Source organism: Stegastes partitus, unplaced genomic scaffold, assembly GCF_000690725.1.
Source record: "Stegastes partitus isolate 25-593 unplaced genomic scaffold, Stegastes_partitus-1.0.2 Scaffold603, whole genome shotgun sequence".
NCBI classification, from domain to species: Eukaryota; Metazoa; Chordata; class Actinopteri; family Pomacentridae; genus Stegastes; species Stegastes partitus.
In genome coordinates this window covers 10,448-82,536 of record NW_007578334.1, presented here as the reverse complement: position 1 = coordinate 82,536, position 72,089 = coordinate 10,448, and the positions used below count along the sequence as shown (strand labels likewise).

The 72,089-nt window shown below is 40.9% G+C and overlaps 1 protein-coding gene across 1 annotated transcript; it reads left to right on the top strand.

Annotated features, from left to right (window-relative positions):
- Positions 1-26,604: 26,604 nt before the first annotated feature.
- On the top strand, positions 26,605-61,594 carry calcr (calcitonin receptor). Its single transcript, XM_008289269.1, has 21 exons — positions 26,605-26,649; positions 29,619-29,769; positions 30,041-30,148; positions 33,191-33,276; positions 33,375-33,516; positions 33,652-33,762; positions 38,045-38,157; positions 38,728-38,797; positions 40,045-40,155; positions 40,651-40,763; positions 41,052-41,217; positions 41,320-41,430; positions 41,514-41,626; positions 43,093-43,184; positions 45,711-45,837; positions 51,766-51,919; positions 52,733-52,793; positions 52,970-53,036; positions 53,722-53,940; positions 54,667-54,708; positions 61,373-61,594. Exons 1-21 carry the CDS (start codon positions 26,605-26,607, stop codon positions 61,592-61,594), a joined length of 2,424 nt encoding a protein of 807 aa, XP_008287491.1.
- Positions 61,595-72,089: the final 10,495 nt, after the last annotated feature.

The following is a 72,089-nucleotide window of genomic DNA, read 5'->3' as shown; positions in this document are numbered from 1 at the left end:
GCAGAGCGTACTAGGAACACTTTGCCCAGAAGGGAATCGTAGTTAATGCCTTTCAGCTGAAGTCCAGCGGCAACATAGTTCTTTAATTGCTTTCCCATAGCCCTCAGCTGCAGTGTGCTTCCTCTCCTGTTGCACATCGATGCAAGTGGGAGTTAGCAATGTAGGACAAAAGTCAATGGGATCGAAAATGTAGGCAGTTATGATCTTTGGTAAATGTCCATTAATTCATTAATGCTCAGCTGTTGATGTGTTTATTATGTGAGACACATACCGGCTTTAATAACCTCCCCAACGTTGATTTTTTTCATCTTATTCACCATGAAAATAACACTTCCTTCCAGTATTTGAGCGCAATCGTGTGTGAAAAAAAAAAGAAAAAACATCCAAAATAAATATTTGTAGCTGCGCGCCCACATGTTTGTGGATACACTGATGCCAGCTGCCTCCATTTCTCGCCTTTCTTTTTCCGCCAGATTGTCTCCGTGACTGACAGATGATTTCAATTCTTTAAAAAAAAACAAAAAACATATTTAAAGTGGGAAGAAGTGCAAAAGGTTAAGAGAGGGAGGCCCCCAGAGGAAGGGTGTTCACTCAGCGATAACCGTGAGTCCGCCGCGGTGGAAAAATGTGCACATGATTATTTTTTATTTAGTTGTTTTTTATTTCTTAGGGAATTGAATAAGCAAGGTTATCTTTCACATGTGAATTATGATCAGCAGATGGAGAAGAGGAGGGGGGAAGACGCGGCGCTGTACAGTAAGTCACCTAGATGACAGCGCAGGCCTTGGCTCGGCACGTCTCCGGCCATCTTTCTTCACTCTGAGCTGGCTCGTAACATCTTCAGGGTGATATTTTCCTGTTTTTGTTGATACGGTTCCATCGCTTGAAGTTGTTTTCTAAAGCGAGGCATGAAAGCGTCTTTATAGACAAAGGAGTTAAGAGATCAGACTTCTGAAGTCTCTCTTGCACAATTTCATTTTGAAGTAAAGTTCAAGAAATACTACCTCAGGTTCAAGGTTATCAAATAATTATGAAGTTCAGCTTATTAAAACTGCACCTGTGCTACACTACAAATGTGTTTATCGTGTTTTTAACAATATCTTAATCTGTAACAAACTCCTTATGGTCCAGGGTTGTGATGTGTCTAGTAGAAATCACTTCATGAGAAGCTAGTTATGTCATTTTTAAATGTATTTACATTTCTATTTACATGTATTCACTTTTGTTTTTTTGTTTTTTTTTGGATAAAACACCAAAAAAAAAATTAAAAGTCCCCAAAAAGGCCAGTTTCAGTCACTGCAAACTGGAGTTTTTTTTGATGTACCTTTAGATTAGTTCCTAAAATAATAACATGAATTGATAAATTAACTTTAATCATTAGCACATTGGAACTAATTAACTAATTATAAGTCACATAACTAATAACTGATTATAATTAAACAATGTGCAATTTGATGGACTATTGTGGATGATGAGGATTTAGGTTATTAGGTAACCAGTGAAGCACTATAAATATTGTACTCTGCTTTACAGTATGACAGTTTCACATCTTTAAATATTAAAAAAAAAAACTAATTTTAATAACAACATAATGTAAAATGTTCTTTAACATATTATTGATTAAAAAATAAGCATGAATCTCAGTAGGTGCTGATAGTTTTTGACATATATATATATTAACGTTGTACATTTTCTCTCCTTATTTACACAGTGTGTCTATACAGTGTTTTGCATCCGACTTGAATTCACAAAACACTTGGGCTAGTTTTTAATGAATAAAAAATAAAGTTGTATGAAAACAGTTAGATGCAAATAATAATAAATTGCTTGTAAAGATGACAAAGAAGTTTATTCATCCCAAAGGAAAACAGAACATAAGAGAATAAATTTTCTGCCTAATAGGAAAGCAATAAGATATAAATATATGTTTCTAAAAATAAAAAATAAGAAATAAGACTAGAATAAAGTAAAAGGTAATACTGACCATAATGCTGAAGTAGTAAAGTAATATTACACATGAAATATTGCAAATGTAGCTAAAATGTTTCACATTAAAATGAAATGTTGCGCATAAAATTGAAATATTAGAATATCATGAAGCTGATGTTGCGCAAACTACTGAGAAAGTATTCTTGCAAATGATTGCAAAAGAATGATTTCAGTGTTTCAGCTGTCCTTTCCAGGAGTTATACCGCTAATCAATCACTATTTTGCCATAATGCTGAGTGATGAAGGAGAACTCTGAGGGTTTAATACTCATCTATCTTATAAAAACTCAGGGACTTGTAATGCAGCTTTCTAACTTGTGTATTCACATATCAATGAGTTAATTACCAGATTACTGAAGAAGAGGTTTGCTTTTAGTTAAAGTAAAGATTCTGTAGACGTGCGGTGGAAGCACTTGGTGCGAACACATCTTCCCGCTGAAACTTAATTTTGATAGTGCTAATGGGTTATTACGAGGCCTGACTATAATAGTAACACTGCGGACCACCGGGCACATCAATGTACATTCATCCACTGATTAGTTAATAGTGGGGCAATTTGCAGTGTACTTTGCCGGCCACACTCTTTCCTGGGCTCTAAATGGTTGCCGTGAGCATGGCACAGATAATGGTAATGGTATCAGACAGAGAGGAAATGGGAGACGGAGAGACTCTCTTCACCCCTACGAATGTACGCGAGGTTTTGTGTGTCCGCGGATGTGTGTGTGCGTTAATACAGGAGCGTGTGGAGTGGCGTGAAGCAGCAGCACATGTTTCCTCTCCATCCAACCCACATGTGCAAATAAGAACTTGCGATAAACCGCTTCATCGATGAATGAACACTCAGAAAACGGAGGGCTTTCAAATAGACCCCCTGCTGTCAAGAAGAAAAGGCTGAATATTAAAAACCGAGCCTCAAATAATTATCTAAACACAAGAGTTATTTTTAGCGCATCAAGTAAGGCCGAGCAGACGTTTCAATGTGCCCAGTGTGTGCCAACCGCTGTTGCATGACAATGAGTGGTGGTGATGTATCTGGGCTGCTGTTGGTAGGATCAGTCTTTACATCCTTCACTTTGAGGAAATAATACCCTGATCTCAAGGCTTTTTTTTTTTTATGTCTTTGATACTGCGCACAGATGACAAAGTCGTCCTCAAAGCGACATGATTGATATAGTTACCACACACACGCTTACAGCTTCTGAGGAATCTGGAGAATCAAAGCTTTGCGTGGAGTGTAGGTGTGAAAACATCATATGTGATGTAGCGTGTAGGAGATTTTTAACCCTATTCAGGACTTTTGGACCCCAGGTCATGTGGTTTAGGTGACCGGTAATGTGTTTTTATTTTTGGAGATTGTATTTAAATATAAAAGAAGGACATTTGTCGTGCATTTGGAACCAAAAATACGTCAGAAAATGTATTTAACATAGTATAAAAATCTATAATGAATACCAACTAATATTTTGCACATATTCTTTCTTGGTGTCCCGAAAGACCTTCCACCTATGGCAACATGAATAGGGTTAATCATTTTAGTTCAACAAGTTTGCCACAAATATGTATTTGATGTGTTTGTTTCAAAAATGGATCCATTTTACTCACTTGGTCCTTCAGAGGGTCGCGCTGGAGCTTGACCTGATCTCTGCTGACACTGGGTGAGAGGCAGCACAGAAGGACAAACAAAAAGCTCAAATGTTACAAACAAAACAAAACAACAAGTGTGAATTTGCAGTAAACCTGCAGCAAAACCTGTCCTACGTTTTCCACAAAGTTAGCCGGACGTCCTCTGCAAGTTTCCCACAAATCTAAATGCAAATGAAAACGTGACCTTGCTGCAAATTTGCGGCAACTTTGCCAAAGGTTAAAAACAACTGTGTACCAAAAAAACCCTGAAAAATCTATGAATAACCATGAATAATGATAATAATGATTAATACCATTATTGCCAGGAGTGCTATCCATGGCAAACAGTTTGCCACTAATGGAAAACCTTTTGCCGGAAGGTAAAAAGAAGTCTAACGAACAAACTGTGAACCAGTTTGCTAGTCGTGGCAAATTTCTCATCATTACTTCTGTAGTTTGGTCAATATTTGCCAACTTGTGACAGTTTTTCTTACCGTAAAGTTCGCCACAAATGTGCAGCAAACACACAAGTGCAAAGAAGAAGTTTAGTTGCTACGTGTTGGACGATTGTCACTTTTTAAAGCTTCTTTTTTTTTTTTTAAACAAATGAGATTTAACTTAAAAGGGACATTTTTTGCCAAACTACCTGTTTCTCAAGAGCTGCTTCCAGTTCAAAGGCATGATGTCACGTCTGGGCACCTTCTGCAGCTCGGTGCATTCTCACATGTAATATTTCATTCATGGGTCCTTGAGAGAGACAGAGAGAGAGAGAGAGAGAGAGAAAAAAACAAGTTCCAGTGTTTACTTTCCATATTCTAAGACAAATACAACTCCTGCTGTAAGAAATGGAAACTTTTATGACATTAAGAACGTCTAACAACTGCTATTTTGTGAGTCTACACCTAAAATAGCTGACAGCTCCCTTGAGAAAAATAAAAAAAAATAAAAAAAATACAAGTGCAAGTCATGTCATCTCAGCATCCATGTTCATAAAAGTCACTCAATCCCTCTTCTGACGGCGTTTTTCGACCGACTAGCTGTAATATCTGCAAACACACAGGACTTATGGAAAAGGGTGTTTATGAAAAGGCAGGTAAACGCACAAAACAGGATGAATAAATACGAATCTTAGATTGTTTATCTCCGTTTTAAATGTCACGGGAGACTCTGATGACAGCCGTCTCATTTTTTTCTGTCACTTCGGCTCTTCATAAACGATCATTTCCGTCATGGAAAATACTTGCAGAGGAAAATTAGTGGACCTGGCTGCTCGCACTCGAAATGGAGGAGTTTTGTTATCATCATTTTTTTTTCTTTTTTTTTTTTTTGGAACCGTAGTCAAAAATCCCTGCTCTGTTCAAGCGAGCTTAATGTGATCTTACTGCCGGGGCCGTGACCAATCAGGATTTACTCCGCTATCTTACATTACATTAACCAGCAGCCACTTGTGAATTAGCCTTTCAAATGCAGTGAGAAAGTATTGCAACGGATGGAAATTGAGGTATAATGATGTCCTCTTAATCAGCGATGTAGAAGATATTCAGTTTGCTATGTGCGCGCAGTGTATTGAAGATGTAAATGTTCCACTGATGTGTTAATGCGCCACTCTCTGCATGCCACAGGTACAAATTCTTCAGCGGCGAGGAAATGCGTGGCCTATTTTCAGGAGAGGTGCCTCCTTTCCATTTTCAGTGATGTAATTAGATCCGGTATTCAGGGACAATAAAAATCCTCTCGCTCACGACCGCTAATGATTTGGGAACCTTATCAACGTGGGCTTGGTTTGATTCCAGGCAATTCTGTTCGGGCGGCAGCAGCAGCAGGACTCAGGCCTGTCATTATCTGCTGCCTCCAATCAAGATGGATTTTTCACCATCTCACAAAACTTTCGGCATTGTTTCTTTTTTGGAGTCCTTCTGAAGTATTTTTCCTCCTTCGGCATATGTTAGTGAAAAGGCTGCAATTACGGGAAGCGTCGGTATTGAGTTGAACAGCTGGCTAAAGGCAGCGAAGCCGGTGGAAGCGGTCGGCGCGCTCCTGTGTGTGTTCGGGGGCCGCCTGAGCCGAAAGATTAGTTAGAAAGATCTGCTCTGGTCTTCAACAGATTATTATTCTTTAGCCAAAAATAACTCAGGGTTGAGAGGGGAAGATATGTGTGTGTGTGCATGTCCAACTATCTTTGGGAGAAGAGTAACCAGTTTCCACTTCTTCACTCTGCTTCAGATGGCAGTTTGAGGGTTAAGATTTGGGTTTTAAGTTAAGTCGGGTGAGTCACTTACAGCCTGTTTACGCTCCCTAAGGAAACCACACTAAATGTTATTGCGCTACTTTCTAAGAGCCTGTTTGGAGGATGCCCTCCGGACGTGCACAATAAATTAGTGTCTTTTAGTGCGTACACTGTTGATGCCCTTGTGATGTTTAACAAAACTCTAAGGGGACACAGACGTCTACACAAGAGGCTTGTGTACACCTTCTGATGATTCATTTGCATGACTTTGACCCTCGAGATGCGGAAAATATAACACTAATCTTAGCTGTGATGGCTAAGATAAAGGGTTAGGAGATGAATTATGTAAAAGTAGCCATAAAAACATTTGTCTGTGTGCATGTGTGTGTGTGTCCAGGGTTTCTGATGTCAGCAAACAGGACATTAGCGCCGTGTAATCCGGTTTTATTCTGCCACAAGTTGGCATCTCGAAAAGTTCTGCCTAATTTGTTAATCTGGTCTGAATAATCACATCAAACAGAAATATACATGCCAGTATACAATGACTAAATAATGAAATAACATTCTGATTGGGATCATAAAACATGAATGAAAACAATTTTTCTGTCTTTTCTAGTTGACGTGTTTTGAGCGTGGTTATTTTCTCCCTCTTTGTGTTCGGGAACAGGACTTGACATTTCATAATGGCATTTTCAGCATGTTTTTTTTTTTTCTCTCCTTCCTTTTTTTTTCTCCCCTCCGCAACAATACGACCGCAACGAGGCTGGTCGTGGACATCGGGTACTCGTTTATTCAGCAAAGAATAAAACGGCAATCAGAGTTCTGGGTCAAAGCTGTGTGGAAAGCCGTGTTTCACCTGTTGGCCTGTGGGGGCGAGATCACGACAGCTGCACAAAGACATGTTGTTTTTTGTGGCAAGTAATTTGCCGTGCGATTGAATGAGGTTCCCCTTTTGTGCTTAAACTTTGTTAATCCATGATTTGTTCCCTCTACTATCTGATATTTTATACAGTACTTAGGTCTGTATTTACAGAGCAAGTTTAAATAAAATGCTTTACAGGGAAATGCATTCCTCTGGAGGTCTGCATGTAGGAGGGGGACTAAGGAGATGTAGTCTGGAGTCAGTCAGTGCATCAAAGACTACTAAAACAACTAACAGAATCAGTTCCTAGTAACCACTTGATGGTTGCCAGTTCAGGCTAGATAAGGTCTTTACTCTTGGTACAGAGAAGAGTGTCACTGCTGCATTTTAAATGAGCTGCAGGCGAGAAAAGACTGTCAGTTCCACATAAAGAGAGACACGAATAGGGAAAAAAAAGCATTAAAACTGAATAGAAAAAATGTATATATATAGTCAAAAATAGCAGCGGGGTTTCTTTCATGTGTGCTGGTGTTGCAGCTGCTTAGTGAGGTTTACAGGACCAGTAATAAGGACCTCTGTTTCGCTCTCATTGAGCCGGAGGAATGTGTCGCTCATCCGGCGTTTGACATCCTCCAGAGAGTGTCAGCGAGATAATGGACATCACCAAGACGTGTCATCAGCACTGCGGCGATAAGGGATGTTTTGACTTTGTAACAGCGGCAGTAAACACAGGAAGTTAGGAAGCAGACTCTTTAAAAGTAAGAACACAGTTTGTAAATGTTTGCATGACGCAAGTTTGGAGAACGTCGTTGCAACGTTGAGTTAATGAGGAGCTTTAGGTATTATTGGTACTGTCCAGTTATATACATCATTCTTTTATTCACATACTCAATCCCATAGATAGATAGATAGATAGATAGATAGATAGATAGATAGATAGATAGATAGATAGATAGATAGATACTTTATTAATCCCAAAGGAGAAATTCAGGTAAAAGAAGAAAATGACATTTCTATACAACTTAGTTGCAATCTCATTTATGTTTTGCCATAAGGCAGCACAAGACTGTCATCCAGGAGACCTGGGTTCATTATTCTTAGACCTAAGTTTTGCTTTTACTTGCTGCTTCCACTCAATCTTTGGTTAAGTTTAGGCACCGAACCCACATGATAAGTTTGGGAAAACATCACACTTCTTCTTTCTCGGTGACAAAAGTACACGTTGGAGGCTTGTTTAACCTCTACACAACAAAATTACTTGGTTAGGTTGAGAAAATATCATGGTTTGGACTAAAACACGACCTTTTCACAACACATTTGAAGCATCTCCTCTATTTTCTGGGTTACCGTGGTGACTCTCTATCTCATATATGATTGGTCGGCTGAAAAGGGGCGACGGTAAAGCAGTAAAATAAATCATAAAAGATGTGTTGATTTGAAATGCATTCGTTATATGTTGCAAGAAAAGTTTAGTTAATGTTGTGGACAAAGAGCTGGCAGCTTATTTTATACTGTGTCATCGAATCTGAGTGAAGCCCTGTGATTGGCTAAACTCATCAGTCATGGGTTGGATTCTGTTGAGTCTGAAAATGAAGCTAAGAGGATGTGCAGGAGTTTAGTTTTCAGGTTAATATTAAAATGTTGCTCAATGACACCAAAAATGACTGTCTAGCCCAGCTGTAAGGTACACAGTATTAGTTCAATTCCTTTTAATAACAGTTTCTTTACACTTACTAGTATACATCCTGAGATATGAGATCTAAGAGGGCACACACACATACTAACACCAAATATGTGTTCATGTGAGCGTTGAATACGGTTGTAACACTTTGGAATGCAATCTTACACACGAATGCAGCCAGCAACAAATTTAGCAGAGTATAATTATAGATGCACTTATGTTGTGCCTTCACACATCAGGCTGTGAGGCATTGATGTCCTGTTTGGGAGCCTGAGAAACCCTGGAGGTTCTCACACACACACACACACACACACATATTCAGAAAGCAAGAGCGACTGTAATCCCTCTCATTCACACTCACACACAGCCTGAAGAAGAAGAAGTAGTGATTGATAACACTTCATCCTCCTCTCCTCATTTTTCAGCTGCTTTTGTGTCATCTGAAATCATTAGCATTTAATTTGCTTTTTTAACAGGACTTAGCAAAACAGGCCATTGTATCTTAGTGCCCTGCAGACACGAGGGTGGCAATTAGCTTCTTTCTTCGAGTGTTTTGTTTTGCACATATCTCTTTTTTTTCTCGTCCTTGGCATTGTGGATGTTCGCCTCTGCTGGCGCAGGATGTCAATAATGGTGATACAGCGCAGAGCAGGTTTTATGTGGAGGTGAACTCGGTATTGGTTTGGTTTCTTGGAAATGTGTTCTCATATCTGCTGCAGATTTTCCCATGATGAAAACACGATTGTAAAAAGGTTGCTGACAGAACTGTGGCATTTTGTATCCATTAAATTGGAAATTTGTTCGGTGTGTCTGCGTGCACGCGGGTCTGTGTTTGCGATCTTTATTTCGAAGTCTTATTGGATCATGCCGGGCTGAGCTGCCCTCTCAGCCTCGGCTGAAATGACTGAGCAGAGTCTCTGATGTGCTCTTGCTGTGCCGGCTGTAACAGGGATATTTCTGTCAACCTCTTTTTTTATTTTTTTTATTTCCTCCCACCTCGCCTGATTTATCGTTGAGAATGTTTGTTCCATCCCAGGGCTATTAGTTGCTCCAATAGGTGCCCTTTATTTTCCGTCTGAATAAGCCCTTTTCTTTCTGGTGCTTCTTAAACTGTCTTATTTGAGTTCAAGATTGAGTAGTAGGATTAAGTTGGACGTCTGCCCTCGGGGCCTCTGATCTCGTCGTCCGGGATCCATTTTCTATCTGATTGCGATCCTTGATCCAGAGGGGCTTATCTTTTATCTTTGATTTGCAGCGCCTCTTCTCTGCTAATGCTTTTACCAGCTGATCTCTGCAGCCATATCGTGCTCATTGTCCAGCGTTCTTCCATATAGCCCTCTTTTTAGCCACAGCTCCATCTTTTTTCGGTAGCGTTGTCATCGTGGCACATTGGAGTAAAAATACCGGCTTTGATCTTGTTTAAGTGAGAGCTCGGTTCGCAAAGCCAAGCATGCGCTTCTAATGCCTGCAACAGGACGGGAAAAATGTGGGAAAAAATTCCAAGAATCTCCAGATGTATGACATCAAGAGGACTTTGGTTAGATAGAAATTTCAGCTCTCTTTGACAGTTTGGGAAATACATTAAATGAGGATGCTCCTCTCATGTCTGCTAAATATGAAGCTACAGCAAGAAGCCAGTCTGAGCGCTTGTAAGGCTCAGAAATTAATTGCAAATTAAGTGTTAATTGTTAAAACAACAAGCTGCAGTGAGGATTAAGTGCAGGACTTTTTCTTGGTAACCAGCTGCTGGTGGCGGCTCCAGCAGACATGACAGCGGTTTTCGTTTCAATGCAGGCAGGAAAGTATATTTCCCAAAATGCCAAACAATTTCTTCAGTATTTCAGAGAATCTCATTGAGAGTATTTCTGAGATGAAATGAGTTTTCCCTGCTCTGCATTTCAGACTGCAAACTTGGACGAGGTCATACCGCATTCGCCATCTGTCCTCGACGGCCTGCTTTTGGGAAATGAGACAAACAAATGTCATTGGTTGGTTGACAGATGAGATATAGGCTCGGTGGAAAGTCAAGAGGAAATGAGAAGGCTGGGGAACGGAAAGGTTGCCAGATGAAAGGACTTTGATCCCCTTAAAAATACCCTCCATTCAGTGGCAGATGTCTGTAAGCACCTGAAGCCGTCCGTGCTGCCGCTGAGAGGCTGAAAGTATAAAGTGACACTTAATCGTTTGAGGAAGTAAACAAAAAACTTAGTGGGAAGATGTCAGTGTCAGGGAGGGATCTGCTCATTTGACAGAACAAAGGCTGCATTCATAAACAAACGCCTTTCTTCGCTGGTATCAGGAGGAGAAATATATTATTCAGCGGATTATATAACCGGGTGGAATATTGAATAAACACAATTGAGCGGTCTGTGGAAATCCTGTGACAATCTGAAATGCAGGTACAGTCTATTGTAAACACGTAGCATGAATAATGCAGCTGTAAAGGTACAGAAAAGTGGCTAAAATGTGCTTTTTGTTTTTAAAAAAAAAGGAGCGCTTGATAGTATTGGCTCTGCATTGTGACTGTTTTAGATTCCCATATGGTGACTAGAGATGAAATGAAGCCTCACAATAAAAGGAAGAGCTGTTGTTATGGTGTCTCATCGTCTGATGGTGATACAACAAGAAGATTTCAACAAGTGCAGCCCTTTCTAATCTCTGCGGTGCTTCTGCAAATCAAAGACTTTGCAGTGCATGAAACTAGGTCTTTAACCGAACCCCATCCCAGCAGCAGCCCTCGGGATGCGATGGCATTAGTGTGAATTAATCACCTGTATGCAAATCAGCCGACAGTTTGAAAGCAATAATCACACCAGTGTTCTTCTTTGTTATCCGGGCTGGTTGCATGACTGACACTGTTAAACATCTGATTATCATATTCTGTAACAATGTTGTTCTCTTGATTGGCAGATTTGCCGCTTTGGTATGAAAGCAGCTGATTGTGTTGTATTTTTTTTTTTTGCTGTTTTTGCCAAGATCAGAGATGCAATTTGGAGGCTTCTTAGGAGAATAAAGCATTTGTAACCATAGGATAATTAAAAATCTCTGATAAGTGATGGAAAAAGTAAATTTGTCGTAATTGCGATTTCAGACAAGCTTAATTAAACTTACATTTGGTGTGGGTTACTTGTTGCGACTATTTTGAAGTATATAGTGATGGTGATGGCGGTGCGCATAGATGCAGCGGCCACTTCAGGAGACAACGAAAGGGAACGTTTGGAATGTCTTGTCTATCCCAGACGTTCATTCCGCTAAACTTGCGACCGGGAGACTTTGTTGGGCGTCAGGACAGTGAGCGGTGCTGGAATTGCGGCAACCAGTTGTGATGTGGACATACTACACCAACATGGAGTCCGATCGGAGACGACGCCGGCAGTTACCCGAGAGAGAAGGAAGCGGTACGAACGTAAACAAAGGAGGAGGAAGAGAGCCGGGATCAATGCTAAGCTAAAGGCTAACCCCTCCAGACTAGCAGGACCGTCCTCCTACTCTCCAATGTCCGCTCCCTCGACAACAAGCTGGACGAGCTACGTTTGCTGGGACAAGTCTGCAGAGAGTGGACGGACTGCTGTGTGTTTGCTTTAACAGAAACATGGCTCCATGACAGCATCCCAGACGGTCACACAGCTGGAGGGGACGACATTATTCCGAGCAGACAGACAGACAGCTAGCTCTGGGCAGCATCTGTGGCTTCACCATCGTCACACCATCATGTGTGATGCAGTGCCCCCTTCAGGAGACAGCGACAGCGAACGTTTAGTGCCTTATCCCAGATGTGTGTTCCGCAAAACTTGCTGGTTGAATAATCCTGAAGAAACGCTCTCTCATCTTGCTTGTACTACTGTGTATGTACAGCAACATGACAATAAACTTGATTTGATTTGATTTAGTGGAGTGTTGCACTATATTGTAAGATGTTAAAGGTGCACTGTAGTATTATTGCACAAAGTGGGGAGATTTCACAAGCAAGAAAGGTCAAAGATGGATCAACAGGGTTGATATATCTGAGTTAAAAAACCCAGTAAGGACCAAACTCTAAAAACACTGGATCTTACCTTCCCCACATTGCAGTTCAACCCTGTCTCTCAAAACAGATGTTCCTACACAAGTGCATTCTCAGTTACATGTTGAAAGAAACGTATTTTCTCCCTGTAAAGTCGTAGTATGGCGTACATGGAGCCATTTCCACTTTTACAGAACCATGAAAAAACGTTAAAACCACTTGGTTAGTTTTGGAAACGATCACGGTTTGTGTCTGACAACACGTTCTCCTTAATATTTCTCGCCCCATTAAATACACGATTGTTTGACGGAAAAAGAGCAACAGTTGGAGAGCAGCATCATAGATGCCAACGATGCTTTGAGAAGTACTTTGAAAAGCGTTTGTGACATGTTACAAACAAACGTGAGCCAGGACAGAATACATTTCCCTACATCATAGAGAACTCCGTTTAATGGCACAGAGACATAAATTAGTGGAGACAGGACTCTGCGGTTTACTTGCATCTTTCATTAGACCCTCCCCGCCTTCAAAATATCAACTCCTATTAAATTTGTCGTTTGTGACGCAGGCTGTCTCATACATATGCTGATGTAACCCTGATGACAGCATCAGGTGGTGTTTGTTCTAACTTTGGAGAGCGAACTTTTTTACTAGCTCAATAGTGCTCTTTGTAACAAGATCATTTAGGTTGATGTGTGAAATCTGTCCAGTTTGTTTAGTTTAACTCTCAATGCCTCATTTCTCATATAGACATTTATGCATGTTTAATCGTGTGTTTACATGAGGAAAAGGTGGCGTGATATTCTTAAATGTCATTGCTGACTATCAAAGCTTCACATTACTCGACCAAGAATCTCTCCTGACCCCAGGAGTGATCGTTAGACCAGTTAGACCTGTTAGAGGCCTCCTGCTTGTTCTCAAAGCCTGATCTGTGACCTGAACTCAATTTACCTGCTGAGATTATCCATTCATTATCTATACACCACTTAATCCTCACTAGGGTCGCAGGGGGGCCCAGCTGACTTAGGGTGAAGGCAGGGGACACCCTGGACAGGTCACCAGTCTATCACAGGGCTACACTTAGAGACAGACAAGCAAGCACACTCACATTCACACCTACGGACAATTTAGAATCACCAATTAACCTCAACATGTTTTTGGACTGTGTGGGAGGAAGCCGGAGAACCTGGAGAGAACCCACGCTGCACAGGGAGAACATGCAAACTCCACGCAGGGTGCCCCCACCGGGACGCGAACCGGCAACCTTCTTGCTGCGAGGCAACAGTGCTACCAACTGCGCCACTCTGCAGCCCCTGCTGAGATCAGACTTTCTAAATCTATCACTGTTTCTTTTTTAAAAATCTACTCTTAAAACACTGTTTAAAATAGGTGTTTGCTTCAGTTTAAACTTCTATCCCTATGGCTTCATTGGTTTATTGTTTAATTAACCCTCCAAATTGCCCAAGCTTTTTTTTTTCCACTCTTGTTACATTTTAACTCACTTTGAGTTCATTTTTAAATTTTTCACTGCAATAAAAAGTCATGCACCCTTATGGAAACAGCACAGCCATGTCAAATGATGTAGTGTGACGCATATAATGCCGTAAAGAAATAAATAACTAAAGTCAAATTCCTGTGGTTACTTATTTTACAAAAACTGAATTTAAAAAAAAAAGGAATCAGCATAAATATTTTTCCAATCTAATTTCCACACAAAAAGTGGCGACTGCAGGTCCTATAGATTTTTAGATTTGTACTTAGTTTCTATTCTTGTTTTATATCTGCTCTGTGTAAACAGACTTCTGGAATTTTGAAACGTGACCACTGCTGACTCACTTCTTGCTTTACACTTATGCCGAGCACAGCAGAATTTTTGCTTTTTTTCCTCAACATTGTTTATTTTTTTCAAGTTGAAAATCTTTTTCTCTCTTTTTTTTTGTTTTTTTTGTTTAGACCTTCTGGCTCTAGTAAATAGTGTCCCTTTGGTGATTTATTAAAAGATAACAAGCCTTTCCAACCTGCCAGTGAGCTTCGGGGTACAGAAGGTTAATTTAATCCTTTTGTAAAGGGTCTGCACTTAAATTGCGCCTTTTAACCTTTGGTAGAGTCTACAAAGCGCTTTACAACATGTTCCTCGTCACCCATTCACACATCAGTGGCAGGAAGGCTGCGTTGGAAGGTGCTGACCTGCCATCGGATCAACTTGGGGTTCAGTGTCTCGCACAAAGAGGAGCCGGGGATTGAAGCACCGATCCTGTGATTAGCGGACAACATGCGCTACTACCTGAGCCCTGTGGAGCACTTTATAGCTTTAGTTTTAAAAGTTGCTGATCTAATATCTAAATAAAAGCCGAACATTGTGATTATTTAAGGCAGAGAGCGGAAGAAGGTGAACGAGCCAAGATGATCAGACGGTGCGGTTGGTTGATTCAGCTGTAAAATTGTCAGAGACAGATGGGGAATAGTCTGGATTTTAAGCCCTGGTGGTCCCTCCGCAGATTAACACAAAGACCACCATGAATGCAACCTTGAGAGACAGACAGAGACGGAGGAAAATAAAGAGACAGCGAGTGAGTAAGAGTTTGCAAAAAGCAAAGCATGCCAGGATACATACAGAGCATGTGACTGAGTGCATGGGAGTATAGCTCCTTCTTCTGACTCGACTCTATTTGAAGTGGCATTTATAAAGGATCACCTAATTATTTCTATGTGGAAGAATTATCATCCATTTGTTCCCTTCAGCTCTGCAAGAGCTTTATACCCTCTTTCGGCTTCTCGCTTTCATTTCGCTGCCCTCGCCGTATTTTGGTTCTAAAAGTGCAGTTTTCTGGCACGGCAGCAACTGATAAAGTTCGTGGCTAAGTGGTGAACATAACAGAGCTAAAAGGAGATTTATTCATCGAGATATGCAGCCAAAAATACAGCTGCAAATGAATATTAATGCTGCTGGATCTATAAATAGACAACTGTTGCTGACAAGTTTTTCCCATCCATCTGAAGAAAGGCTTCTTAACTGACCTTCTTCAACCAGGCTGATTCTACGCAGCCAAGCATTTGTTGTGCCGTCCACGAGAAAGCGATTCTCTCCGACTCGCTCCCAGGTTCTGCTTTCACCCTCTGATCTACATCTCCTCTTTGATCCGAGGCTTTGGAGCCCAGGTTTTGGGTGTAAATAATTTGTTTTTCCTTCGGAGCTCACGCGGCAGAGATTCATGCTTTCATGGCGGGCAAAATATAGCACACAACTTCTCCCAGACATGTTCCAGACAGATTGCTTTAACTACTGTAAAGCTCAATTTAGACTAATTTGAGGATGTAACAGAAATGGAAAGAACATGTTCAGTTTTTTAAAAAAGTTATCCCTAAGATGTATGGGCACACCTTAGGCTGTTCACTACAGTTGAGTTATTAGCTGACGGAGCTGAAGAGCGGCTCAGGAGCCTCCAACCTGTTCCATGTAGTCATACTTAGAGGGAAATGGTAAGATGGCTCCCATCAGTCTGCCTGGCAAACACTAAATAAGTCCAATTTACATATGATGTCTGAGTCGATGCCAGTTAGAAGAAAAATAGAAAAGGGAGGCAACGTACTTTGGAGCAGCAACATGGGCAGCGGATTACGCTAATGCCTCTGGAAGTCCAGACTGTGATGAAAAGGAGCTTCTTTGCTCCGTTATCCATGTTTCCCTTATTAATGTGCCTTCACAATCCCTCATCTCTGCTCATGTCTGCCCGTTTATTGCTGGAGAGGAAGTGTGTGTGGGATGTCGTGGCATTAGAGATCAGGTATAAATCATCTGCTCTGCACTGAGCCAGCGAGAGGCCTCTCGTTACGGGAGGCTTGTTTTGGACGGCAGCACACAATGCTCTCCTCGCCGCCGCTAAACATAATCTCAGCACTCTGAACAACAGGCTGGGCTTCACAAAGGCACTCGAGTGCAGACAACAGAGTGAGGAGGGACTTCAAATGAAAACCTGTTTCATGCACTCAATGGATGGTAATCATTACGCACATTTGTTTTATTATTTTTTTTCCCAATAATTAAAAACGCGTGATATATAACCGAGGAGATTGTGTTTGCAATTAAATACGCTGACCTGCTGAAGATGAACGGCATTACGTTGGAGGAGATGACTGTCCAATCAATCTACGCCGCGAGGGCTCGGTGTGTATTCGGTTGCATCTTAATTTGTTCCCTCATCGTGGAGATGAGTTTCCCCGTCACCATCTGTTTGGTCTTCCATCGGTCAACCCGTCCCCACAAGTCCGGGTATTGTTTGGGATGCAGACGGTGAATCAGGCCTCAACACTGCACCACCGACACCGACGGATGTAGAAAAACATCACAGATCGAGTTCCAATTTGCAAGAACAAATGATTAGTAGAACCTGACAAGCGAAACAAATTCCTACATTCTTTTTTCATCTGTACTTCTATTGGCGTAGACAGCTGCTACTGATTCAGGATCTGGATCCTCCAAAGTCCACATTTTGTTCCTATTTCACAGCCACCTCTTAAAAAAAGTGCGGCCTTGTTGTGCTCAAGGAGGACACTGCGAGTCTCCTCGAAAACTTTTTTCCCGTAAAGAAGAGGTCGTATGCTTTCAAGTGCCAACTGAGCGAGATGCTTCAAATATGTTGCTTTAATTGACTCAACTGAAGCAGATGTTATTTAACACTTGAAGTCACACCCTCATTCACTATTCCTTAAACACACCCACGCAACACTTACACGTACTGAGATTTACGACACTTCATGAGTCATTGTCGTCTTGCATCGTTGCAGGTGGTCGCACATAAGCAGTGGTGTAAAGTTATTTTTTACCAAAGTGTTGCACCGAAATACAATTTTGAAGTACTTGTTTTATGTTATGTTATACTTTTACTACATCTCAGAGGGAAGTATTGTACTTTCTACTCCACTACATTTGTCCAAAAGCTTTAGTTACTTGTAATATGTAGATTTTAAACAACGGACATTATAAGAGGCCACTTTATAAAGATTACAACGAGATTTTCCAAACTTAATGTCCTAAAAGCTGTGTGAAGTATGAGTTGTTACCAACGTTGATAAAAATAGTGATTTTTCCCTCTAGCTGCATTTTAATAAATGTTCAAATAATCCAATATTGCACCAGAATTTAAAGACTGGAGGGAATTTCGCTGTTTTTTCTACTTGTTTCCATAAATAATCTCATGACCCCTCAGATTTATTTACTTCAGTAGCTACAACAGTAACACTGCGTAATCTGATGTAATAAAATATCAGCTAAAGCACATTTACATGAATACTTTAAGTTTTCCTACTAATACTTATGTCCATCCATCCATCATCTATACACCACTTAACCCTCACTAGGGGGCTGGAGTCTATCCCAGCTGACTTAGGGCGAAGGCAGAGGACACACTGGACAGGTCACCAGTCTATCACAAGACAATCGGACAATTTAGAATCACCAGTTAACCTCAACATGTTTTTGGACTGTGTGGGAGGAAGAACCCGGAGAGAACCCACTCTGCACGGGGAGAACATGCAAACTTGCAAACTTTACACAGAAAGATCCCGGGTGTCTTCACCTGGACGCAAACGGGCGACCTTCTAGCAACGATGCTAACCACCACGCCACCTTGCTGCCCTCTAATACTTATGTGCTTTTACACACAAAAAAAGGGGTTTTCATGCAAGGCTTTTACTTGTCATGCAGTATTTTTACATTCTTGTATTGGCGCTTTTACTTAAGTAAAGGATCTGAACACTTCTTCCATCGCTGACCGCCACTCATTTTTCACATCAGCAAACTGTAAAACATTCCACTGTGTGATTCCCAGCAGCAAAAACTAGTCCATACAGTAAAATCTGGTTTAAAGTATTCCTAAACTTGCTTTCTTTGGACATCAGCATGTCATGTTCCCAGCCTACTTCATCAGGCACTGGCATTTATTTACTCACCAGAATCAGAATCTCTCCAGAAAATTCCCTTATTTAGGCAAAAACGAATACAAATCCATTATAAAGGAAGTGCTTTCTGTCTTTGAAGTAACTTAAGTATTTAGTTCTGCATCTTGTCTGATTCCTCTGTCACTTATACAGCGCAACGTTGGCCTCAGAGCGTGCTGAGGTGTATTCTGTGGAATGCTGGGAGATGAGCTGAAAAAAATGATGTGTCACCGTAACGGGAGAGTGTTTAATGTTTAAAAGGATTTTCTAACTGATGAGTCTTTTGGATCTGCCCTGAGAGTCAGAAGAAAAAAAAAAGCCTTGAAAATGTAGGAAAAAGAGAGAGAAGAAAAGGCAGCAGGAAGGAAGGAAGGAAGGCAGAGCACGGAGAAGGAGGGATGGAAGACAGGAGGGGGTGGATGAGAGGGAGACAGAGGTGAGGTGAGAGGGGGGGAACAGATTAGAGGCGTAGGAGATACGTGGAAGCAAAAAGAGGCCATAGAGGAAATGAGAACGCAGAGAAAAGTGGGATTCGGAGGAGGAGGAGGAGGTGAAATGCACGGGGAGGAAACGACGCAAGCTTGTTCTTTTTACCTTAATTGGAGGCGCTGGCATTTGGTATATTTTTAGAGAGATGATAAAACCAAAAAAAAAAAAAGAGAACAAGTCAAGCGGCAGAGCTTTCACCATTTACCTGCCTCCCCTCAACTCTCAGAAATATGGCAGCTTCAGACGTGACTCAGAGCAAAATGTTAGAACTGGCAGAGTAAGGCTTTTACTTTACTTCACTTCTTCAATGGTACTTTATCACTTTGAGTCTTTTTTTTCTTTTAAATATACATATATATGCTTGTCTTATTTCTGTCTCCAAGCACACACACACACACACACAAATCTGCAGATTTCCATTTATTTCACTGTTGTTTGAAAATCAGCTTCCAGAGCCTTGCAGCACTTGTGTGATAAATGTGATTATTGATGACAGGGACTTTTTAATTTATTTTCGGAATGGTGATGCAGTCTAGCGCAGGAGACGGTTGAAAAATTCTCCTTGTTGGTGCATCAGGCGGCTCTGACGTCTAAGCGTTAAAATTTTAATTCAGTGCTTTGAATTACAACGATAAGCTTTTCAGTCAGAAACTCAAACTGTGTGTGTGTGTCTTTGACACTTCTTGCAGCTGCACTTTGACACTGTAATTATTGCATACTGAGAAAAAATATTTCATAATTCGAATCTCAGTAGGAATGTGTGACAGTTGCATAGAATTTGCTAAATTGTTTTTAGGCCAACGTGGGAAATGCTACAAATAAAGCCACAGGGCTACTTTAGGCAATGTTGGATTTTCAGTGTATGGAGCTTCCCATCCATCTCATACTACTACAATTTGACAATTTCATTTAGAAGACGCTTTTATCCAAAGCGACGTACATCTGAGAGCGGATATAACATAAGGAAGGATCTCGTCAGGAGAAAATAATCTGGTTAAGTGCCGTAGAACAAGTTAAAGTATGAATGATAGGGCGTTGATGCGAATAGCAGGCTGTGTGGGAGGTAATAGGAGTATATTTTTTGTTTGTTTCCAGTCTGTCAAGTGCAAAGGTGTTCAGTGATATCAGTCATATAATGACAAACATTGATATTGCCATCTAAAATTGCAACACACAAGTTTCTTTTTCATATCATTCACTTCTACACATATGTATATTACCTGTTGACATTCATCAACCAGTTTCTGGATGTTTTTTGCTCCTGTCACGTGTTTACTCACTGTGTAATTTTTTACTTCATTATTAAGTCCTGCACCTCTATGGTAACAGCACAACCATCACTAGAAGTAGCAAGAACTTAAAACAATGTCTTCTGTGCGTCATGACAAAGTTATAATGCCAATTAAAAAAAATAATCAAAGTTGAATTTTCCTCATTACTTATTTTACAGAGCTTGAAAAAACCTTGACTTAACATGTACAACATTTTCCCAAGTGCATACCTGTGGTGTTACCAGTACTGGAAAAGAAGTGGTGACTCTACATAGTATAGATATTTGACTACTTACATTTTTTTTAGTTTGTTTCCATACTTGTCTCCTGTCTGCTCTGTGGAAACACAGCCTGCAGTTCATCCTAGTTCAGCCTAAAAAGCCCCCGAATTTTTGTGACATGACTGTTGGTCGCATTGAAGTCATTAATAGTGTCTTGATTGTGCAGAAGACCACAGAATTTTTTGATTTTTACACCAACTAGTTATTGCAAAAGCTTTATTTTTGGCAAATTTATAAATGAGGCATGTAGCATAAATCATGTAAAGATTTGGTTCCTCAACAGGATGTCGGAGATGAGGAGTTTAAGGACTGTTGGAAAGTTGAAAATCCCACAATTCTCTTGATTTTATTTTTTTCTTTATAGTTTTTGTCTCTCATAATCGGGTTAATTTTGGGGGGTTACATGTGCAGAACAATTCACTAAGTGACTTAAATGATACAAAGTATGTTAGGGTTTTGGCGGAAGATGTACACCTAAGTTTTAAAAATGAGATTTGCACATATACCCTCTGTATTGCTCTACCTTTATAAGGCTCAGACATTTGTTCAAAGTGAGTATGCAGAGAAGGCTATTTAGCACACCTGATGCTTCCACCAATATCTATTACTCTCTCTGACAGCAGAGTCAGGAGGCCGGGACATGCTGTACATAAAACACAGCTTCATGGGAACGGTGATTATGGATGTTGCGGCTATTAAACCTCAGTGGCAGTAAGCAGCAAGGAGAGTCCTTGGCTTCTAGATCATGCAGCAGTAAAAATATTTAGCTCTTTTGGCAAGAGTTATACGGCAGTTTTGTGGTTAACGTCCACAATCTGTCCGTTTATCAAATGAATCCACCTGAGCTCGCAGCGTAATCCCGCTCATTTGTTGCGGCTCGGGCAGCCGGACGCCAAATCACGTCTGCTGCCTTCAGACTGAGTGATGGGGCCTGAGACGGTGAGGAGTCGGGGGGGGGGGAAGGCAGATCGAGCAGGCCGCATCCTCCATCACTGATGTGATGTCGGCACAAATCTGTGTTGTCACCGTGCCTGTGGCTGGAGGAAGGAGAAGGGATGGGTGGCTGCGTCTGCTGCTGTCAGAGTGATATAAGGGTGACATGAAGAGCGGGAGAATAAGGGAGGTGAAGGGGGAAAAACAGGAGGAGAGGGAGAAAAGGGAAAACGCATCAATAATAACGCTAATAAGAATCAGCGCTCGTGAAGCAAACGTGTAAGATTGCAGTCAAGAAAAACCTGAAACCACATGACTGCCGCCACCAAAAGCACAATTAGATTAAAAACCAAACTGTCACATTCCTCAAAGTTTTGTCGTTTAGTGTATCAGCAGAGGCACGAATCCATTCTGTGTCAGCTTTTAAAGGATGTTATTGGACTTGATAATCAAAGAGAACTGAGGTAGAGGAGATCAGAAGTTTGAATTTTTTGAATTCAAGAAAACAGAAAAGCAAACTTCAAGCTTTCTGTTCAAGGGTGACAATGCAAGACTTCAACCTTGAGCATAAACTACTAAATTTAGCATCAAACTGGTAATTAACGTTGCAAACGGTTCTTACAAATCCCCGCGGTAGCTGATTGACCTTCTCTTGATCTACAGTAGCTTTCAGGGCTGAGCCGCATTGTTATCCTGTTTGCACGACGCTCCCTCTCAACCTTTTGAGTGCTTTTCCACATCTTCTCTGGGTTTTGTGTCTTTAATTAGCTCCAGATGTTCTTGCCTATTCATATCACATTGGATGTATTCACCCGTGATGTGCTCCGCGGTCTGTGTTTACAGATGTATGTGGAGCTAATGGGTGAGGCAGACAGTTAGAAAAAAAAGCTCCTCTCCTCCTCCTGCTGAAAGTCTAATGGAGATTTGACTAAACCACCACATGTGAAGCGGAGATGTTCAGAAGTGAAACGTGCTGCTGGCAAATTCATTATTGATGGATGGAGAGTGGTATGATGTCGAAATGTTCCAGGAATTATTGATGTTCTGGACAGGAATCCAAGCTCCCACCTCCGACTGCACATATGTGGCTCCCATAGATAGAAAGAACACAACCTATTCAACAAACCTTTAAACAGCTGCCTTCAAAACTACCCATAGGAGGGATTTTTTATTTTTTTTAAATGCATTTGGAATCTGGTTATCATTGGAGGATGTTAACTGTTCCCTACAGTGTCTATGCTAAGCTAAGCTAACTTTCATCCATTTTCATTTCACAGACAGATAATCTTTATTTTTCAACTCACAGCAATAAAAGTGAAGCCTGAGGGTATCTGTCCACATTCCTATGAGGTGACCACGTGTTAATTTAATTTGCAGTGAATTAATTGACTTGATTTATGCAAGAACATTGATAACATATGGGGAGCGGTTTTAGCATTTCATACAATTTACGTTGATTTAAATTAGAATTACAGATCTCAACATTTCATTTCGACTAGTCACAAGGGCACATGATGTTTCTGAACAGTGACAGTTAGAGGTATCCGTAATTCAGATTCCTTGAACCTGCCTCACGGTGGGACGTAAGACCACCGATTTAGAACCAAGACCAAAGACAACGCCACGATTCTCTCACGATTTGCTATCTTTTGTCAGGGACAGCCGAAAATCGTACTGTGTGTAGCGAGTTTTAGCGGAAGTGACAGCAGCTGCTGTGGTGGATACGATCGTTAGAACATGCTGTGAAATAGGAAAAGCTGATCAGAGAGCCGTTTGTGGAGGATGTTGATTAGATACTTGTGGTTGATGTTAACTAGACAGCGGCTCTAATATGGCGGTAAAACGACTCGTCATATGTGGTCACGACTGCAGTGCCGTCCAGTGTGTTTTATCAGCAAGCTTGCACCAACTTTCCGTAGCTTCTGATGTCGCTCCAGATATCTGCAACACAAATTCTAATCTAAGATATCAGTTTGAGAAATCTACAACCTCATTCTTATGACTAAAGAGGACAATGTATTTTTGAACTTAGGGGAATCGTAGATATCCAAAACTAGACGTATGACTGTGGATATCTGCAATGGGAATTGTGGATGTCTGTAAAGATAAACCTCGGAGACATGAATTGTAGAAGTGATATCATTTGTCCTTAGACGAGCGACAGTGTGGCGATCTGACATGACAACTGAGAATAAGAAGAATGTCACTGTGGATATCTGAAATGTTCCTTGTGACTAGAAAGAACTGTTAGATGGTAAAATGCTGTAATACAATGATATCTGTACGATAAATCCGATGCTGCGCTCACGGTGATGTCAAGGCTTCATGAAGCGATGAAGCCAATAAACTTTGTTCTTTGCAAATAATAATATGCTTTTCAGTCAAATGATCTTTTTTTTTTTTTGTCAGGATATTTTTCCAGACGTTTTCACCTTTATTTCAGTGAAACAACTGCACAGTCAGTCAGGCAGTCACAGTCAATATCTTTGAAATGATGTTCCTAGTCTGTGTGAAGTCAGTGATGCTGACTGCTCTGGCGTGTCTCTACTTGACTGTAGCATCAGAGAATATCACAATTATTTCACTTTTAGACAAATTCACATGATCGTGGGCACCCAGAGGTGATTAGCTGATAATTGACTGATGTGCGCTGGCATCATGATGGCTTTTATAGATCTTCTCTTCCTCCAGGCAATTTTGGGATCCATACTTCTCCCTCGCCACTCTTCTCTTATCCCTTTTGCCCTTGATTGGTGTTTTTGTGTGCTTCTTTGTATTCCTTCGCTGCTTCTTTTCAAAGCAGAGGTGTAAAGCGGTTTGTCACTGCGACCTTCACAGAGCTTTTCAGCATGCTGGATCCAGAAAGATGTCCAGTAAATTCTAGTGTGTTGTACTATAAAAAATGGAGCAGAGTTAAGGACTGGGCTTAAAAACGCTTAAGAGTCAGAGTTGCTCAAATTTAACATTAAAACTAATTTAATATTCAAGTTAGGGTTGTTCCAGTCATTTTCTAAGGGAAATACCAAAGATTTTTATTAGAAATTGAAAAAAAATCTTAGCCTAAACAAGACATTTGAAGTCTCCACCTTTGGGCTCTATATAGAATATGACGGTTATTATTAGTTGCTTAAGTCATTAGTCCTTTTTTTTCCTCAACATTTTGTGTCTTTAAAACATGGCCACCAATTTCAAATTTATTAGAATTAAATTAATTTTATTTATGTTTCTTAGATTCAGCTGTGGCTTGCACTAAATCTTCTTTGAAGAAATACTGTGACCATCATCAGTACAATGTATTGTTCATTTTAAACCTATATTATATTGTTTTGGATATATTAGAGCACCATGTCTGCTCTAGTTAGTTTTGTCATGTCTCGTACCAGGTGTTAGGTTTTATTTAGTTTTTTGTCTTGTATTTGTGTTGTCTCGTGGCTTTTATTTTGAAACCTTTGCCCTCGTGTTTCAGGACGCTTGCCCTCTCCCCGGTGTTTCCTGTGTCTGATTGTCTACCCAGCCCTGATTGTCTCCACCTGTTCCTCATTACCTTGTGTTTGTATATATAGTCTGCGTCTCCCTTTGTCCTGTGCCAGTTCGTCTTGTCATTGAGTCAAGCTTCAGCTCTCTTCATGTCCAGGATTTCCCCGTTCATGTCACTTGTGGAAACTTCCTTCAGGTTTTGTATTTTGTTTGCTACTTTGTATTCAGCCTCTTTCCCAATCAAGTGTTTGAGTTGTTACTTTGTTTAGAAAGATTGTTAAGTTTTTCCTCATTGAGTGATTTTTAGTTTGTATTTCCTCAATCGAGTGATTTTTTTGGTTCTTTATTCTCCTCGTTAGAGTGACGCTTTGAGTTTAGGTTTTTTATTGTTGAATGATATTTCTGTTGATACTTTTGTAAAATAAATCAGTTTGAGAACATTTTTGAGTTTTGGAGTCGTGCATTTGGGTTCGCTTTTTTGTGGTCTTGTCAAGTTTCTTTTAGCGTGTTGTTTTTGAATTTTTTATACCTGCAAAATTATTTTTTTCATTACAGATCAATCGGATGATTATGTTCTCAATTTCACAATCATAATAAATAAATCTTCAGAAAGTACTTCAAAATTGCCCCAGTGTACTACCAGTGAACAACCCAAAGATATGTACTCTACTCTCATGTAGTCAAAAAGAAAAGCCTCAAACCATCACGATGTCGGGGCTACAAAAAGTCATGTTTGCCATGTTTTGCTTTAAAAATAATGTTACCTTATTGTTAATAAAAACACTGTTTATAAAAAAAGCCAGTTTTTAACTGCAATTGTTGATTATTCCTGTTTGTTAAATGACACATTTTGCTATATTCTGTTTCTTTTGTCCAACTCTTGCTGCCAGATTTTTGTCAGTTGATTATTCAGATAACAGACTTATCTTTTCAGCTTTAATGAACCACATGCAGATGTTTCATTCTATATTTGGGCCTTGGAGTAAGATTGTAGAAATGCCTTTAGTTTAGATTTAGGACATGTGAGGGTCTTATATCTACCACAGTATCTACCTGAGCAGTTTGTATTTAGGAGAGCACGAGAAACAAAGCGGAAAGTTGGGCCGTCTTCAAGGGATCCCTCGTCATAGATCCTCGCTTTAAACTCTTGGCAGATGTGGGTTTATTTGTCATCCTACAGCTAAGTAGCCTACCATCAGTGTTGTCTCTGAAGCCAAGACAAACACTATTAATCCTTCTAACCTTTCACTGTGACTTATAGGCCTCGCTCATGCGTATCTATCAGCTGCCCCCCGGGCCGCCGCGAGGTGTGGAGGACAACCAGTAGGTCGTCCTGACTGTTCAAACTGTGGAGTGATGGGCTTCCAACAAGGACTCCACAAGCCAAAGCAAAGAGAGCTGATTCTAATCTCACTCAGTTACTAACCTGGCCCATCTTCTCCTGCAGGAGTGGAGGCTCACTGATTAATGACCGCCAACTATTTTCGTCCGACTCTTGTTTTTCTTCATCCGTTTCGCTCGCATAATGTAACATTACTGCTTCATGCTATTGTTCCGCAAATTGATGAGCGCACGTTCTCGTTATCTCTCAGACACACACAAAGCAGAGGAGTGTGAAATGTCACAAACCCGCAGTGCTTCTGCTGCAGTGTTTTGCATTTCAGATGAATGATTGCCGTGGCTGCTTTTCTCCCGAGAAGCCGTAATCCTGATTTGAAACAACCAAATGTTTGTTTACCCAGTCACTTTCACGGTAGACAAATTATTTTATTCTGATAGGTTTACCTTGTTGTTCTCTTCTCTCCCCAGAGATTTGCCTGTGAGAGGAAGATATGAGGTTAGCCGACTCCTTTTGGATCTTTTGGTTTCTACTGGTGGTAAGCTCTCACTTATTTATTCACAGAAAGGATGTGCTGTAAGGGTAAATGTCTAAAGGCCCTGTTTCTCTCCTCTTTTTTCTTCATTATATATGCTGTACATGGGAATCAGTTTTCATTAAATGGACTTGTAATATCTCGTGGTCTAGTGGTTTTCTTTAATCAGCGAAAATCTCTAACTCTCAGGACTAATTTTCACTTTTGCAAATTATAGTTTATAATTAGCTCAGCTTGTTTGGTAAAAGATAAATCATCCATGACTGTGTTTCTTTGTGCCACCTTCTCACTGTGTCCTTACACTTTTATGCAGACGATCACTGCGTGCTGAGCTCTGAATACAAAAGGGAAATTCTGCTCCTGTAATACGTCACTGTGCAGTTGTAGAGGGTCTTACTATGCATGTTGCTGCACTACGGAGAAGGATCACACTTCTGTCACTTCATTGCAAGTCATAGAGGAAAAGGGACACCAATGCTAACCAATATGATTAGATTCACATACAGTCATCCTCAACTTTATTCATCCCCTTCCATTAAAGAAAAGGCAAAATTCCCACTTCAATAACCAGAAGCTGAAAAAAGTAATAATAAGTAAAAATTTGCTAAATTACAATTTAGTGAAATAAGACATTGCTTTTGAATTGTGGTTGAAAAGAGTCATTTAAAAAAAAAAAAAATGTCCTAGACAATTTAGAGCACTTTGCTGATGAGCAGTGGGTCAAAATCAAAATACCTGTCAACAGGTCTCATCATGCTTGTTTGCTTGTTGTTGTTGTTTTATTAATATTTCTGTTGAACTGGGATCTAGTGACTGTGTTAAGCTGATAAGGGTCATATTCCTGTCATGGTTTGGTTCCATTTGTCCCCTTAGAGGGAAGTGTCACTGCAAATCAATACAATATCCAATGATAGGACATTTCTATCCTGATAGAAGTGGTGTCTTCTGGACGAGGGCAACCTGAATGCTTTGATGACTATAAAAAAATGTGCCTTTGCATGCACCAGATATTAATCCAGTTGAACACCTATGGGAGGTTTCGAACCGACATGTCAGTCACCACTCTCTACCACCATCATTAAAACACCAAATGAGAGAATGTATTTGGGAGAAATGATGTTTCATCCCTCCAGTAGAGTTCCAGGGACCTGGAGAATCAATGCCAAGGAACACTGAAGCTGTTCTGGCAGGACATGGTGGCCCAACACCTTGCTAAGACACTATGTTGGTTTTTCTCCTTCATTTTGTCACCAAAAAAGAGTAAACCGAGAGTAGAACATGTGTACCTTAGCAGAACAAATTCAGCTCATACAAACTCTATGTACCCGTGTAAGGTTTTACTGGGATTTGCACTTTGTACTGATCACAACAGCTACACCGTGGTACATTCAAACCCTCTTATATGTTCATGCATACAATACATTTGGCATTAAGCTTCCCATTGTTTTGCATCTCATCAGTAGCCTCCAGCATAAAGATTTTAATAAAGATCGTGACCCTCAATCGGAGGCTCTTCTCGAGCCCATGATCTGATTTCATTACAACTTAGAGGGTTGAGTCATAATTACAATGTGCTCCAGTGATTGAGAAATGGCATCAATTAGCTTAATGGGGCTGCAGTTTTCATCAGTCAAAGATCATAACACAACTGTGACGCCTCAGATGAATCACTCAGGGGCGACGCATTGTGGCGCCGTTTTCTGTCATTTGAATGTACACTGAATTGCCTGCTGAAGGTATAACAATTAAACTAATCGAACTTTAAACTGATGTCGCTCCTGATGGTTCTCCTTACAAATTACAGCGACCGCTTTAATGAAGTCCCTTATGATGAATAGCACTCATGACACGAGGCTCTAAACTTCCAGAAGCTCATTAACCGACTGAGTTTTAGAAAGTTTTTCAGTCATGACTCACTGGACCTTATGAGAAGAAAACATTTGCTTTACCGTTTTTCAGTGTCACTGTGGAATGTAAGTTTCAGTCTCCTTCGCTGTTCAACGTCATCATTGAGGCATTTTTGCAAACTGATAAACTATCAGTGCCTCTGTGCTTCTATCTATCTTGTGAGATGAGGTGGGGACGATGTGAGGTTTTGGAGAAAACCAGAAGATCCTTTTTTTTTTTTTTTCCCTCAATGAGCTCTGCTGTTGATATTGGTGGTGGCCTGGTGGTCGTATGTATGACGTCATTTACTTCAATGCTTGGAGTGACATCATATGTACGGCTGCTAAACTGCTACATGGGACATCAGCGTTCTCACAGAAATCACTTTTTTTTTCTTTTACTTGCTTATATTGGGCAGGTAAGAGTGATATTTTTGATATCTAGTGGAGAATTCCTCTACAAAGAGTCGGAGGAATGTGGGTGAGCATCTCAATTGCGATAAGGCGTGTGGACCCAATCTCCCAGGCAATGCATTAAAATTCCTCAGATACTTCAGAAAATGCAAGTGTGTGAGCCTGGCACTCCGAAAAGGTTTCATTTTCATCCAAAAAAAAAAGAGGAAGATAAGTCCCAGCGAAATGGACTCTTTATCCTTCAGAGAGCAGCATTATCAGAATCAGCATTTCACACAGCGGGCTTCATCGGTTTAATGCTACCTCTAAATACAAACAATAGAGCGGCGATAGGATTCATTTGGAGAAAATCGGCTCCTTAGCTTCTTTTGTGAGCTCCCGCTTTAACGAGTTAAACGAATTGCGGGTGAAATCTTCATCAGATCAGCTTTGAAGATGCTCCAGAAGTTTTGCATTCTTCCATTCAGATTTTTTTTACGCATATCTGTATCTAAGCACGATAAAATTGTGAGCAATTTTAGCTAAGCTTCCCATTTAAGTTAACATTTACACTTATTAAGGGAATCTAAATCAGAGCAGCAACCACAAAACACACACAGTAACACTCTGTGCTACACTTACATGCTTTTGTGCTTCCTCCTCTCAACTCTTAACATCGTGTTGTCTCCACAGCGCAAGGCAGCAGCAGGCACTGAGCCAATCTCAAAGCCATCGCTCAGGCCCGGACAGGGCATTACAGAGGGGCAGAGCGAGCAGGCGATGAGCCAGGGTCAATACAAATGTCTTGAGCTGTCCAACAAAGATCAACAAGAAAACAGTACCGGTGAGAGGCCCGAATTATTTTCAGCCTTCTTAAAGCCAAATCGATTACCTCTGGGAGATGTAGTGAGCTTGTAAGCGGGATAAGAATACTGCTGACGCTCTTGTTAAAGATAATGGCGGTGTTGCCAGCAGTGGTTCAAGCACGACTGACTTAACATGGATTTTTAAGCGGACGCTGAAGGTTATAATCGTGTCGAGGAATTATTTGATTCATCTGTAGACAGTTAAAAGTGTGTTTAGTCACTTTGCTTCTCTGTGTTTCCTGTCTGAAGGTGTGTTCTGTGGTCATATGTGGGATGGTTTGTTGTGCTGGGATGAGACACCAGCTGGGACGTCTGTAACACAAACCTGTCCAGATCAGCCTGACCTGGAATCCACCGGTAAGGAGGTTTTGAACTTTTTATCATTAACTTGGCTGAAGTGAGATTTGTAGGAATCTGAGTGGGTTTTCTGCATAACTTTTAAAATCAGCAGGAAACACATGGAAATGAGGTAAACGTGTGTGTGTGTGTGTGTGTGTGGTGGAGACAGTGAGAGGAAAGATGGTTCACTGAGGCTGCATGTAGAGCTTTGTAACACCTCATAAGTCAAGAGATGCACAAATGGTAGCAACAGTAATATAAGATCATAACAGAAATTCACTTAATGTCATGAATCTGCTCACTTTGAAACAGAAGTATTGCGTTAGCTTAAACACAGCAGTGAGGCAACACTCGCATTAGCTGCTTATCATCGTCTAAATCGTTCAGGCTTCATAGTAACTGGCTAATCCGAAGTGCTTTAGTAAAAGGCAGTTGGCTTTCAGGACATTACACCTCTCATCCAGGAGACTTCCTCAGTTCTGACTGACTGACCCCATCAGTCAGTCCCACATATATTTTGTCACCCTTAAATCCCACAGCTACAAGCACATTAACCCAAGATGCCTTGAGGTGTGAATGCTTGTGAACTTGCCAGGTTAGGGATGACTCACGGTGTTAATGTTGGTGAGACTTTCTGTGAAGAGATCTCAAGACTGCATAATAAGTACCTGATAAGGCTCAGGTAGTCTTGACCTGGTTGACTCAGGATCTACACCGACATGTTGTTTCACACTTTGTGGTGAACACCTTTTGGATGATGCAGGAGTATTACAAGATACCGAGGTAACTCTGCTCTCTAGGAATACAGGAACCACCTCAATTTCAACATGAGATACAGAAAACATAAACTCATCTCCAACAGCTTATGCTTTGGCTCCACTGTCAGAAGTCACAGAGCAGAACCGACACTAGTGAAGGCACAGGAGTAGCCACTGAACCAAAGACAGGTCCCTTTTAGTCCATCTACGTTAAACTGGAACCAACAGAGGAAGGTGTTTTTACAACGCCACTTATCAGGTACTTAGGAGGTGTGTCAGAAATATTCCAGGAGTGGTGTCACAAAAGAAATATTTCGAACCCAAACTACAAACTAGGAGACGATCAACCATCACGTCTACAAAGAGATCCTGCGCCATTTGCGTCATTCAGAGAAGAGGCCAGAGTTGTGGCAGGACAAGTCATGGCTGCTTCACCATGACAACACCTTGAGCATCCAACAGTTTCTGGCTGAGAAGAACATTGTTGTGCTGGAGCAACCTCCCTCCTCACCCCACCTGGCTCTGTGTGTCCTCTTCCTCAAGCTCAAGGGGGTCATCAAGGGGAACCGTTTTGAAGCCATGGACAACATCAAGATGGCTGTGACGATGGAGCTGCAAAGGATCTTGGAAGAAATCTTCCAGGAGTGCATGGCGGCGTGGCAGAGAAGGCGCGTTACACTCCAGGGGGATCACTCAAAGGGGAAAACTTGTAGTTTGTAGTTTGGCTTTGAAATATATCTTTTGTGACACCAGTCCTGAAACTTTTCTGAAACACCTCGTACAGTTTAGTCTTGGTGTCTGTCCACTGACAGTTTATACCATAATTAACACCTTTGTGGCTGTGGAAAGGTTTCCCACTCGGTCATACCGTTAACTTTCTGTCAGAAAATATATTTCTTTTATGAAATGACAGAGAATGCAGTTTAGTTGTATAGGACTTCAATTTTTGGAAGACAGGGTTGGCTCAGTAGATAAATCCTTATGGCTTAATGCAGCACAACCAGCATGTCAAAACTTTCACTTCCAATCCAGTGAAATGCCTTCACTGGATTGACAGGCACTAAACGTCTGAGGAAATGTAGCTTAATGTAGCTCAACTTTTTCTTCGGTGTCACCAGGTTAACAATTTTGGTCTTTAGTGAAATGTCTCAAAAATTACCGGAGTAGCTGCGGTAAAATCTGGTTCTCCATACGACCTGCGTAGGCTTTGACTTTTCATTTACAGCAATCCAAAGCCAAAACTAAAGACTCAGCTGTAATTTGTGATTAGTGTTACTATAAGAACATGGTAAACATTCCAGCTGCAGCATCAGCATGAAGGCAAAGACAAGCTTCGTACATGAGATAAAAGGTAAATGATTTTCTCTGACTATTACCTCAGCCAGAGGAAAATGAAAACAGACATTTATTAGCATCGAAAGTGACCGTGGGCTTCGATTATGTAAGTACACTTAATTTTTGGACTGCCGCATAACTATTTTCCACAGTATGTGCAGTTTTTACATTGTGAGTAATGCAACTCTCAGCAATGTCTAGTTGAAGAAATCCAGAGTCAAGTCGTGTCTGATTTAGGAGATGCAATATGATGAAGAGAGGGGAGGTGAGGGAGAGGACAGAGAGATGAATGAGGAGTATGTGGAGGGGAAAAGAGAAAAAATTAAAAATGCGGGGAAGTTGGAGTCAGAGAGATGGATGGGGAAGGTGTTTTTGTTAGAGATGGATCATAAAGGATCTTCCCCAAAATGCCTGCGACGCTTAAAGTCCCCCTATGGCTCCTTTAAAAGCTGCTGCTGCTGCTGCTATGAGGCCTCGGGGGGGAGACGTACAGCTGGAGGTGGTTGTTGAGCAGTTGATGAGCTGTCAGAGAGGGCTAAGCAGTCGGGCCTACAGTTGTTGTTGTCGGGAGCGATGCGATCTCATTCTTAGCCCAGTCGTGGCTCCTCCAGTACATGTGGTTTTAAGTCTGACATTTGAGAATTTGCCAGAAAAAAAAGGTGGAAATTTCAGTTTGACATTACTTTTAACGTCGTGTGCCAAGTAAAATTAATCGCCGTTGTTTGGAAATGCCAAGACTCAGGGTCCGATTTATGCGTTTGGATTATGCCAACATACTACTGCTGAAAGACAAAGCCAAAGAACACAAAGATTCTCTGCTGAACTCTCTACTAAATAAACAGAAGCAGTAATCTGTGCCTGGAAGTAATTTAATATCATATATGAAACTTTCAGGACGGTTATTGATGGATTATGCTGTTGTCAACTTGCCAATGTGTCTTTTTCTTCTTTCTTTTTTTCTCCACAGAAAAAGTGACCAAATATTGTGACATATCAGGTAACTGGGTCCAGACTGGCTCTACCTGTCGAGCAGCTTTAAAGGACAAATCAGAGGTCTGTGTTCACTGGTTGGTTTCCTTTGGCGGAACAAAACAAAGCTTGTATTGGTTTCTATATACACTAATAAGTTAATCTTTCATTTTTATTTTCAGAAGGAAATCCCTGATTTTTTAAGGGATGCTGCAAGAGAGCACACCACAGAGGCCACAGAGGTTAACGCAGAAAAAATTATCCTCGAAAATGAGAAGAAATGCAGAGAGAAAATGAAGACTGATGCACCTTTTAATAAGTCTGGTACTGACACTGAAATGCACCATAGAACTCCATTTGTCGACCAATTATTGGGCTTTTTTATGCCAATGTTTCCTATATGATAGAAACATGCAAACAAGAAGCCTGAACATGTTTTTTATTTTTTTTTATGTGCAGGTTTGTACTGTGGTCGTAACTGGGACGGCTGGCTGTGCTGGGACGACACTCCAGCGGAAACCTTCGCTTCCCAAAACTGCCCTGATTATTTTGTCGACTTTGACCCCACAGGTGAGCGGTGAGGTTTAAGAGGCTCTACTGGTATCTTGTTTGTTACGTGGGAGTGCATCGATTGATCGCCATCATCTCTCCACCCAGTTATAGGGTGACCATATTTTCCTAAAGCGGGACACTCGGCCCGGCAATGAGATACTCAAATGATACTTGAAGTTTACTCAAAGATGCCTTATAATTTCAATACATTTCAAGTATGCCTCCTCCAGAACAGGACCAGAACATTTTTATCATTTTATAAAGAAAATCAACCAGGACGGCCTGGGACAACAGGACGTTTGGTCACCCTACCCAGTTACATATTTCATATTTACAGGGAATGACCTCCTGCTAGTCAGGGTACTGGAGACTCCTTTAAAACACACCAGCTTGCCCGATCACGCCTCACAGGTTACATATAAAGCATCGTGTTGGTGTGAATTCACTGATTGTTTGATCTCCATTCATGCAGTGTGACAATCTGTACTAGTTTAACCCTTTATAGGGCACTCCTTCAAATACTTGGAAAATGAAAATTTCAACTCTAGGGTGTTATTAACGGACATTTCAAGATATTTTTACTTTTGTGACTTGTTGCAAATCAAGATGAATAAAATTGCGATACATGGTAACTTAAAGTAAAAGTGTTTGGCAAGTTCATTTAGTTACCTTCTTCTTGTGGTAATGGTGTTGGCACTAATCTCAAAAAATAAATCAAAGTGGAGTTCAATGCAAACCAGTAGCAAGGCGCTTACAAAGTGCCTGGAACATTTGTTTCGTGATATTTTTCGTAAGGTAGTGATATTGGCACTAATATAAAAACTAAATCAAAGTGCTCATGGTTCTTCAACCTCAAGGAGAGGCACAGGGTGGACATATTGAACGTCCAAGGAAGTTACCAAACATGGTCACTTGCACCATAAAAGCTTAAAGATGTTCTGTTTGTGTGTGGGATACAGGATGTATCTGTTTGCCTGTTGAGGTTCGGGCGTCTGTCTGCGGGCAGCCTCCCCAGATTGCTGTTTCCCTGTTCAGGTGTTGTTAGATGTATTCAGCCTCCTGTGGCTGTAATCTCAAATACCAGTGCATTGCGGGGGTGCAGCTGACGCGCTGGATCCATGCTGAGCGCAGACTTAACGTTCACAGCTGGTGGAAGTCTGTTCCGGTCCAGCCGAGCCGGCATCCGGCCTTCGTCACGACTCAGATTCTTTACCGGCGCATTGCTGGGCGGGATCCCTGCTGAGCGCCGACTTCCCGGTCAGCTCATCGGTGGGTGAGGAAACTTTCCTCCATCCGTGACTCATCTCTCCGGATGCTGCGGTGATCAGTCAGTGGTGCGCGCTGAGCATCACGTCGGCTACCAGCGGATGTCTCCTCTCTTCCTCTCTCTCTCCTGAACCTGTCCATGCGATCCCGGTTCTCTGAGTCCCAGAGTGCCTCCTTGGTTTCGGCAGCTCCCTCAGTAGAGTTAACGCAGCATGAAGCCAACTGAATTCCCACACAGTTGGTTGTAAACAAGCAAGTTTTCACCTCCACGTCGCTGCCAGGCCCCGCCCCCTGGAAAGGTGTGAAGGTGCGATTTTCAACTATGGCAACCCACCAGGGACATTTTTTGTGTGGGTCGTAAATTCCCATGGTTTGGATGATGACAGTGGCTGTGTCCGAAATCACCCACTATACCCTGTATAGTTATGTACGTGTATAGGTATGTTACAGGTATGTAGTGCACTCAAAATGTCCCTCAATGCACCGTAAAAGGTACCGCACAGCCGATGGTCACTAACCAAGCAATATGGACCATCATGCATTGCGCGAAATAAAATGCAAATTAGACTAACGAGAGCGCGACAACATGTCATTAAAATGTATGTAATTTCCTGTCTATGTTTTTAATTTTATGTTACCCGTTTCTTAGCTACGTAATAAACTGTGAATTTGATGCGTTTGCACGACGCTGCTGCGGCACAAATTGTGGCTAACGAGCAACGCAAATAATAGCTTGAGTAGTGTCTGAAATGTTACTTTACCAAGGTGCTCCCTACATAGTTCACTATATCGTGGTCCCTATATAGGGAGTAAGGAGTGAGTGGAGGATTTCAGACACAGCCCATGATAGGTGTATTTAGGTCACCAGTGTGCACTATTATCCAGAGAGAGCCCACAGTCTTGCATGGACTGGTCCACAATGCCTACATGTACCAGAGAAGTCCAGGTTGCCCCATTTTTCTGCACGTCACAGAGCGAAAACAGTGACAAAATATGGCAAGAGCTGTTTTCCTGCATGGTGTATTGCTCATGGAGCTAATACGCTTGGTGGGACCCTTAACCTTTCTGTCAACTAACAGTGGGTGCGAATATATTACTCCAGCTGAGCCAGCATTGCTCTGCAGACACCTAAACAAACGCCCCAGGAGCGGGTTGCTTCCCGGAGCAGCTACGGCCCTCAGCGGTAATCTGTGACAAGTTCAGACTGGGACAGCTGACAGCGTCTACCCCCTTCCTCAGCTGGCCTGCATGGGCTCAGGAGTGATGCCGCTGTCAGATGGATGTCCTCTTGGAACACATACGAGGCTCGGGGCAGCAGTTTGATATTATAAAGTTTGGTCCGTGGCAGCCCTAGGTGACAACATTTCTGAACTTGGTTCTTCCCTGACTCCAGAAAGGGGACAGATCCTCTAATCCTGCATCAGTCTCTTCTGGCTACATTCTTAGGCTAATTCAGGTCTCTGTCTTTGCTCAAGGGTCTAATGGCAGACTGTGAGGTCAGCACATTATTGCCAGGAAAGATGGCAGTGACTACAACACCTATCAATTGGCAGGCTGACAACATCACTGTGGCAGAGGGTTCACGCTCTCTTCAGCTTACTTAGAGTCGCAAACAACTCTGAATACGGGTGATTCCCTACTCAGCACAGCCCAGTGACTCCTGCTGTTCAGACTGTTCTAGCTTGAGACAGGGAAGTCTGCCTCTACCCTGTGAAGTCTAGTGGCCACACAGGATTAGATCCTGGTCCCTCCATGGATCTTGGGGTTAGTCCGTAATGGCCTTCAGCATCCCCCTCTTTTCGCTCTTGTTACTGAAAAGGGGTTTCCGTAGAACTGTATTTCTGCTGGCCACCACCTCTGCCAAGCCAATGGTGACAGGTTATTGCCAGAGAGGTTAGGTGTAGTCCTTCGTCCCATCCTGATGTTCCTGCATAAGGCTTCATATAATTTCCACCTGTCTCAGTCGGTTGAGCTGTGGCCACTGGCTTCTTCCAGAGAAGACCAGGCGGACCAGCACCTGTTTGCAATACCCTATCTGGGCTTTGGTGGAGCACATCCAGTGCAGACAGGCTGTCCACAGACTTACCAGCTCTTCATCTGCTTTGAATCCAGTAATTTGGACAGACCTTTGTTGAAGTCTCGTCTGTCCTGCTGGATTGTGGACACCATTCAGCAGATGTGTTTCCTCAGGTGTACCAGTCATCCTGGGTCTGAGCACATTCACCCTGTGGTGTGGCTACCATGTGGGTCCCATGGTGGGGAGCCTCTGTCATTGCCACATGTGCAGCAGCCACACAATCATCTCAGTCCACTTTTATCTCAGATCCATTAAATGAATATAGCAGCTAGGCCCTCTTTTGAAGTGGGTGCTGGGTGTGACTTATCGGTGGATAGCTGGGCCTGGCCTCTGTCCACCTCCATTGCCTCCCATGGTCAGCTTAGCAGCTTGATGGTTGATCTGAGTGGTCACGTTGTTCACAAGTTTGGCCATTTCATCTTGGCCTTTAGCAGTGTCCCCGGGGTCGGTCTTATATCTTGCGGACTGGCCTAAGCAGCCCTTCTGCTTCTAAGGCCTGGTCTTTACATTGTGCAGGTCCTTAGCCTGGTTGGTATGTAAATAAGTGTTCATTTGCAAATAGTTTGTTTGTCATGTACATGTGGCTTGGTATGCACCGGCTCCTCACAGAGTGTCTTAAAGAGTTACCCTGTACATCTATAACATAACTGGGTGGAGAAATAGTCTCGAGACCATAGAGAACGTAAGGTTAAATTTTAAACTTGGTTCTCTGAGTGAAGAGACCATCTTTCAAACACTTTTGGCCGCTCTGACACTCGTTTTGATCAAAACTATCAGTGAATCCACGCCATCAGAGGTGCTTTATAGATAACCTGTGGGCATGACCCTGACGAGCAGGGGAGTCATACCCCATTTGTATGGACAGATAGTCTCTTCACTCAGAGAACCAATGTCACCATACGATTTTTTGACTGTATTTTAAGACAGTGGACTTCATTACCTAATCATTCTTTACAGAAAAGGCCACTAAATACTGTGGAGCAGACGGCCAGTGGTTTCACCATCCAGAGAGCAACAAGATTTGGACCAACTACACACTCTGTCCAACCACCCATGAGAAGAGGCTGAGGGTAATGTACACTCTAAAAACATTTCACAGGACTTATTCTCACTACTTGATTAAATGCATGGTTGCAAGATAAAAATATAAATTGAAAAAAATTGCAAACATGATTTTAAAGGGTTGAGTTCACATAGTAATGTTGGTAACTACATGAACTCAAATTTCTACATTAGTTGATGTAAAACTAATCAGAAGTTGAGGTAACTTAATAAAGTAGTTTTGATAATGTTTCTTCATGCTGAGTTAAGGAGTTCAAATCCCCTCCTCTACCTTATAATGAAAGGACAATTTCAGATGGTTAAAACATGGAAATTAAAAATACCTTTGATTGTAGAGTTGAACATAAATCCATTGAAAGTCGTCCTAACTCAAAAAGAGTGATGCAAACAGTTGAATTGTTTTTTTCCGCTATTGAGCAAAAACACAAGTTTTCGTGTTAATGTAATAAACAGTTTGATGTGTATTTATCATGCAGATAAAGGACATGTGGTGATGGTTAAGCTACACTTCTCGTCACTCCACAGTTTGTCTGTACAGCTTTTTGTAATGTTGAAACTTTGATTTTTTCCCCCCACAGAAGCTGAAGATGCTCGAGAATGAATACAAATGTCTGAAAAAAACCCAGGACCCACCTTTTAACAAAGAAGGTAAACTGATTCTGTCTTTTGAATGAATGCTTCTATTGTTTTTTTCTGACAGCGGTATAAAGTAACTAAATACATTTACTCAAGTACCGTACTTAATCACAATCACAAAAACTTGAGTACTTTCATTTTGTGGTTTGTGCCACTAAAATTCAGAGGCAAATGTTGTTCTTTTCACTCCGCTGCAATAATTTGATAACTTTTATAAATAGTTACTTCGCAAATTCAGATTAATAATACAAAACATAATCAACATATAATGATGTATTATTGCTGGAAAGATCACAGTGATGTTTCGTCAGTATATTAATCTTGTGAACCTCACTGCGGATTTGAAGGCATGTCATCTTAAAGTAAATAAATTGACAAAAATTATTAAAACAATCATGTTAACCAGATACTTCTCATGCTTCTGAAGCCATTGATACTCAGCTGTCACCAAAAATTGTGGGACTTTTTGTCTAAACTGGGCTGAACTGCACAGAGCAGATAGTAGAGAAGTATAAAAAGAAGAAAAAATGTAAGCAGTAACATATCTATAATATGAAGAGTGACCATTTTCTTCTGGTATTAGTAACACCTCCAGTTGTACATGTTGATTCCAGGTTTATTTAGTTTTTGTGAAACAATTAATCAAAGAAATCCAAGTTTCTTTTTTTACTCCGTTGTGATTTATGACTTTGTAACTGCAGGAGCGACGATGTTTGACTTCTCTCTGCTTCTATACATGGTAGTGCTGTTTCCATAGAGGTGCAAGACTTTATATTACTGTGAAAAATGAGCCCACAGTCAGTGACAGATGTGACGGGAACAAAAACACACCGAGAAACTGCTCAGAAGTTCAGAGGCTCGAGTGAAACTTTACGACAAACTACACGGCAGGAAATAAACTCAATACATCAGCTTCACCTTTACCAGCTGCAAAAATAAAGTAATGAACATGTGACTGCATTATTAATTCTAATCCAATATTATAATACACATTATTCTCAACCTGAGGTCAGTTTGCATTCTAAGTACTTTCACTTGAGGGTCTTTAGGTATAATTCTGCTGCTGAGACTTTTGTACATTTACTTAAATAAAAATCTGAATGCATGCAGAAGAGAGTATTTTTACTCAATGACATTAACATCTAACATCTGAGCACTCCCTCTACCACAGGTATATGAGACTGTGATGTGGTTTCTCTGTAAACAAGACCTGCAAACATATATGCTATGATGTTTTTGTGGCTTTATTGGTGCTACAGACCTGCACTGTAGCCACACCTGGGACGGCTGGCTGTGCTGGGACGATACTCCGGCGGGAACCTTGGCCTCTCAGAACTGCCCCGATTTTCTGTCGGACCTCGACTCCACCGGTGAGTAACATGATTGTGCTGAAATCCTGTTTGCCCCCATTGGATTTTCTGTTATTTGTATTATTAAAACTGTTGCCTCGCAGCAAAAAGGTTGCCGGTTCGTGTCCCGGTGGGGGCACCGGAATCTTTCTGCGTCGAGTTTGCATGTTCTCCCCGTGCAGCGTTGGTTCTCTACGGGTCCACACAGTCCAAAAACATGTTGAGGTTAATTGGTGATTCTAAATTGTCCATAGGTGTGAATGTGAGTGTGCTTGGTTGTCTGTCTCTGGGTGTGGCCCTGTGGCGGACTGGTGACCTGTCCAGGGTGTCCCCTGCCTTCGCCCTAAGTCGGCTGGGATAGACTCCAGCCCCCCCGCGACCCTAATGAGGATTGGGCGGTGTGTAGATAATGGAATAGATAATGGATGTATTATTAAAGTAAAAAAAATGAACTACACTAGAGTTTTACATTGTACTGCAGTGATATATGTTTATTGTGTAATTGTTCTTTTTTAGAAAAGGCGACTAAGTACTGTGGAGAGGACGGGCAGTGGTTCCGCCATCCAGAGAGCAACATGACCTGGACCAACTACACACTCTGTGCTGTCAACACGAAGGAGAGGCTGAAGGTAATGTATTATTTATTCTTCAACATGGAGCCGGGGGTTTAGTGGTAACAGAGTACTGTAACAATAATATCTGTCGTCAAGTCGCAGATCCCTGTCAGCAAGCCTTAATTCAAGTAGTGACTGCGTTAATAAAGCAGCAATTTGCAAAGCAATTCATCTGTTAGGTCGCCATTATTGCGGAAAGCACGACTCATTTCTCACTGTGACACGATTATGCAACGCTTTGAGCCTCCTGACTCATGGTTTACTTTGGCTCATCACAACTCTGTGTGTGTGTGTGTGATGAAGGCAGCCGCCCAGTTCTCCAGGGACGCCGAGGTCGAGTCCACGAACGAGGCTACGGTCAGTCCCCTGGTGAATCGGGAGGAGCAGGAAAGAGTGAGGAAAAAAATCCTCGACAGCCAATACAAGTGCTTCGAGAAAATGAATAGAGATTCACCTTATAACAAATCAGGTAGCGATAAAATCTGCTGGGGCTCATTGTGGCTTTCTTCTATTGGCGCCTCTCCTCTCTGAATGTTAAACTCTCCTCGTGGCTTTTTGTCGGTTTCTGCAGGGCTGTACTGCAGTCGTAACTGGGACGGCTGGTTGTGTTGGGACGACACTCCGGCTGGAACTTACACCTCCCAAAACTGCCCAAACTATTTCGATGACTTCGACCCCACAGGTAAACAAAGAAACTCAGGAGTCTCTTTAAAAGGGTCTGCTGAGTTGAAGAAATAGATTTATTGCGTGATTATTTCTTTCCAGAAAAGGCGACTAAGTATTGCGGAGAGGATGGGCAGTGGTTTCGCCACCCAGACACCAACAGGACTTGGTCCAACTACACACTCTGCAATGAAAACACTCAGGCGAAGCTGAAGGTAATTTTCTTTAAGATAAAGTATCCATCATAAAACTGCTGCACGGTGGCCACAGTGTGATGGGTCAGCATAATTGCATCTTTTGTGCTGGGGGGCAGACTGGAGTGAATGTGGAAAGTGGAAATGTGCGGTTGTGATCAAGTTACGTATAAAGATTGCCAGGATGCACTGCTCCCCCACACTGATATAAAGTAACATTTCATGGCAGCTGGATGCAGCGTGAAAGAAAAGAAGGCCTAACGGTGTAGTTTGGTTAAAGGTTGCTGGTTGCACAGTTGTTATTTGCATTTTAATGAGATGACTAAGTTCTTATCTCACAAGAGGAAGGTTCTGGACAAACAGACTTTGCATTTATTGGAACAGAACCATCGAGCTATTCGAAACCTTGTGTCCCCCAGACCACACAGCCAGCACAAGTCTCCCTACTAACAGCCCTGTGTGGACATCATCACATATTTATAATCTGCTTATCTCTAACAGCACCAGGCTGCAGTGCCAAGCTGCTAACAGCATTTCCTACATCAACACTGGACCGCGACACCACGCAGCTCATTTCAATATTCTGCTAAAGGAGACACCAGTAACACACACACAAGTGATTTTTGTAGTTAAATATATTCCAAATGGCCAAACCAATATTAACTCTACCTCTTATTCTTCCTTCAACAAACAAGGTTCACACTATCGAGTGACATTTATAAACATTAGTGTAGTGGTATCCGTTGAAGGATTGGATTTGTTGACCCTGTATCACCAAAAGCAGTTTATTATCACTTTCATTCCACTCTTTCATTAATCTTTTGCCTTTTCTGGTGTGGTTCTACTTCATTTTTCCGTTAACAAATGATATGATCTCTTGTTTGGTCATTATCATTTATCACAAGTAGTCCTTTTTGTGGTATGATTTTATTACTGCATCTTAACTTTTTTGTCCGAACTGTAAAAAGAATTGACAATTATTTTTTTTTTTTTTTTTCTAGGTTTCATTTTAACAGAAAATATACCTACTTTGTAAAGAGGACAGTGGTCAGATATTTGCAAACAAATTTCCTTAAAATTGATTGAAAAAAGCAGTTTTGTAATTCAGTTATTCTTCCTCCATTGTGTTTAAGTTAATACAGTTAAACAGAAACTGGAGAATCATTAAAAATCTGTCTGATTGCTTGTAAGGGTTCTGCATTTCTGCTATTTAAAAAGTAAATAGGGACATTTTAATTCTACAAATGATGCTCGGCGCAATAAATATAAAAACCCAGGCTGCAAACACATGCAAGGTTTCTAGCTGAGCAGCAAAATCATTTAGTGCCGAATGCGAGAAGCTGAATGTTGTGTACAGAGTGCATCTGTGCCATGAAAATCGTTGATATTTGCTTTTTCACAAAATGCAACACGTGTAAGTTATTTCATTGTAACTTGTACTATTGTCACACATGCTATCTCTGATCTTGTGTGTGTTTCTTTTACAGTCAGCGTACATCCTGTTTTACATGGCTATTGTGGGCCATGCTCTATCCATCGCCTCCCTGCTCATCTCTCTGGCCATCTTCTTCTACTTCAGGTAATGAATTCAGTATGATGTTCCTGCCCCGCACATACGATTTTAACAGTCTAAAAATGTAGCTGCAGCTGCAGATACTGATTTGATGATGCAACGATGATTAATCGCTGGTAGTCCTTACGGGCTCAGCCATCTTCACTATCAAAAGTGCATCTGACAGGCACACAGATGGTGTCAGGCTTACTCATCATGAGCACTGCTCCAGTCTGCGTACTATTTCGAGTCAGCAAAATCTCTGCTTCTGCCCCAACTAGCAGAATAAACTTTATAAATCAAAGCCGCACAAAAGAGTTTGTCGGTGTTAACTGTTTGCTCACTGAGGCGAACATTAAGTGTTAAAAGGAGCTGCGGTGGTGAGAGATGGCCAGAGTATTAAATTAACACTAAAGACTGTAACAAGCAAATTATTAATATCTTCACTGTCACAAATTATTGCAAGCTATCGACCTGAAAATAGCTCCACTGCTTCACTGGGTGTAATTTATACGCAACGCAACTAATTTCATGCCAACTTGGCTTCCTTGTGAAGCACATTTATTTCATGGATATTTAGGATTCCTCGCTGGAGAGCTGTGACGTCCACTGAATGCGTTGGCGCTTTGCTCTTATTAGAAACGTGTGCACCTGAGTGTATTGCTCATTATGAATGTTCATCCCGATGTACTGCTTAATCCCAGAGGGAAAGAGAGCACAATTAAGTGAGATGCTTCTGTTGAAATTCAATTAGATAAGAGTTCAGAATCAGCAAGTGGATAAGGGAAAAGGAGGCATAATATTCAGTTAATGTATGTATAATTTGGAAATGATGAAGCCTGAAAAAAGTTAGCGGACTGTGTAGAAGTCTGCACCTAAAACTTTATTTAACCGTCTCCAGAACTTAAAGAGCATTAGTTTTAACGGCACAATAAGGTTTTTATAGTAGTTTGACTGAAGCGGACATCTGTGAAAAAGACCTGAACACGTAGCATAGGAGAGAAAATAACTGCTCTTCATGGTCTATAACAATATTTAGAAATGCTGCTTTGTTGGCCCCGTTGCTGGTGATCGCTGCGGTCATAAATTTTGACGTGCTGAAGCTCTCTGACCTCCTAAACACAGCTGTTATCCAGAGCAGATCTTGTAAGAAGCCATCAGCTCGCTGCGGAGTTTTATACACGCTCATAAATCTGAAGGCCATGTTTAGGGCAGGTGCAAAATCACACAAAAACCCTGCGCCCCGCTGAGAGTCAGTCTCCCAACTCTGCTCCGCGGCAATTCAGTACGCCACTCACGATCCATCATGATTAAAGTCCTCACAAATTAATACCGCAATAAATAAAAAGATATTCGCTCAGAAAGTCATTTCTGTTTTCTTTTTAACCATAACTTAGTGTATTTATAGCCAAAACACTTAACATACTGGAGGCTTGAGTTTGCATTACAAGATCCAGATGTGAAGCTTACAGCGGTATGTGATGGTGTATCGCTGCACTACTCTACATGTTATTTACAACTCTACATCAACACTGTCAGGACTCCTAGATAAAAATACTCCAGTTTGCTGTGGAAAGAACAGGGGGAAGGTTGAAAGTGTGATCCAGAGACATTAGGACTCCATGACGGTTCAAACAACGTTGCCATAAGGACTCGGTCTGTGTTTTGACAACCCCTTTTAGATTAAAAAAAAAAGAGAAATACTCAGAGTATATAAGCGTTCAGCAGCTCCTGCCGCTCCTTTTATGTCTGGATGTCTCTTTGAGGAAACCATGGCCTCTGAATGAGACAGTGAAGTTGTGCTATTTTACTCTGGCTTGGGGAAATTTAGTGCTCTTCCTGTTTTCGTCGGTCTCAGGAGGTTTTATGACTCATCAAAGATAAAACTGGCCATGAGCGGTATATTAATGTAACTTCTTTAACTGTATCAGGCATATTTATAGGAGGCTATACTCTGTAAAAAAAAAAAATATATATATATATATCCATTCAGCTTCAAACCCTCTCTGAGCTGCAGTCGGTTTGATTGCTGCTGTGAAATTAAAACGTTATTTAGCCATTATCATCAATAAAGGTGCTAATATGAATGACTTGTAACCATTCTGATTCTAATAGATGCTTTCACTTTGCCTGCCATGCATTTTATTATGCTATTAATTCTGAGTGGCCAGCCAAGCTAATGAGAAAGCACCCTTGGGATCCATTATGCATTATTTAACAGCACTTCTAGCATGTACAGAACAGACCATTTAGAGGCAATCCAGCTTGTTGATCCTGGGGATTTTTTTTTTAACAACCACAAAAAGCAAGTAGTCTGAGATGAAAGATCCCAATTATTTGATAGTTTACAGACTTTTAGCAACATCATTAACTCTTAACCTGCCAGTCATTACAGTTACTGTTTTCCTGTTTGTTGCAGTCGTGTCTTCTTTTATGTGTCAGAGGAGTATTTATTGCATATTTGTAGGTGGTATGTTTTTTTTGTTTTTTTGTTGAATTATCACATCATGTCCTGCCATGTCAGCATGTTACAAAATCAATCATGGCACACAGGAGCCTGAGCTGCCAAAGGATCACCCTCCACAAGAACCTCTTCTGCTCCTACGTGCTCAATTCCGCCCTCACCATCATCTACCTCGTAGGTGTGGTCAACAATCCCAAAGTGGTGGCCAGAAACCCGGTGAGTAGATCCTCAAGTGGAATATTTACCGCAGTGTTGGTGCTCGTCAGACATCTGTAGTGGGGATGGAAACTAGGTAACATGTTGTTTTAGAGGAAATAAGAGTGAAATGGTGGAGGCCTGCACAATTTGAGGAAAATCTGCTATGTGCAATAACGTTGTTAATTAATACAATGATGATAAGATTTGTGATTAATTAATATTTAAATGTGCAAAATAAACTACACAGCTCCTACGTCTTGCTGTTTTTTAAGGCACACTGCGAACACAGATCCCAAGCATTGAATCAATTGAATCAATATGACAATAATAACTTCAGTCATTCCCTTCAAAAATATTTTCTTCTATACCCAATAAAAACATCTTAATGTTAATTAAAAATGATTTTTCTTTTCATTTCAGGCAGCTTGTTGCAGTTTGTTCATATTGTGACTGATGAAATGACATTTTAAATGAAAACAATGTTAGCGTGCTAACATGCTCACAATACGAATGTGAACATTTTAAACAATTACTTTGTTGACTGTGTTCACTTTTCTTTAGCAAGTTAGCATGTTAACATTTATAAATTTTGCAGATATATTAAGAATTACTGATTCTGTTGCAATATTAAGCCAAAAACAAACGGGCATGTCAGCCGCACCTCCCTCGTTCAATTTAATTTACAAGCAGAATGGTTGTGTACACAGAGCCAATGCAAATAATGCAGCAACAAGAATTAGCACATGCTAGCATTGCAAAATACACTGAATGGTAGGATCAAGTTGATGTCAACCTAAGTACTGTTGTCTTCACTTGAACTGTTTCTCCTTTCAGTTCATATCTCTTCCACTCCAAATGCATCTGTGTCCATGTACTGTAGGACAGGAGTCGTATGTGGAAACAGACATATAAAGATTGGAACATAACAAAGGCTGCGATATCCTAAATGGTTGAGCTGGTGTCACATGTTCAGGGTTCAGAGGTCATGGGTTCCAGTCGTGGCCTTTTCCTGCAGGTCTTTCCCCCATTCGTCTCCCCCACTTTCCTGTCTCTCTCTTGACTTTCCTATCACTTAAAAAAAAAAAAGATAAAACGTAACAGACACGAATGCAGAAGGAGAAGCAGAGGAGCATCTCAAGACAACACTGGAGACTCTGAGCTGAGCTGAAACTAAACGAGTGCACATAAATGAGGGACATAGCAAAGATAAAATACTTCGTTTTTAATTTTTTTAACATTTTTTTGTGTTGGACTGCACTTAAATGCTACATTTACATGCGGCGTGGGAGGTCGCTGTTAGTCTAAATGTCAAGAGGACTAACAGTTTCAAAGGGGGGACCCACATGCACTTACATGCACTAACAAGCACACATGGCCAGACCGGCTACCAGAACATAGAACAGAGAAGGTTTACAGCGTATATACAGAGGCAGTAAGAATGCCATTACTTCACTATATCTCCACATAGCAGATATATGTTTGCAGCTACATTTATGTCTAAAATCTTGCACATGATATGAATTTCTGCATCAAATTTCAGAGTATTTCTCTCGACATTTCCATCTGGACCACAGTGGCATCCGACTGATATAATTGGCATTACTAGAGCCAAATGCTAATGTAGCGTGCTGAAAAAATGCCATGTAGCAGAATACAGTTTGAGGGGGGAAGGTTAGTTGCACTGCTTTGAAATGAGATACAAATAATTTATGCTAAACCTAATAAAAATGCAAGGAATAAGAAATTTGGATGTGCAAGGGCAAAGCAATGTGTGTGAAAGCGAAATTTAAATGGGTATGCTCTATATTTTTAATATTTTAAAGTTGGTGTAACACACTTTTAAGTATGTCCTCAGTAGCATTTCATCTCGCTGTGCCACATCTTGGCACAGCAAGAGACGGTTTTTTGCTCTCGTCCACATTCTCCTGTTGGAGTTTTTGCAGCCACACTGAATGCCTTAAGTGAATTCTTTGAAACCCTGAGGTCTTCTTAGGTAGAAGTAGTAAATCTGTCTTGTAGGAATGTCTCACTATCAGAAGTGAACATAAATTTGTGTGTTCCTCCTTTTTGGAAATCAAAATAATGAAAGCCTTTGGTTCTTGCTTCTTCTTAAAAGTTGTTATTGCAGAGTTTCTCCAACTCCAAAAAAGGATCACATCTTCTTTGCTTTCATGTAGGCCCAAATAAAATTAAACGCATTCGGGCTCCCGACGTGATAAAAACGGACAAAATATTACTTTAAAAAACACATTCAAGACTATAATAATAATAATAATACGCATCGGTCCAATATGTAAATGCGTAAAAAAAAAAAAAATTTGCTAAATCAAAGAAAAAGAACTTTAGATGATCAAAGTACCTCACAAAAGACAGCAGATAGGATTGTGGAAGTTGGCTCTTATTTCACACAATCCCATCAGCCTCAGCTTGCTCTCAGCTGGAGCATCTCCTGCCTGACAAAGTAGTGGAAACACTGAGGACACAGCAGATGCATCAGCTGGGTTTGAGTTTGATTCCGCGTCCTGCTGCCGCTTCATTTGCGTTCACCAGATCTGTCTGGCTCCCGCTGAGCTAAACGTATCCAAGAAGCAGACAGGAACAACAGCCGTCATCGTCAATGTGAGGAAACATATATGTCTTTGCGCGGTGGCTCCCTTTCAAATCTCCCCCTGTCGTCATTTGTCAAAGGGTTTGTGTTGAATCTGTTACTTTCTGATGTAGCGCGGTCAAGTTGTGCTAACTCGCTGCAGCTTGTCAAAATAAAATTAGTTACCGTGGCTCTGGTTCTCCCGAGGAAGCAGAAAAACTGAAATCATAAAGCGTCACCGGTTGGGATTCATGCGTGTCTGCTGGGAAACATTGTGAAATTTACCGCTGCCAGAGTGAGACTTACGGGGCTGTTTTCGGTGCTGCTGATTTAGGAACGGTGGATTGTAGTCGAGATTTGCTCTCGCTGAGAAAACAAGCTCTTTTTATGCTCTCTGGTGTGGCGATACAGAGTCTGGTTTGGGCTGCCAGTGCTGTGGGGGAGTGAATCCCCAAAGCTTGTGTCAAACCAGGGAGGAGGCTGAAAACACGAGAAGCATCTACATGATCTATAGCAGCTTGATTTGTTCACCAGAACATTGTTGGTAAAACAAACTTTTGGTTTAGTCCTGAATGAGGGAAAACGTAAGTGATCTAACTCTCAGGTACCGATACAAGCCGGCGTCTGTTACGTTTCCTCCTGCGGAAAGGAAAATGTAGGAAAGTGAGACATATGGCTAAAAGTTTAGAGGTGAATGACTACAGCGTGTTTGGAGCTAAGAAGACCCCAGAGAGCAGCACTTAATAGCAATGCCAGCATCTCTGAATACTGTGGCTGCTCTTTTAACTCAGGACTGTGAACCAGAAACCCCAATGTGAATATTAAAAATATATGTTTATGTTCTCTATACCGGGCTTTAAGGGAAACCAGTGAATTCAGGAATTCAGGATGTTTCGTTTTAAGAATAAGGAGCGAGTTTTGACTTAAAGTTAACCTATCCTGTGTTGCTGTTGTCCTGATCTCCACCAAGAATATTAAATAGTGAGACAGCGTAAATAAAATGACAGTGATTATCAACCAGCCGTCTCATATAACTCAAAGAGGAGGATGTGATCGCTATAATGAGCAATAAATCAAGCAGCCCTTTGGCAAAGGACTTAAGGATTGCAGCAATCCTCGTAGATAGTTTAGTGGCTTGTATGGGGATCATTAGAGGGGAAACAAGCTGTGTTTGATTAAAAACCGGATCAAAGTGTTCAGCTTTTAAACAAGACCTTTAAGTTCACATTTGTAGATCTATCTGCTATATAAATGCATTTTTTATACTATTAAAAAAAAAAAAAAAAAAAACAACTGCAGAAAAAAGAGGTAATGTTTCTCCAGCTTGGATGTTTAAAAAATAAAATAAAATAAAATAAAATAAGTGAAAATAACCATGTAATAAAAAATGCTGCAATTTTCTAGAATTAAAATGCATTTTTTTAGCCTACCTTTCACATTTGATAGTCTATGTAGATTACAGGACAAGTGTTGTTTTTCTGCAAATTGTACTAACTGTATGTAATTGTAGAAATATAGACACACACACACACACACAAATATATATACATGCAGTATTAAACCCCAACAATTTAATTGTTTTATCTATTAAATCAAAAGCAGTGTGTGAAACTCTATAGATACATTTGTGATTATATTTTAAATCATAGTGTAAAAAATGATTCATAGTAATAAGTTCAATGTTAAATTTAGTTTTTGTAATTTAATTCATGTTTTATGTATTTCAAAAATATGGGGATAAAAATCTTTAAAACATCCATCCATTATCTATACACCGCTTAATCCTCACTAGGGTCGCAGGGAGCTGGAGTCTATCCCAGCTGACTTAGGGCGAAGGCAGGGGACACCCTGGACAGGTCACCAGTCTATCACAGGGCTACACTTAGAGACAGACAACCAAGCACACTCACATTCACACCTACGGACAATTTAGAATCACCAATTAACCTCAACATGTTTTTGGACTGTGTGGGAGGAAGCTGGAGAACCCGGAGAGAACCTCACCGGGATGCGAACCGGTGACCTTCTAGCTGCGAGGCAACAGTTCTAACCACTGCTCCACCTTGCAGCCCATCTTTAAAACATAAAGGACAAATTCTGTAATTACAGTATCATCAGCATACAGACGAACACTGTAAATTTCAGTTGGAAATGAAAATTATTGTTCACGTAGGAAGTCAAGACGCCAATTATCGGTGTCTCTGTATCCAAGTGAGACACCATTAAAATCTGTGTGGCTACTTGATTTGGATTCAACAATTTAGAAAGATATTATTTAAATCAGCTGTGAGCGGACTCATTAAATATATGAAAAACAACTTATAGTAAAATGCTTGAAACATAATAGTAGTACTTAAGTGGATGCTATAGTTTGATATCGTGCTTTTAGAGTAATGATCACAAACTGAAGAGAAGCATTGTGACATTGCAGTGATTGCGACATTACCCACTACCTTTAGCATGATTGTCTGATTTGTTTTTACCCCCTGCTGCCATTTGGCCTTTCACTAGAGCCACATGCCAGTAATCCAAATTTGGGCTCGAGGGAGGAAGAGGCAATCTGAGTTTGGACAAACAGAAGCCACTAAAGCTGATAGGGTTGGCAGAGATGCCTGTCAAAAATGTCCAAAAACATGTTTCCTTAACAAATCTCCCAATAAAATGCATGAATGAGTTCCCAAATCACCAGCAAGGCTCGCATTAAAATGCACAACCATTTACTTTTGTGGAAGTTACTCTTTGTTGGAAAAGTTCTTAAGTAGATTTTCAGTACAACCAAGTTCATTGGTGCCTTTCTGGGAGTCAGCAGCGGAATTATAACTTATGGCACATCCATAAGGGTCTTGATAATTAGAGCTTTAGTAGACAGTGGTTAGACAAGATTGGCATACAAATAATATGCCATCAAAGTCATCATCTCTCAACATAATGACTCAATCAGAGGAACATAATGAGACATGCTGTCATGTTCTTGCGCCACAGCAGAGGCGCAAATAGAAAATTGCACAGTCCAATGTAAGCTACTAATATATACTCTCTCACATGGATGTGATCTTTGTGCAAAGTGAGACAAACACAATTAAATAGCGCTCCGAATACAAAGAAAAATCATCATTTCCAACATCGGCTCACCTCCGAAGGGGGTAAATGAATAAACATCCTCTCGGTCTGGAAAGGATAATACCGGCTAATGAATTTTCTGCCGTGACTGCTGAAACATCCGGTTACATGTTTCAATCTCCTGCTGAGACGATGTCAGGGAGTGTTTAAATTAAATTATGGTTTAATAGTCATCTTTTAACACAAAAAAAACCATCCAAAACAAATGACACAAAATCCGGTTTTTGCTTTGTTCTCAGGTTGGCTGTAAAGTGTTGCACTTCTTCCACATGTACATGTTGGGCTGCAACTATTTCTGGATGCTCTGTGAAGGCATCTACCTGCACACGCTCATCGTGGTGGCCGTGTTCGCAGAGGAGCAGCATCTGCACTGGTACTACCTCCTGGGCTGGGGTGAGTCATTTGCACTATTTCCCGTGTTTTGTCTTTCTCTTCTTTTTGTATGCCGTGTGTCCTTAAGGACCTATTTTTGTAAGTCCTTACTGGACTCAATCACAGCTTGAAAACTCCCAGAAAAGCAATTCAACAAGATTGGACACAATTTACTTGTAATGGCCTGATCCTTGTACAGTATGTCATTGTGGACATGCTGACAGCTTTATTGGCCCTCCTGTCGCTTAGCGCCGCTCCTGTCCTGTTTTTCACCCTGTTCCAAACAAGGAATAATGGGTGCAGTCTGTCAAACAAGTCGGCGATGGAACTAAATGGATGGTCATCATTAAAAATGTTAGGATAACCCTGAGGCCTGTCTTTGCCGTGGTTGTGTGTCTGTGTGGGGAACAGAGCCAGTGAGTGAGGTCCATCTGTGGCTGATACGCTGCAGGGCCTCACTGGCATCTGAAAATGGACTGTACATGGATTCTTTTGTTTATATCCATAATAAAAGTTCAAATCTGAGCCCAGACTCTAGTGGGTGTTTTATAGACAGAATGTCAAATTAGACAGAAAATTAACCAAGCGTTGTTGTTCAGAGGGCAGCAGTAAAACTACAACAGGAAAGTTTGTAGGAAAGAAGACATGAAAGTTTTGGCTTTTTCAAGAAAGTGATATTTGTAAAGTAACAATTTTGTAGTTGATGAGGAGGTTTAAAACCAACAAACAAAGCTAACTGTGCTTTTACTGTTGCATTAATGACAAATGAATCTCACAAAATTCACTCAAGACCTCATCTGGCTGCCATTTTTTTTTTTTTTTTCCCTGTCCAAGGCTTTCCTCTAGTGCCTGTATCCATCCACGCCGTGGCAAGGAAAAAGTATTTTGATGACAAGTGAGTAATGTTCCAGAAAGTTCTGCAAATAAACAGGAGATGTTTGCATATGTGCTCAGCCGTGTGTGGCAGAGTGAGAGCGTGCAGATCCGTACACATGCATGTTTTTCAATGTGTGCGCGCATGTGTATTTTGGGCGGCAGACGGCACTGACTGATATGTTTTTCCCTCTGTAGCTGTTGGATGAGTGTGGAAACCCATCTGCTCTACGCGGTCCATGGGCCTATAGTGGCGGCACTTCTTGTAAGTCTGCTAATCCACTGTTTTACCGCAGAAAAACATGGATCCCCAAAGTGAAGCATATAATTACCGTAATTTCCGGACTATAAGCCGCTACGTTTTTCACACACTTTGAACACTGCGGCTTAAACAATGATGCGGCTAATTTATGGATTTTTACAAATTTGCCTCGAGACGAAAGTGACATTGAGAGACTGAAGAAGTGTGTGATGAAGTAATTCCGAGGCTGTTCAATTCCGACACTGAAGAAGACGACTTTAGTGGTTTTAGTGCGCAGGAGGAAGATGAAGATAGTGATCAATGACTTTTCCTGGTAGGCTACTGCATTTTTAATTTTTTTTAACCAGCCGTGCTACAAGCAGTGTTCAGAAAAAAACATTTACGATATGTATTTGTGTACATTACCAGTACGTATTTAATTTAAAAAATCTTTCTGTGCAACATCTTTCTGTGTAAATATCTCATGTTACAACGTGGACACCTGCGGCTTATAGACAAGTGCGGCCTGTTTATGTACAATTTTTTTTCTTTTTAAAGTTATTGGGTGCGGCTTATATTCAGGTGTGCTCAATAGTCCGAAAATTACGGTATTATTTGTCATTTTCACAGCAGCTTTCTCAAAACACACAAAAAAATAGTTTAAAAAAAAAGGCATTTCTTTTATTTATCATTTCTTCATTTTCTGCAGGTGAACCTCTTCTTCCTACTAAATATTATAAGAGTATTGGTTACCAAGTTGAGAGACACGCACCGGGCAGAGTCCAACATGTACATGAAGGCGGTGAGAGCCACTCTGATTCTGGTGCCTCTGCTGGGAATACAGTTTGTCATTTTTCCCTGGAGGCCAGAGAACCGGCTGGCCGGGGAAGTCTACGAATACATCATGCACATACTCATGCACTACCAGGTAGGTGCTGAGCTCAGAGCAAGCCACAACATTAATCAAAATTCCCATTAAAGTGCCAGGCAGGAGCTCAGTTCAAAGGCAATTCAACAATGGATGAAAAAGCAGGATAGTGGTGCTGCTGCTGCTCTGCAGATTGAGACGTTTCGCGCCTCTGGGCAAAATCCTTTCAATAATGAAGAAAAAAATAATGAATGAGCATTGTCATCAATGAGCTTTAAATGTTTTTAGATCTAACAGGTAAAGTAATACTTTTACTTTAGCCCTGAAACATGAGTGGGCGTGCAAAATTGATTCACAATCCAACTCATATTAGTCAGTAGCATCAGGTTCTGTCCGCTCCAGATTTAGATGTTAAGCTTTGCGTGACTGAAAGTTTCTGCCCTCACAAACCTTGTTTTCTGCCTTGTAGCTGTTGTGATTGATTGATGTGATTCAATGTTGAATTAACATTTAAAGAACCAGTTAGGCACCCCATTAACTCTGTTTTACTACCAGTTATCCACTTAATTAAACAGCAGACAGCCAATCCATGAAATATTTAGGTAGGCAGTCCATTCACTCACTTAGATAGTAATTTAACAACGGCTCTACCAATACTGTTTTTGTTCGCTCTTTATTAAACTTGTTATCTCACTGTTGAGGAGTTTATTTAAATTTGTTGATGTGGTGAAAACAAAGGAAAATAGAAAGAAAGAGTGACTGTGTGCTTGTGTTTCTTTTCAAAAGGGTTTACTGGTGGCAACGATATTCTGCTTCTTCAATGGAGAGGTAAGGACTGTTGATGCGTTTACACATATTGTGTGCTACCGTCTGAACCCTGAAACCCACTACCCTCTTTGAAAGACATGTTGTCAACAAAAACAAACACCAAAACTGCAGAACCAGAGGCTGTAAAAATACAAACTACCAAATACAAGCTTTTAAAAGCTGGACTCCTCGGCACAACTGATAAGATAGGAGTGACTCAGCTGTTATGTGACAAAAATTCAGGGACTTCTTGGCCCAAACTAGGATGAACTGCAGGCTGTGTGTATACAGAGCAGATAGTATGTAAACAAATTAAAAATGCAAACAGTAAAATATCTAGAGTCATCTTTTATTCCAGTATTGGTAACACCTGTGGGGACTTGGAAAATGGGTGCATTCCATTTTATTAAATTTTTTAAAATCCAGTAAATAAATAATTAAAGAATAAATCACCTTTTGTTATTTATGATTTAAGCCCTTATAGCTGTGTACTACTGGCCAGAAGACATTTTCTGAGTTCTCTTTACTTCCAGCCATGGTTGGGCTGTTTTCATAGAGGTGCAGGACTTTATATTGTAGTAAAAAAAAAAAGAACCCACAGTGAGGAAAAATGTGACAGGAGTAAATAAAATCCCTCGAAACTGCTTGGGGTTCAGCTGGTTAAAGTTAAGGAAGAGTTCAACCCTCTGGGGAATATGCACTAACTCTCTTTTTATTGCCACAGTTTAGATGAGACGATTGCTACCACTCATGTCTGTAAGCTGAGACCAAGAGGCAGCTATCAACAAGTTCTGTTTGTTTAATTAGTAAGCTTTAGAGGAGCTCGTAGGCAGATTTTATTACCTTTGGATTAAGAAAGGCTCGCTGTTTCCAGTCTTTGCTCTGAGCCAAACGAAGCTACGATTTCCCATCCTCTGTAGCATCATATTTAATAGACTGATATTAGAGTAGTATCAATCTATTCGGCTAACTCATGGCAGGAAAGCGAACAGGTCCCAAAATATGTATCTGTTCCTTTAAAAATATTGTACCCTGGTGCCATGTTTGACATAATATTGCTGTAGTTAGAGCAATTGCCCTTTTATAAAGGTCACGCTGCACATGTTGCTCTGGGAGCTGTTCAGTCATGAAGCAATAAAACTGCTCATTGCTTGTGACATTATGCATGAGACATCAGACTCCATCAGGTAAAACATTTTCATATGTTGTTTTTCGGGTCAGATCTCTGCCATCTTACATCCGACAGCACATCGAGAAGTGACCCGCAAATATGAAAAACAGACTCAAAGTTGGGGTTTGGCATCGAATACTTTAGTAACATAGTTGTAACTTCACGTTAGATCAGTTGTATAAAGCATTGCTCTTCTTGTCTCCTCCGAGACCGATCTGGTGCTGGAGCAGTAAAAGCAGAAGGGTCATGTCAGGTGAAGAGTAAGACACGGTTTATAAATGACTGTGTGGTTTCCAAGCTCGGCTGGAAATTGACTCTCCTTTCAAGTCCTCCTGTCAGCCTTTCTAAGTCTGTCTGCAGCTGTCTGACTGCGAGCATCCTTAACTTGATTCACCAAACCAACCTGCTAGATTTCCATTAAAGCTCAGATCCGGGGTTAATGGTGTTGTGGAGACCTTGCGGCTCCGCAGACTCATTGTGTGAAAGATGCTTTCAAGCTCGAGGTGTCCACAAAGAATGCCAGTTGTACGTTTGAACCGGACATTTTTAGCAGGTTGTTAGAGTTCATGGCAGCGTGAATAGTGCAGAGGAAGCAGGTAATTACACACAGAAATTTCAGTGGGAGTACTATTTCTGGAGTTAAAATCATGAAAATAGGTCTGTGAGGTTCTATTACCCAAAGAGACGATGATGTTGTTATGAGGTATGTCATTGCATGAGAGCAAAACAGGGCAGAGATGCATAAACTGCAAGAGTAGCACATTTAAATACTCAGCATGAAGCGCTTTGCTGGCAGCCTGCTGTGGAGTTTTATGCATTCAGCCTGGTAAACAGGTCAGCTGCTCGCTTTTACATGAGCAGCCAGAAAGCAGCAGCATCATCCTAAACCATGTAAACTATTTGCGGAATAGAAACAATGTGTAGAGCGTGTTTGAAGGGCGAGAACACTAAACTGTCACAAGAGAATGAAAGGGTTTGTTTGCTTCACTCACATAATGACCAATTCATGGCCCCGTAATTAGGACACAAGTTCGATTCTGGTTTTTGATATCAAGGCCAAACCACACAGACCTGCCTTGTTTCTTCAATGGCACCATTGTCGCGTCGGGTCAGTGAGACAAACAGCTTTCGAGCTGTATTTGTGACATCAAGCAAGACGTCCTACGTGGAGACTTTAAGCCTCAGCTGCTCTTTTGTCTCATTATCACAATTAGTGGCATAATTTGTATCATTAGATCCTTTTGTGTTGTTGTCACCCGCAGTAATCACAGTAGAAGGGTGTTACAGAGTTAAATGATAACGTTGCACCGCTGGGGGGGGGGGACAGAGCTCTGGTTTCTGTTTTCAGGAACATTTTTCACACTTCAGTTCTTGTTCAATCAGTCAATCAGAGATATCGTGGAATTGATGGACACTTGTATCGTACCATGCTGTTAGAGACGGAGAGGCGGGGAGCACCGTGGTAAGGTCGCCAATCCATCACAGATTTAAAGACCAATGCAGAGAGACAGATAACCGTTCGCGCTCACGTTCAATTTGGAATCATCAGTTTACCGAACATGCATGTATTTGGATTGTGTTCGAAATTCTGTTCAGGCACTGAGAGAACATATAAACTGCAAACAGAAAGGCTCCAGCTGAGGTTTGAACCTTTTTGCTGCGAGACAACAGTAATGTGAGTATTTGTGATCATCAGTATATGTAACCGATTGAAGGAAAACTACCCAACATTCACTGCTTCCAGCTCCTCAGACGTGAAGATTTGTTATTTTTCTGAGTTTAATAGTCATTATTGGTTGGATAAAAGAAGCCATTTGCAGGTGTGACTTTGTGATCTGGGAAACTGTGATGCCATTTTTCACCATTTTATACATTGTTTTTACGCTAAACAAACAACAAGGCATGTGAATATCTCATACACAAAAGATAATTGCAAGTGCTTTGCATTGTGCAATAAAATACACAAAAAGATAGAAAAACTGCAAAAAAACATTCAAATTCAAACTAAAAGAAGAGAAAGAAAATGATAAATATAAAGTTTAAACCAAGTGACCCACTGATAAAAAGCAGTGGAGAAAAGCAGTCTTTAGTTTGGTTTACAAAATGGCGACAATCTAAATTCCTGGGGCAGCTGGTTCCAGCGCCGTGCAGTATAATGACTAAATGCCATTTCACCATGTTCGATTTAAACTTTGGGCGCCACTAACTGATGAGTCCTTTGAGAGACCTAGCAGGCTTTAACTTAACATGTCTTTAATTTATTTTGGGCCCAAATCATTGAGAGATATATAGGAAATAAGTAGGGCCTTAAACAGAACTATATATTTAACTGGAAGCCAGTGAAAGGATCTAAGAATTGTAGGCTGTGGTCTCTCTTTTTGGTGCCTCTTAGTATTCTAGCAGAATAAGCTGCAACGGTCCTCAATGGGAAGTCGGTGATCACGAATTAGGCGTAAACTACACCACAATGATGTGTTGGTTGCAACTTTGATGTTGTCTCTGAAGTTTAGCTCCTCATTAGTGATAACACCAAGAATTTTGATGTAACTGTTAGTTTTTAGTGCCACAAGGTATGCACTAAGCCTTTCTTCTTAACTTAAGAAAAGAATGAATCAGTGTTATCTTTATTTAGCTAAAGGAAGTGTTGTTGCAGACAGGTGTTTATTGTTTTAAAGCACAGACATGGCAGGTCTGCTGGACTAGACTAGACTTCTTTTTTTTTTTTTTTGCTCACATTAGTGGAGTATACAATATTACAGGCATATTTTCTTCCATGATAGAAAGGGGAGAGAATGCAAAAACACCTCTATACAACAGGATTATGGCTGCTAAATAGAACAATTAGAGAACAAGTATAAAAAATATGTTATGTTGTTATTATTATTATTTTGCAGTCTTCTGGCTTCTTTCAAGTGGCAGGAAGAAAACTGTTCTAGCTTCGGTGAGAGTGCTACATAAATGTGGGTGTCGTCTGCATAGCGACAAATAGCAACATCTAGTCTTGAAGTGTTTGAACAAAGGAAGCATGTAAAGGTTAAATAAGTCATATTTAGAACTAATAACGGATACATTCTAAATGACTAACAGCAGAAGTATTCATTCATTCCCCATCTACCTGCTACTGTAGGGGCCACCACACAAAATGAGCTATACACCCTAACACAGGTTTGTTTGATCTGGATTTCACTTCAGCACTATAGCACACTGAATGATTTCAGTTTCTGTATGTTTTTAACATTTGATTATGCATCCTGGTGTTGTATTTCTTTGGTTACTGAAAACTCTGCAGGAAGCCATAAGGAGCTGCTTCCATTTGTTCAGATGCAGCAGTGGTACTTTATAGTGTATGTTTTGGAGCCTTGACTTTTCCCACATATGAAGGCATCTGCGGAGTTTTTTGTTGTTGTTCTTATAAAACCTCCAGAAATGAGAACAATCAGACTGGAGGCGAAATGAAGCAGAAGTTTTCCAAAGTACTGGATGCTTTTTCGATATTTCTAAGATATTTCTCTCATATGAGATGTTCCGATTGTATACAAGATTCTCAGATATTTCACATTTTTTGTCAGTCCAACATCCTTTCTCAGTTTTGTGAATTAGGTTTCTGTATATAACACCATGACTGATGATCACATTAAGGACTAAATAGAAGGATTATGAAGGGATACTTACAGTAAGTCATCTGGATCGTAATGGATTTTGTGATGAATGGATGTGGTTCACATGCTCATTAATGTGTTTACTGTGTCAAATGGTTGCAGGAAGACATCGACGCGGTTGCATGAAGGTCTGTTGCTTGTATAATTACTGAAGTTGTATAATTTTGTAATTAGTTTATTTGTGGAGAGCTGTGAAGAGAAATAAGCTGGTTTTGTTTGTTGCTGATAAACACATTGCACAGTTTCAGTCAAGATACGATAAAAAACAAAATCATGGTGATATGACTTGGCGGCTTTGAAGGAAAAACTGGATACCTTATAGCTTAATATGGATTACATGTTTTCTTTTCTCTTTTTCTAATGATGTGGCCTCATTCGCAACTTGGCTTCATTTCAAGAAAAGTGACTCCAACGATTCCTAACTGGCATCTGTTAATGTGATTGTAATTCGAGCGATCCACATGTGCTGCAGCAATTACGCACGCATCAGTTAAGATCACTGTCAGTTGGATTGCTGTTGTCACATGATGGTGTTTACATAGGCTCTGCCTCAGTCACATTGCTCTGTAACCGCACTTTGATTTGCATATGAAGCTGGGCGTCTGGTGGAAGGATTTGGTGGGAGAAAAAAAAAAATAGAACAAAACGGCGAAAGGTGCTTTTGAGGAAAATTCAGAGAAATATTTTTACTGCGCACCTTTTCCGACCAAACATACCTCAAAATGATGGCATTTGCACGGAGACGCCTGTGGTTGAGTTGCCCACTGGAGACTCACTGAAATGAGAGGGCAGACAGCTGTTGACACGTTTCAAACAATATTTGGATGTAACGCAGCAACACAATTATGCGTCAGATATCTGTAATTATCTCGGTTGCGCAAGCAAATGCCTGAACATCTGCACTACATTTGGTCACCATATTGTTGCTATTTTTAGAAAAGAACATATTGTGCACTCTCAGCATCTTTGTAACACAAAGCTGTGCACAGGTGGATTTATTGACATAGTTTGGCTGTAGTGTGTCCACCTACACCGGCATGATGGGGACTGCAGATGTAACTTGCAGGACCTCTAACTCGACTCCAAATGTTGCAGAACAACAGCTATTAGATGTAACTCACAGGAAGCACACAGGAAGTAGAAAAGTGGAGGTTGGTAGGTTTATAAGCTGAATTTTGTGTTGCTGATTTCGGTGTTTGAGAGGAGAAGACTTCATGAGGACATCAAGAGGGCGGAAAGAAATGGTGCTTGTTGTCCTCTCCAAGTTTAACCAATCAGCATTTGTCTTCTCTGAGTTTAAACAATCACAGCAAATACCTGCTTAGCTGTTTTTCAGGGCCACTCTACTCTCTCTGAGCATATACTTTTTTATTTTTACTCATCTAAAAATGACCTTGAAGAGGTTCTAAGCGAGTAGTTTCCTGTGGTTGGAACACGATGAAGGTTCAGGCCACCGTAAAACCATCTGCAAGTGGAAAACAGCCTAATGTTAATGTGGACCATTCCTTCAAATACTCATTATCCACGGAAAGGAGTTAAATATATTAAAATAAAGCAGTAATAGCTCTACTGCGGTTTTAGCTCTGCTGCAAATACGTCATAAGCGAGCTTCTTAACATCATATCTCTAACATATTTAAAGTCTCAAACACAGTTCCTGCAGGTGTTTTAATAATAGCTGCTGATGTTCAAGCAAAGGAGAAGAGTGGACTATATATAGCATAGTCAGTGTGTGGAGAAGCCAAATGCAGATATGGTCTAATGGAGTATTCAGTAGCAAGTCCCTCCATCAATCCGTAACGATTGCCCATGACACTAAAACATCTTTCCTTAATGTGTGTTTGTGTGACGTTTAGGTGCAGGCAGCTCTGAAGAGACAGTGGATGCAGTACAAAACCCAGTGGGGTCAGAGAAGAAAGGACCACTGCTCAATGCGCTCCACGTCCTACACGGCCACGTCCATCACTGAGGTACCCGCCTTCATGTACCACCACGACTGTAACACTGAACACTTGAACGGACGCCACACGGACGACTCTGAACTGGTGGCGCTGAAATCAGGAGACACGTACGCTTGAGGACATAAGAGTGTGGCGACGGGAAAACAGTCGAAGGAGAGCAACAGAGCCACGGAAACGTACACCCTGGCACATCCCGGTGATTCAATCTCAGAGGCTAACGCTGGTTTGTGAAGCCCAGGAACGATAATACGGGTCAGGAAAAAAAACAAAAAACAAAGAGCTCATGGAGACGGAGGTGGATCAGCTCCAAGGCGGACACTTTTTACATTTTACTTTACATTGCTGTTGCAGCTGCTTTTTTTTTTTGAGAACTTTGATGTCGAGAACTTGTGGTATGAGACAAGAGCTGCTTTTGACATGTGTCAACTTCCTAAAGCTGCTAAACTGCGTGTGCAGGGACGGAGGGTTGCGTGGTTTGAGACGGTGGTGCCGGATGTGACTGTGATGAAGGTAACGACTGGACGTGAGGTGAATAGTGATGATTATCGAGGTGAAGTGGAAGAACCGATCATTCCTTACCTCACCTATACCAAAGGGTACTGTTTGTTAGTCACAGCTATGAGGGTGCACTAAGTCCAGCTAAGCACACATGTGGTACCACGAAGCAAAAGACACACACATCCACAAACTTCACCAACCTAATCATTACGTGCCATCGTAGAGGTCAAACAGCAACAAGAGCCTCTGTGCTTAAAGCTCTGGAACCGTGTACATAATGTGTGTTCACCACGTTTCATTTGAAAATAGTGTTTAGATGTTTTTTTTTTAAAAGGACTTTATTTTCATTTCCTATTAATGTTTCGTTCTTTGCCGACTCCTAAGTATGTGCTAAGTGTGCGTCCTGTGATGCTGCATTTCCCTGACTGCTTTGTTGTTTTTGCAGTTGCTATTTTTGTGCCGAAGATCACAAGGCTGAGAAGCAAAAATGCACGCAAAAACTTAACATTAAGAAAAAAAAAAGACTTTATTTTGAGGTTAAACAGCCACAAGAGTTGTTTCACTGTCAGTTGTGCCAATGATTCTGACAAAGATGTATAACTTTCAGTCATCCTTTGTGGTGACATTCTGTCCTCCATGCGTATTTATTCATTTATTTTGTAGCCTTTTGTACCAGTGAGTATCCAGAGCAAGAGAATGGCTCACTGAGGATAAAATATCAAGATCATGTTCAAACTGTACACTGCACAGACTAAACTAAATGATGTCTTAAAGGCACGTTCACACATCTTATTCACAACCTTGCACCTACATCAAATATGAACTGATCTTCTTGTTGTCCTTAACACACACAAAACACCGTCATGTTCCTCTACTTGTCTTTTCATCGTCACTTTAGGCTTTAGAGTATAGATCAAGAGTTTTGTTTAAAACTTGAACACATTCTGTGTCTTGCATTTACCCATGAAAGTTACTTAGAAGTTTCTAAACTCTGATGTCTCCAATTTAAATTCAGACAGAGCAAATGTTAAAGCGTATAGCCAATAGCCATTAAAGCCTCTGGCTGCTCGCTTGCTGTGATTGGTTTTGGACTCCTTAATTGGAAGGTGGCGCTTTCTGCTCTGAATTTAACAAAATTCTTTGTAAAACATCAACATCTTAAAGGATAAAGCTGGTAGAACACAAAAACAACAATGCAGAATGTCAATACCTTTTCCAACTCATTAGTTCCTAACGAAGGCCAAAATCTAAAGACGCAACCATTCGGCCATGCTAACTTAAATCTTTAACAGGTTGATTTTTAAAAAGGCCATGAGGGTTTTGAGAAATGTTGTTCAGTCGTATATGTGCATTTGTTACTTGTCCTTTAACACATGCTTTGGATTTGCTCTTTGAATTCATTTTTAAGGTCCTTGCAGAGACTAAATCTAAGATTTCAATTTGACTGTCAGACTCACGACGTTTTCTGTCTACACGGTGCTGCTGTGTTCTTATCTGCTGAATGTCTGGCCCTGGTGTGTGTGCTGCATATTAGGTTTTCTTTTCATCGTCAACTGGAATCACTCCTGTATGAGACATTAAAGGGTTATAACACAGGACACAACAGTTGAACATGTACAGTTCCTCTGGACCTTTATAGTAAAGCCCAGACAGAATTTACACATTTAACCACACAGAATAAATGATCTTTACATTATGCACATATTCACATTGTAATAACCTGAATAATGATTCTGAATTATCATTAAATTGTAAACATGCGCGCTTTTTTTTGTAATAGCCAGATAATCAGGTAAATATAGACTTTTGCGTAGAGATGTTGGAGATTTATCCGAGCAGGAATCCGAACGCCCACCGCTGCGAGCTAATCACGTTAAACAAGTCGCAAATCAGGTCATCAAATCAAATCACATCGATCAAATGATTGAAGTCAGGGATGCAGCTCTTCACTAGCCGTCACGGTGCAGTTTAGCAAAAAAAAGAAAACACACGAGCTACACAAGCTGAACGCAGTGAATCCTATTTCATAGCTTCATTTAACAATCCTCTTACTGCAGTTCCCCCTTGAATTAAACCCACTGACCCGTTGCAGCAGCACATGTCAGTGAGTTGTTGTTTTTGTTGTTGTTTTAAGGAAAGAACAGAGAGTGACAATCATGAGGGCAGTAGGTTTCAGTGCTACAAAAGAGAAATAAAGTGTATATTATTTATTTTAGTATGAAACTCACCTTCCTCTTCATCTTCATTACGGAGATTTGTCTTGGATCTGGTGCACACTGTAAGACGTATTATGAGTCTTGTGCGTCCTGGATTCTATATATTTTATATGTTGGTAGCCGTGTAAATACATGCAGACACTGTGTACATAATAGATTTTTGCACTGTGAAATATTCTAACTATTTTTGTTACCTTCCTGTTATTGATTTTGCCTTGTGTTTGTCTCTTTCTCCCTCTCAGCTTGGACTTGGCATCATCTCAAAAGCTGATAAAAACTGCATTTTGTTAAAGCCAAACTGATTAGTGTTGTTTTTTTTTTTCCCCTCTCTCAACCCATTTAGCGCAAGAGTAACACCCATAAAACATCCTTTGGTGTTGCTCTTTATTTTCTGAGCAAATCAGAAAGAAAAAAAAAAGGAGCTGCAACGTGTGTTTGTGAAGGGGAAGAAAGATGAAAGTGGCTAAATGGACAATTTGCAGCACTTAATGATTTGATGATAAAAGGTATGTTTGATTTTGTTGTTTTTTTTTACAAAAGCTATTTAATGGCAGAATGGATTCTAAAGTAAAAGTTCTTTTTTTTCCCCAAACACGCTTGCTTTCGAGCATTCTCTGATGATTCCGCCGCGTCGATATTAGAGATTTTCTATGTGTGCGCGGGGAAAACAAAGGAAGTCTTCCTCCGTTTGCCGTCTTGATTTGCGATCCCTCCGTCTCGGCAGCCACGTTTTTATTCAAAGAGGTCCGGATTGAATCACACTCCGGCAACCGACGTGTGGACAAAATCAAGAGTTTGTCTCCGAGATGGATGTCTTTATGTGGATGTTTTTCAGATTTTACATAAGCAGCTTCTGTATAATTCACAATTTCAAGCTCTGCTGAATCCTAATGGTGCAGCCGAAAGAAGAAGACGTACTGCCCTCGTGCTCAGCTCATCTGGGCCTGTGAAATAATAATGATAATAATATGATGATGAAGATGGAACAGCTTCCTCTGATAAATACCGTCCCCTGCCCCATGAAAATAGTCAGTGCCGAGCGTATATAATTCTATGCAAACTGTGTTGAAGGCAGAGATGGAGAAGTTACGCAATAATCAAGATACAATGAGGATGAAATCTCCATAATTGTCACAGAACCTCCTGTTATCGGTTTTCCCTCGCTTGATTCAATGGAACACTAGAGCGGACAGATAGAGGAGGAAGCCGTAAATTGTTTCGAAAAGTTTCCGTCTTGGGGAGCGCGCTGGCCTGGGAAGCTTCAGGAGAATGTCAGCGGCCGGCTATTTCAGGCCCTTCAGAATGTTCCCTGACGGCGGCGATCTCACAGTACGGCTGGACCGGACTCAAAATATGTCGTGTGGGCTCGGAAACCGTCCGCAAAAGTGATGATGTGTGTGGTTTCGCTCAGCCGCGATGACAGGGCTTCATGGCTACATCTTCATCAGCGAGTTGGAAACATCCTCGAAACATCTTTCAAGGTCGCTCGAAACTGTTTGGATCGCTGTTTTCAGAGGAAGGTCACTTCTCTCTCTCTCCCCCCACTCCCTCTCCCACCATATATCCACGTCCATTCCAACTCAAATGTACCCACTGTGCATTGACCCACTCTTTCACCCAAGATCTGGAGTATTTTCAGCTTTCATGGCCAGAAATTCATTACAGCCGGGCCTCGCCGCAGTAGGTACGAGGACAAAGAAGAACGGACGGATTTTTTTTCCAATGGGTTACACAGAAAAAGGCTCCGATGTCCATTTCATTCAGCTGAGGTGTTACAGCAGCTTTTCTCTTTTCATCCTTGGCGACGGCGCCCTGCAGACTCACAGTCACGGTTCACGAGCAAACATGCCTGGAGAACTCGGAAACCAAAGATTGTGGAGATGTAGCCCCAGATTCTCGTGTTTAATCAGCTGGATGTGTACACAATAGTGAGCCAGCACTTCTCAGAGAGCAAACTATAGGTAAGTGGTGCGCACAGATTAACAGAACAGAACTTTAGATTGTTAAATTAGCCACAGACATGCTGCGTCTTATTCTATATGGTAAGTTTAGGCAATGAAGGGTGTAAGATGTCGTTGCATAGACAATGAGATGAGGTTTTTTTTCTTGTTTGCAATTTGTAATAGCAGTGAATTAGTTAAAAAAAAATCGGAATACTTTTGGATTCTTTGTGGATTACTTCAAGATCAAACAAAAATATTGGACTTAATACTAAATAAATAGACTTCCACAAATATTCTTTTATTCTCTTTATACATCTTCAAACATTTCAATACAAAAAAAAAAAATGCATGAGCCATTCAAACGAACCTTACAAGAACAGGAACCACTCTACTCTCTATGTTCTATAAGACGTGAGACGCTGCTTCTTCTGTGCAAATTTCCGTTGCTGCTGTTTTTTAATCAAAGGCCACATGGGAGACTTTGCTCTCGTAACACGACAGGAGCTCTTAGTCAACATGCTCATTGTCCGTTTTCAATGTAAATTTAAAAAAAAAAAAAAAAAAGAAAGCTCATTGTGGATGACAGTAAATTGATTTTCGGCTTGTACAAATTGCACTGGACATAGATGTTCTCATGATGCACATCTCTGACGTCAGAGCGACGGGGACGCTGCCAGGAATGGATGGCTGTTCTCAAGAGGCTGCTGCTGCTGCTTCGACTTCCCATCTTGACAAAACACTCTTCTTTTCTTTCCTGCTATAAAGTAAAGCGCTTGTCCAAGAGACCCCATATGTCAGACACACTGTTTTAAAAAATGATTTTAGGATTAAATTTGAAACTGAAAACAAAATGTAATCAAATAGTCCTTGACATTATAACTAATTGCATTTTTTAAAATAACCTGGGCTGACTGTAGCTACTTGCTTGTTGTACTTTTTTTTTTAACACAATCCTGATTTCTTGTAATCTATTTCCAGCAGCCCTAGAATTTCACGCTAAACATTTTAGCATTTATACCATGTAGTTCTATTTAAAATTAAAGCAAAATTGCATTAACCCATAGCAGCTCACTTATATGACACTTTAAATGGACACATGATCGCTGCAGTAGTAGTAACATTCAAAAGGTACAATTATTTTATATAGTTATGTACCTGAAAAGCAAAAGCTGACCAATTTGGTATTAAGAAAACAAAACCATGAAGAGGACAAATGGATGCTAGCATGTCACTAATAAACTTGATGTTAACTCATGCACAGACCTTATAAAATGAAAGTTTGAATGAAGCTTTGAATAAAGCAGTTCACAGTGACAATACAATATGCTGATGTAAACCAAGTGCAGCGTGAACAGAGTTGACCATCCTAGTTTCTAACAGCTGTCTAGACTTAAAGGACCAGTGTGCAGGATTTAGTGGCAGGTTATAGATAGAATTCAACTGAAACCCTCTCACCTCGCCCTCCCTCACTAAGCATGCAGGAGAAACAATGGTGGCCACTAATAATGCCAAAGGCCTTCTCTAGGAGCCAGGGGTTTGTTTGGTTTGGCCATTCTAAAGACGACGGCACAACACAGCCGACTCCGTGGAGGAGGAGCCGCTCCCCATGTAGTTATGAAGGTCTAGGCCAATGAAAACACAATTATGAATCCTACGTTCCATTTCTGCCAATATATCCCTTTATATGTTCCAGATTGTTCCTTTAAAGCTGAAGTAGGCAGAAATCTGGAAATGGAAAAAATAAATAAATAAATTGAAACAAATTTGAGAAGTCCTTATGCAGCTGTTTCAGCCCATTCAGCTGCTTCAAACGCATAACAAAAGCTAAAAGTTGACATCACTTCCTACACCTACTGCAGACTCGGTTTCACTTTGTACTCTTTTAACTATCAGCCCTGTGATTGGCTGAAGTCTTTTTGGATTTCGTAATGCCTCAAAACAGAGTCGAGACAAGGTTCAGAAGACTTTGTTCCTCTCAAAACCCTTGCAATGCAATTAGCTAAATGGTAAGTGTGGAATTTTTGCTCGGTAATGCCAAAAAAAACCAAACTGCCTACCCCAGCTTTAACTAGAAACCCAAACGCTAACCTCTGGGAAGCACCGGCTTCATTCTCTGGGGAGCAGGAATAGCTGCACCACATGTCTGAGTCTAGACAGACCAATATCTAACTGACATTACCTTTGCTGGATCCATGCTGCTGGCATAAATGTTATCCACATCACTGAAGGGCTCCCGCAGGAGTTGACTGTAAAATATTACTGACTTCCTTTCAAGTGTTGCTGTTGCCTAAATCTGTATTTGTTTGGTGTCTCACAAAAGAAGAAATATCTCGTTATTTCTGTTTTACTGTCCCTGCAGTGTGAATTTGGAAAGGGTTTGAAAAGAGCCATCTTTCTGGAGATGAGTGACGTGTGATATTCTGAAAAACGCTGGATTTCTTTGTTCAAATTCATACGCGGCGCAAAAGTAAACATTGTACTGTTGAAAAGCTGGGTCACATGTAGCTCGCTGGTAAAATGAAAGGCAAAGAAAGAAAAGAGAAGAGCTGAATAAATACAGATCAAATACAAGTAGGATTTTTTTCAAAGGAGGCCTGGGTGTTTAGAGACCACACTGCTTGTTTGGAACAGTTCACACTCTGGAGAGGTGACTGTTGTGGTTTGCTTCCTCTGTACTGGAGACAAATACCATTTGACAAAGAAGCCCTCAGTTTGCTTCTAGTTGACCCGCGGGGCATTTCATTTGTAGCATAAAATCAAACCGACAAGATACAGATAATATGATATTAGTATTTGCTAGTCATTCACAAGTGCAGCTTATTAATTTAAATGCCCTCTTCAGCCATCTCATTTGTCCAAATCAAGGTGTTATTGTCCTAGCGATAGACTCAGAATGCTCCCTGATGGCAGCAATCTGAGAACAGATTTAAAAGATAGATCTGAAGCACGCAGGTCACAAAGGTGAGTCAGTGCAGATTGCATTTCCTCTAATGGCCAGCAGGGGTATAAATACTGTAAAAGTCTCATTATATGGAAGTTAATCTACTTCTCACTTAACTTGTTACCTCAGTAAACATTTTCCTAATGACTTTATGGTCTCCTTCACTCGTTTCACATCTCCTTCAATACAGCATGATGTTTATTTTCTATTTTGTGGTTTAATTTAGAGCAAAACAGATGGTAAAGCAGGGCATGCTTCAGAGAGTGACCATCTTGTAAGTCGCTACAGTTCAGGTCTGCGGTTCTCAGTCAGATCCACACCTCATTTGTCATACAGAATTTCATACAACCAAGATGGCAACTGGCAAATTCCAACCCTGTGGCTTTAAAACAGTGGATCACAAACCCTGAGTTGACATCACAATAGCTCCATCCGTCTTTTATACACAGTTTATGGTCCTACCTGTAAGTTTTCTCATACAAGCCCAGATGTGAGAGGCGGGGAGAATCCTGCCACCGTGACACAGCAGTGCCCCTGGAAAGATCTGAACCCAGGACCTTCTAGCTGTGAGGCCACGGTGCTAACCATCACTCCACCGTACCCGCTGTCACAAACAATGTTTTCTTTGTTTTTATTATTGGGGAGACATCATTTTATTTTCAGCTATTTTACCTTAACATTGTGTATAATTTAAACTCAGATTTGTACCTTTGTTGATTTAAAACTAAATTCAAGTTAGAGTAACTTAATTTCTCCCTGAGTTCAGAATATCAACTCCTCTTCCTTTGAACATCAGACGGTTAAGGCTGTGTGTTCGAGGACCTGTAAGACAACTCATGGTAAATATCATGTCTTTTATCAACAAAGCAATGCCATCCATCCATTTTCTATACATCGCTTAATCCTCATTAGGGTCGCGGGGGGGCTGGAGTCTATCCCAGCCGACTTAGGGCGTAGGCAGGGGACACCCTGGACAGGTCACCAGTAACAAAGCAATGAATTTAGGAATATTTTCAATTGTATACAGAGTTTAGGTTACTCTTACTAATATGGTGGACGATGTTGTACCACTCCACGTGATATTAGCAGGGAAATCTGTCCGTCCTGCCGTTCAGGTTATCAAACTTGTAGACAGGAATGATGAAGTTTGATTTTCCAAAAATCTGTTCAGTGTGAAAGGACTTTTTTCTGTGTATTTATAATTTGTGGGGCAATTTAAATTCCTGCTGTTTTTTTTGTGTGTGTTTGTTGAAATGCACAACTGCACTTCAAAATAAAAACTGTTAATTACCAACAGTTGATCAACTGTTGAATTACCATAAAAACAAAAAGGCCCAAAACAGCTGAATTATGTCTAATTTTATGCCATTGTTCATTTAGAAACAAAATATTTTTAGATTTTTAAAGCTTGTGTTCGTAATTATAGTAATTAGGGATGTAAAACACACACACACGCACACACACACACACACACACACACACACACACACACACACAAATATCCTTTTAAATAATGTGGAAAAACAATTCAAACAACTTCCCTTTGTGCGTAATTAGCCTAAAGTGGCAACTGGATCAGGAATTAGAAATTGATGAAAATTATTCAGTTTATTAATTACATTGTTATTATTATTTTTGCTCCTTTTTAAAATCAATCATTATTTTTCAGAGTGAAAGAAACTTAAAAGAAACAGGTCTACATTTTTGGAAAGCCTGCTTATACATTCTTTTATCAGGAGGTAAAAATCTATCATACAACAACAACAACAACAAAAAAAAAAGTGAATACCAACCTCTAGAGCTTTAGGAAACATCATCAGGCTTCATCTGCTGGGGAGCAGGAATGTCTGTACCAAATTTCCAGTCAGCAGTTGCTGAGATATTTGAGCCTGGACAGACCAACGGTCCTGCTGCTGGTGTATAATGTTTTCTACATGTGTGCGTGTTGGCTGCTCACTGAGGACGTCCCGGAGGCGCTGACCATAAAATGTTTCTGGGTTTCCTTCAAGTGTTGCTTATTTCTCTGTTTGTTTGGTGTCTCGCAGAGGAAGAGATGTGTCGTAAGGCCTGAATCAGAGTGTGTGTGTGTGTAAAGTTTCACGCTCCATCTGAATGTGTGTGATGGTGCTTGAACTTGTTCATTTTTTTTTTTTTCGGTCAACCATTCAGTCTGGTTGTTTGCTGTTTCCTCGCATTAACTCTGTTGTCCTTTCACACTTTGCCCCTCCACCTGCCTGCCTGCTCTTTCCCACCAGTCGAGCCACCTGAGCTGCCCTCCAGCTCATGGTCCCAGCAGCGTACACACTCCCAGCCTGCCACCTCTCATTTGCCTAAAAGTCTTTGTGCTTTGCGCCTCAGTTCCTGTTTTTTTTTTTTAACCGAGCCTGTATTTTTGCCCCCGAACCTTTTTTTTTTTTTTTTTTTCTGTAAACCCAAACCTACTATTTCAAGTGAAACTGGATTCTTTTTTTGCACATCGGGGTCTCCAGTCATCGTCTCAGCCTCGCTAGTGTGCTCGTATTCACATAAACCGGCGTATGCCTTTGTGAGCCAGCTATTGTATTGAGAGAATAATGGGAGAGAAAAAGAACCCCTACTGCGTTCAGCCCCGATGCCTCAAAGAAAAATAAATCAAACCATCAAAACCTCCTCTCAGTCTGAGACTAATCTGCGCCATCGCCTCTATCTGCTCATGAGAGATAGGACTTTGGAGTCATGATGGGATTTTACAGTGGCTGCTGCATTCAGGCACCACAGATTTCAACTCCGGGCGAAGTGCTGCGCTAAAGGATCATCATTCATTTAAATTGTCTGCAGTCGGAAAAATTAGTTTACCGGCTAATTTCAGAAAACCGTTGTGTCGTCTGCTCTGTTTTCAGCACGATTCCGCATCGGAAAGGCCAAGTCAATTTATTCACAAAGCCCAGAACAATCAAGATTTTTTATTGGATTTTAAAATTCCACTTGATGGTGTTTGCCTCTTCAGGAAACAAGCATCCACCCAGACGTCTGTG

What these genes read in the sequence shown, in the direction of transcription:
- calcr (XM_008289269.1), top strand. Translation starts at nt 26,605, where the DNA reads ATGAGGTTAGCCGACTCCTTTTGGATCTTTTGGTTTCTACTGGTG. An exon ending in TCTTTTGGTTTCTACTGGTG is followed by an intron (nt 26,650 to 29,618) that starts GTAAGCTCTCAC and finishes TTGTCTCCACAG; the next exon opens with CGCAAGGCAGCAGCAGGCAC. An exon ending in TCAACAAGAAAACAGTACCG is followed by an intron (nt 29,770 to 30,040) that starts GTGAGAGGCCCG and finishes TCCTGTCTGAAG; the next exon opens with GTGTGTTCTGTGGTCATATG.